The following is a 67,503-nucleotide window of genomic DNA, read 5'->3' on the forward strand; positions in this document are numbered from 1 at the left end:
AAGATTTTATTACAAGACTCAGTCTGAAGTATGAAAACTACTGATATTTGTTTATGATTCAATACTTTGAATAGAAAGAGGGTATGCTGCCACTATAAATTCATGCGAACAAAATTTTGAGGTCATTGTTTTCCAATATTGCTGTAACTTGTATATTACAGTCCCTTTTGACCTAAAATTATATCTGAACTACTGTACAGCTATATAGATTTGCAGAAAGAAAGAGCAAATAAGGTCAGTTTAAATTGATGCGGTCAAAATATTTTATTACACGACTCCGTCTGAAGTATGAAAACTACTGATATTTGTTTACGATTCAATACTTTGAATAAAAAGAGGACATGCTGGCACTATAAATTCATGCAAACAAAATTTTGAGGTCATTGTTTTCCAATATTGCTGTAACTTGTATATTATAGTCCCTCTTGACTTAAATTATAACTTAATTACTGTGCATGCAGCTATATAGATTTGCAGAAAGAAAGAGCAAATAAGGTCAGTTTAAATTGATGCGGTCAAAATATTTTATTACACCGTCACGACTCGGTCTGAAGTATGAAAACTACTGATATTTGTTTACGATTCAATACTTTGAATAAAAAAAGGACATGCTGGCACTTATATAAATTCATGGGAACAAAATTTTGAGGTAATTGTTTTCCAATATTGCTGTAACTTGTATATAACAGTCCCTCTTGACCTAAAATTATATCTGAACTACTGTACAGCTATATAGATTTGCAGAAAGAAAGAGCAAATAAGGTCAGTTTAAATTGATGCGGTCAAAATATTTTATTACACGACTCCGTCTGAAGTATGAAAACTACTGACATTTGTTTACGATTCAATACTTTGAATAAAAAGAGGACATGCTGGCACTATAAATTCATGCGAACAAAATTTTAAGGTCATTGTTTTCCAATATTGCTGTAACTTGTATATTATAGTCCCTCTTGACTTAAAATTATAACTTAATTACTGTGCAGCTATATAGATTTGCAGAAAGAAAGAGCAAATAAGGTCAGTTTAAATTAATGCAGTCAAAATATTTTTTTACACGACTCGGTCTGAAGTATGAAAACTACTGATATTTGTTTACGATTTCATATTTTAAATAAAAAGAGGACATGCTGGCACTATAAATTCATGGGAACAAAATTTTGAGGTCATTGTTTTCCAATATTGCGGTAACTTGTATATTATAGTCCCTCTTGACTTAAATTATAACTTAATTACTGTGCATGCAGCTATATAGATTTGCAGAAAGAAAGAGCAAATAAGGTCAGTTTAAATTGATGCGGTCAAAATATTTTATTACACCGTCACGACTCGGTCTGAAGTATGAAAACTACTGATATTTGTTTACGATTCAATACTTTGAATAAAAAAAGGACATGCTGGCACTTATATAAATTCATGGGAACAAAATTTTGAGGTAATTGTTTTCCAATATTGCTGTAACTTGTATATAACAGTCCCTCTTGACCTAAAATTATATCTGAACTACTGTACAGCTATATAGATTTGCAGAAAGAAAGAGCAAATAAGGTCAGTTTAAATTGATGCGGTCAACATATTTTATTACACGACTCCGTCTGAAGTATGAAAACTACTGATATTTGTTTACGATTCAATACTTTGAATAAAAAGAGGACATGCTAGTACTATAAATTCATGCGAACAAAATTTTAAGGTCATTGTTTTCAATATTGCTGTAACTTGTATATTATAGTCCCTCTTGACTTAAAATTATAACTTAATTACTGTGCAGCTATATAGATTTGCAGAAAGAAAGAGCAAATAAGGTCAGTTTAAATTAATGCAGTCAAAATATTTTATTACATGACTCGGTCTGAAGTATGAAAACTACTGATATTTGTTTACGATTTCATACTTTAAATAAAAAGAGGACATGCTGGCACTATAAATTCATGGGAACAAAATTTTGAGGTCATTGTTTTCCAATATTGCTGTAACTTGTATATTACAGTCCCTCTTGACCTAAAATTATATCTGAACTACTGTACAGCTATATAGATTTGCAGAAAGAAAGAGCAAATAAGGTCAGTTTAAATTGATGCGGTCAAAATATTTTATTACACGACTCTGTCTGAAGTATGAAAACTACTGATATTTGTTTACGATTCAATACTTTGAATAAAAAGAGGTCATGCTGGCACTTTAAATTCATGGGAACTAAATTTTGAGGTCATTGTTTTCCAATATTGCTGTAACTGGTATATTACAGTCCCTCTTGACCTAAAATTATAACTGAATTACTGTGCAGCTATATAGATTTGCAGAAAGAAAGAGCAAATCAGGTCAGTTTAGAGTGATGCGGTCAAAAGATTTTTGTATAACAGGTCTGTCCGAGGTATGAAAACTACTCGTAAACGGATATTCACATTTGTTTACGATTCAATATTTTAAATAAAAAGAGGACATGCTAGTACTATAAATTGAGTGCAAATAAAATTTTGAAATCATTAATGTTTTCCAATATAATTGGTATCCTTGCCTAAAAATAAACTGGATTCCTACAGTGTGCAGCTAAATGTATATAGATTCATATGATGAAATCAAATATGATCAGTTTAAGTTTATAGTGGATCAATGGCAGATCCAGAGCAGTGGGGGGAACCCCCTTTTTTGATGGTCAATGCATTTGAATGAGAACATTTAGTTGGACCCTCCCCCTTTTTCCTGGGTTGGGACCCCCTCTTTTAAAACTGCTGGATCCGTCCAGGGTGGTCTGGGCCGGAATAACGTTGAAAAATTTGAAGTAAAACCGGCAAAATAGCAAAACTCTTTATAATATTAATCGCTATTTTGCCGAAGCCTTTATATTTAGACAAAGAGTTCTTAAAACTTATAAATGAATTCTAGACGTAGAATATATAAATCAATTATAGCAGTAGGATTAATAAATTAATTCTAGCCGTAGAATTTATAAATCAAAATCTAGCCGTAGATTTTATAAATCAATTCTAGCCGTAGAATTTGTAATCAATTCTAACCTCAGAACTGTTCTAGAAGTAGAACTGACTAAAACTGTTCTAAGGTAGAACTGTCAGGATCAGTTCTAGGTAGAACTGTCCAAATCAGTTCTAGGGTAGAACTGTCAGGATCAGTTCTAGGTAGAACTGTCCAAATCAGTTCTAGGTAGAACTGTCCAAATCAGTTCTAGGTAGAACTGTCCAAATCAGTTCTAGGTAGGACTGTCCAAATCAGTTCTAGGTAGAACTGACCAAATCAGTTCTAGGTAGAACTGACCAAATCAGTTCTAGCTAGAACAGTTCTAACCTAGAACTGACTAAAAGGTGTCAGGCTGACAGTTCTAAGTACTGTTCTAGAACAGTTCTCCTGACAGATTCTGACAGATTTAACGAGAGGTTAGAAGTGATCTCCACTGTATATGACATAGTCAAACCTAGAAAAATAATATTTGTATCTACGTCGAGTTGTAACACATAATTAGGATTCTCTTTGGTATATAAGTATATATTCTATGGAGTTTTTAGAACTTAAGGTCACGCACGATAAGTGATTTCTATACAGCCAAAGAGAAATTGACAAATTATTGTAATGTCATCTGTTTTACATTTTGGTTTTCTAATTCCACTTCTGGCAACATATTTAACTTATTAATAACACTTTTTCGACGTAAAATTTAAAAAAAAAAATTATATAAATTTCGCAAAAACTTCCTTTGATTTATGATACTTTAGTAATTATGTTCAATTTGAACATACGTTCGTTAATTTATAAGAAAGATGTGATACGTTGTTTTTCTCTAACTGATTATGTTTGAACTTTGATTTATAAATGCATCGTTGAACATGATAACATGGGTATTTATTATCACTTACAATACCTGATAATTAAGAAAAGGCTTTACTTTTGAAAAGAAATCAACACAATAGTTTAAGTGATAGATACAATGGATAAGCGTATATCTTGAAAAACAAACCATTCGCCCTCCAGGCTCATGGCTCTTTTTCAAGAATATAGGCTTATCAATTGTATCTATATCACATAACGTGAATTCGTCCTTCACATGATAAATCAGTGGAAATTTGTAAACAAACTTTCATATTATGGTCACATAATCTTTTATTCAGTTTAATTGGCGTCTGGAACTTGGATGTCATTAACTGCTGGTCCTTTGTTTATTTGTCATTTTCACAATTTCTCCTTTTACTTAATCTACAATTATAGGTTAAACAATACTTGGTCATGTTTTATGAAGATTTAAGCCCAAGGCGAAGCCGAGGGCTTAAATCTTCATAAAACATGACCAAGTATTGTCTGACCAATTTAGAACATATTCACACTTACAAGTGACCTTACAAAATTAGCCTTTCCCATTGTAATATTCAAACCTTAAAAAGAGTTCACATTTTATAATGAACCAAATTTAAAACATAGGTAATCATTTCAATGGATGGAATAAAATAACACTGACATAGTTTGTGAGGACCGAACGGATAAATTGTTTTTCTTCTGCTTCAGGTAAAATTTAATACTAATAAAGTTTGAGATTTTATTATTTTAAAAAAGCAAAACAATGTTACATAAATCCCTTTTCGATATTTGATTTTTTTTATAAATATAAAACTGTGTATAAGCATTTAAATTCAGACCATTCAACATTAAATGCTAACTTTTTAGCTCACCTGTCCCGAAGGGACAAGTGAGCTTATGCCATCACTTGGCGTCCGTCGTCGTCCGTCGTCTGTCGTCGTCTGTCGTCGTCGTCCGTCGTCGTCGTCTGTCGTCGTAAACTATTTCAAGAATCTTCTCCTCTGAAACTACTGGGCCAAATACTTTCAAACTTTAACTGAATGTTCCTAAGGGTATCTAATTTATAAATTGTATCCGAAGTTTTGATCTATCAACAAACATGGTCGCCATTGCTAAAAATAGAACATAGGGGTCAAATGCAGTTTTTGGCTTATAACTCAAAAACCAAAGCATTTAGAGCAAATCTGACATGGGGTAATATTGTTTATCAGGTCAAGATCTATCTGCCCTGCAATTTTAAGATGAATCAGACAACCCGTTATTGGGTTGCTGCCCCTGAATTGGTAATTTTAAGGAAATTTTGCTGTTTTTGGTTATTATCTTGAATATTATTATAGATAGAGATAAACTGTAAACAGAAATAATGTTCAGCAAAGTAAGATTTACAAATAAGTCAACATGACGGAAATGGTCAGTTGACCCCTTTAGGAGTTATTGCCCTTTATAGTCAATTTTTAACCATTTTTCGTAAATCTTAGTAATCTTTTACAAAAATCTTCTCCTCTGAAACTACTGGGCCAAATACTTCCAAACTTTAAATGAATGTTCCTTAGGGTAACTTGTTTGTAAATTGTATCTGAAGTTATGATCTATCAGCAAACATGGTCGCCATTGCTAAAAATAGAACATAGGGGTCAAATGCAGTTTTTGGCTTATAACTCAAAAACCAAAGCATTTAGAGCAAATCTGACATGGGGTTATATTGTTTATCAGGTCAAGATCTATCTGCCCTGAAATTTTAAGATGAATCAGACAACCTGTTGTTGGGTTGCTGCCTCTGAATTGGTAATTTTTAGGAAATTTTGCTGTTTTTGGTTATTATCTTGAATATTATTATAGATAGAGATAAACTGTAAACAGGAATAATGTTCAGCAAAGTAAGATTTACAAATAAGTCAACATGATGGAAATGGTCAGTTGACCCCTTTAGGAGTAATTGCCCTTTATAGTCAATTTTTAACCATTTTTCGTAAATTTTAGTTTTTTTTACAAAAATCTTCTCCTCTGAAACTACTAGGCCAAATACTTCCAAACTTTAACTGAATGTTCCTTAGGGTATCTAGTTTGTAAATTGTATCCGAAGTTGTGATCTATCAACAAACATGGTCGCAATTGCTAAAAATAGAACATAGGGGTCAAATGCAGTTTTTGGCTTATAACTCAAAAACCAAAGCATTTAGAGCAAATCTGACATGGGGGTAAAATTGTTTATCAGGTCAAGATCTATCTGCCCTGAAATTTTCAGATGAATCAGACAACCTGTTGTTGGGTTACTGCCCCTGAATTGGTAATTTTAAAGAAATTTTGCTGTTTTTGTTTATTATCTTGATTATATTTATAGATAGAAATAAACTGTAAACAGCAATAATGTTCAGCAAAGTAAGATCTTCAATTAAGTCAATTTGACCAAAATTGTCAATTGACCCCTTAAGGAGTTATTGCCCTTTAAAGACTTTTTTCACAATTTGTTCATCATGTTGACTTACTTTAAAAAATCTTCTCCTTTGAAACTGCTGTATCAATTTCAGCCAAATTTAGGCTAAATGAGTTTCAGAGTATCTAGTATAAATTTTATATTTTATTTCCTTGTATGTCAAGAAACATAGCTCCTATGGCTAAAATAGAACATGGGAGAAAATGATTATTTTTTTTGGCTTTTGAAGAAAATAGGACGATCCAAAAAACATTTAAATAAATTGGAAAGCCAAAATAATCATTGATGAGAGATTTAACCAAAAGAATTAAGGTGAGCGATTCAGGCTCTTGAGAGCCTCTTGTTTTATTTAACCTACATCCTTACTCCCATTGTTTTTGTTTATTCCATATTATGTTTACCATTAGAAAATTTATGAAAATTTGCAAAATTCAAAATTATTTGTTTTAAAGTTTGCTCTTTAATCTTTAATCAGTAGGCTGTTTTCCAAGGTAAAATACCTCAGGCGGTTGTACACTTCATTAGTGCAGTTATTAAGAGTTCACTTTCATAATTAACTGACTATGAAAAGTCATTCATGTATAGCATTTCATAGTGCATGGAAAACCATGTACTATGAAAAGTAGAGGGCAAAAAAATGACTTTTCATTGGACGAGAAGGGGTGAGTATGTTCTAAATGTAACATCACGGATTTCTGTTCAATTTGAACTTTATAACTTTAAGTTTTACTGGGCGTATATCTGATTTGATTTTTTCTGTTTGGGGTGTTTTAACGCTACCTTAAAGAATAAAAAGAAGATGTGGTATGATTGCTAATGAGATTACTGTCCACAAGAGACCAAACTGACTCAGAAATTAACAAATATAAGTCATCGTACGGCCGATACTGCATAATCAGCTATATAAGACCACGAAATGATAATGTAAAACAATTCAAACGTGAAATCTAACGGCCTTATTTATGTACAAAACATGAACAAAAAAACCAAATGTGTAACTCATAAACAAACGATACCACTGAATTACTGGCTCCTGACTTGGGAAATCACATTCTCGCTGCATTGAAGACCTGTTGGTGACCTTCTGTTGTTGTCTGTTCTATGGTCGGGTTGTTGTCTCTTTGACACATTCTCCATTTCCATTCTCAATTTTTAAAATAAATACATACATGATGTGTCGGGGTTTAACATGCTGGTGGGATCCCAACCCTCCCCCTAACCTGAGAAAGTGGTTAATGTTCAACATAAGAACGAACTATAAAAATCAGTTGAAAAAAGGCTCAACTCATCAGTTAAAAAATACCAGTGGACGTGTCCGGGTACTTGTATATCCCAACAAACAAAATACACTTAGTCTAGGAACAGATCTGAGAGTAATCGCAGCTATATGAGGAGGTAAAATGAGGCCGAAAATCATAACATTGAATTGAGATTTAGCACCTGCTCGATCCAAAAAATATTTGTATAGTGTAGTGTATCAATTTTGGACATATTTTAAACACAGCTTTTGGGCTTTTTACGTGGTGGCCAGTTTTTATTGGTGTAGAAACCCGGACTGCCAAAAAAAAACACACCGACCTTCGATAGGAAAACTGATAATCCTAGTCAATTAAGATTGGAGTCGAGTGCATCCGCACGAGTCGATCTCGCAACCTCAGTGTTGACTGGGTAGTGATTACAGTAGTAATTACTTACAGCACTCGGCCGCCGACCCCCCTGCCATTTACTGTGTGTTTGTACATTCTATATTAGCTAGACTGCTTTTTTCGCCTGTTCCAAGTCAGTAACCTCTTTATTGTTCGTCTTAATTTTTTTTTTTTTAATTTATACGTTCAGTGTGTGTGACGTCCATTTTTCTATGAACTAGTACACTTTTGGGGTTTTGTGGCCAGACGTCGGGTGCGAAATTTCTCGCTGTGTTAAAAACAAATTTTAGGCTTCTGGCTGTGTTCTGTTCTTAGGTCAAGTATTTGCTATCACACGTTCCCAATTTTCATTATCAATTCTATTCCTCCTTTGGTTTCGATCGGAGGAAACTACTTGCCAGAGACAATCTCTTTTTGAAAGAGGGACGAAAGATACTAAAGGGACAGTCAAAACTCATAAATCCAAAACAAACTGACAACGCCATGGCTAAAAATGAAAAGGACAAACAGAAAAACAATTTTACACATGACAACACAGAAAACTAAAGAATAAACAACACGAACCCCACCAAAAACTAGGGGTGTTCTCAGGTGCTCCGTTTCGATATAAAATATCAAAAGACTGACGATTTAAAAAAAAAACCCTCAAAATACAGCTCTTAACACGTTTCTGTTCATCGGATTAGCATTGTAAATAAATATTTTTTATCTTAAACAAATATTTGCTTGTTACATGTAAGACATATTTTTATTTCTGCACAGGTTTTTCATAAAGCTATACTGGTTTTCGTTACATAATTTTTATTTTATTTTTGGGTCGAATTTCGGGTTCCCGTATTTAAATATGATCTTGCGTTTTGATGAATACAACATGTTCCACCCCTTTTTTCGGTATATATTTATATGGTGGTGCTATTTTATTACTTTATATCCCAAATCTCGTTTTGTTCTATGAGTATAATTCGTTCAAAATTTTTTTTGACAGTATATAAAGAAAATGATTTTGATATTTACTATCGTTTTGGTTCTGATCGTCTCAGAGGACGTGATTGGTCTTCCATGTGTATCCAATGAAGCAAAGGAGGATTTCGATAAATCCAGAAAAGACCTTATAGTGGGACAAAGTGATATCGGAGACGTTGTCAATAAGCTGGAAAGCAACTACCAAAAGACTATTAAAATATTAGAGTCAACACTAAAGAACAATCTCGGAACATTTAAATCTACTTTGAACAGCATGGGTAAGAAGTTAAAGAAACTGGATACTGACTTTACAGTGCTGGGAAAAGATTTCAGAAGTAAGTTTAGTTAAATTTATTATGGTGTTTCAAACTTAATTACTATTCCTGCTTATCTGTATAGTATAAATATACTAAGCATTTTAATTAGTTAATATATATATATTAAAAGATTTGGTATGATTACCAAGGAGAGAACTCTCCACAATAGACCAAATGTCACAGAAATTAACAACTATCGATCACCGTACGGCTTTCAACAATGAGCAAATCCATACCCCATAGTCGGCTATAAAAGGCCCCGAAATGACAAATGTTAGAAATTTCAAGCGTGATTGATATCAGTTTTTTGTTATGGTTTGCTGTTCACCACCTTCCCAGGCTAGGGGAGTGTTGGGCGCTACTCATAAAATGTTCAGCAAAGTAAGATCGACAAATATAAGTCAACATGACTAAAATGGTTTAAAAACATTAAGGAATTATTGCCCTTTACAGTCATATTTTACCAATTTTTCGTAATTTTTTGTAATATTTTACAAAAATCTTCTGCTCTGAAACTAATAGGTCAAAATTAATCAAATTTATCCACAATCATTATTAGGGTATCTAGTTTCAAAAATTGTGCTGTGACCCAGCCAACCAATCAAGATGGCCACCATGGCTAAAAATATAACATAGGGATAAAATGTAGATTTTGGCTTATAACTTTGAAACCAAAGCATTTAGAGCAGATCTGAAAGGGGGTTTATTGTTCATCTAGTCAATATTTATCTGCTCTGAAATTTTCAGATGAATTGGACAATGGGTTGTTGGGTTGCTGCCCCACAATTGGTAATTTTTAAAGAAATTTTGCTGGGTTTTTTTATTATTATCTTGAATATTAGTATAGATAGAGATAACCTGTAAACAGTATTAATATTCAGCAAAGTTAGATCTACAACTAAGTCAAAATGCTCAGTTGACCCCGCAAGGAGTTATTGCCCTTTATAGTCAATTTTTAACATTAATTTGTTAAGTTTTTGTAAATTTTTACAAAATATTTTCCTCTGTGTAACTAAAGGGCCAAGTCGTTATAGATAGAAAAAAATTGTAAATAGCAAGAATTTTCGGTAAAAGTAAGATCTACAAACACATCACCATCACCAAATCACAATTTGACATGAATCCATCTGTGTCCTTTGTTTAATATGCACATAGACAAGGTGAGCGACACAGGTTCTTTAGAGCCTCTAGTTTTAATTAACGTTAGATATTATTGTAATAGCTATTGTTTGTATCTTACCTGTAGGGTTGCAAATCCTAAAAAAATCACTACTTTGGTTAAAAACGCCATCACCATGCATATGGTCGTCATAGTCTTCGTTTTGTTAGATTTTTTTGTATTAGTATTGTGGTTATGTTACATTGTCGTTGTTGTGATAAATTAAAATATATATTTATTTTTTATAACAGAGACAAAATGGATCAAATATGACGGCCACTGTTACTACTATAGTAGTGAAGCTACGGACTGGTTTACAGCAGAGGTTTGATAAATTTTGAGCAGTCTTAATATATGCATCATATCGCACAACTTATATATAACTTTACAATTTTTGTATTGCAAAATTAACAGTTGAATACTAAGTCGCATCTGTATAATAACATAAACGGTACCAATTTTTCGGCACCAGATGACCGATGCGCATTTCGACAATAAATGTATCTTCAGTGATGCACGAGACCAAAATATTTGAAAATCCAACGTTTTTTTTTAAAGGATGAAGAGTTATTACAGAGAAAGGTAAACCCATAACCAAAGCCGGGTATAAATAATACGAGATGAAGGGAATACGTCAGGAACCAAATATAAAAATATTGAAAAAGAACCTTTGAGGTTATAATATATGGTCTTAACAACCAAGTGTCAATACCATAAACTTTCGTTGGAAATATTTGGCATACAGAACTAAAAGAATAGAATACCACAACATAACTTTAATGTTATTCTACTTCCTGGATTTCCGGTTGTTTTGCGCACAAGTCCCGTATTCATACGGATAGGAGTAATGTTTTCAGTGAATCATGTGTAGTATGCTATGATTGTTTTAGTCATTGTTTTATGTATTATTTTTGGAATGTTAATTTCCAAATGTTCCTTAATTTGTTTAACATGCAGAGAACATGTAGAGAAATTGGAGGATACCTTGTTAAACTCGACAACGATGGAGAAATGAAAAACATTTATTCCAATGTAAACAAAAGTTAGTGCTTTAAATTAATTTTCTACTGATTGAGTCCTCAATGAACTTAAAAATCATTCTTATTTGGCCTTTTTTAAATTTAATGATTCGCAACTAACTGACGAGCCGTTTGATGAAGAATCTAGCCCGAAAAATTCAGTCGCGTTATATTCCACTGATCTACGATACCTATCATAATTAGGAGCGAATGCTTTCCTACCCCACAAAAATAGCCAACATAAGATACTAGGTTAAACTATGTATATGTCATATATACATATTATATAGTCTGAAAATTATAAGGCTTAATGATTTCTTTTTTTCTCAAGCGTAAATGATTGATCGAAAGGTCCGTACTAACCAGATAATAGAAAATGTAAAACAGTAAAATTTACACAAAATTCATCATTAGAAGCCTTGTTCTACTGAAACATTATGCAACAGGCATTTTTACTGTTACCTTGTCTCAAATAATACCATGATAGAAGGTGAGATTATTACAAATGACTTGCACGAATTAGTGAAGCTGGCTTCACAAAGAGTACCATTATTTTAAAATTTACAGCGATTTTTTTTTTAATTTTATTTCTTTTAAATGAGAAGCAATCGTATAGCCCTATCAAACATGCTTTATATAATACTAGTGCTTACTGCTTAGATTTTTTTTATATGTTTTATTTTTATTTTTGTTGATTTGCTTGAAGCTTAATTTGTGCATAGTAAGAGCTATTTAAATTAGCTACTATTAATTCTCAGTTACATAAATAATAATAATAATAATTTATTTTATTAAAGTGTCACTTACTTGTCTACAGATTTTTTATACAGGTTATATAATATACATTGCACAATAATAAAATAAGACAAATACCCAGCCTAGAAAGGCTTATGAGACACTATATATACAAATATATATCTATTTAACAAATACAAATTAAAAACATAATAAAATGTTTAAAACTATCCGGATATTACACATCATAAAAAAAATTAAAAAATTAACATAAGTAATAAAAAAAAAAAAAATAGATATGACAAAATTAAGTATGACGTAAACAAATAAATGATATGTGATAAAAAGAATATATTTAACATATACATATACAGGATTTCCCTGTGCTCATGGTGTAAATATAATGAAGTGTGTAAGGAAAAAAATGCAAAATGCTGGAAACTACATGAACAAAACAAATATATTGATTTCATTGAAAACCAAACATTTGTTTGTTTGTTTGTACATGTTGAAAGCAAAAACTAAATATACACATATGTTTTGTCTTCAATAATCCATTATTTCATTCGGTCTGACTCATTTGAATTGAAATAAAACAATTAAACTTACTTTAATCAACCAAAACAGTCGATAGCTTTAAGGCATTTAAATTTTGATATGAAAATATATTATATAATGAAGATAATTTTTTTCATAATTTAAATGAATGTACATGTATTTCCCTTTGTACACAGTATTTCTGTATTAATATTTTTTTAACACAAGTGGTTAGGTTACTCTTCACTTAGTCTACAATAATTATATGCCACAAATGTTGTTTACAAGATACACATTTTTCAGAAAAAGAAGAAATATCAATAAAAAAATCTATAGGCATTTCAATTTTCAATTCATTTGCAACAAACAAAAGAGAAGTAGCAATATTATTTATCAAAAACTTTGAATGCAAGATACATAGGAAGAAAAAAGATAATCGAGGAAATCTGTTAGGAATTGATATTGAAATTGAAGGGAAAAGAATAACTTTTATACGCTTATATTGTCCAAATAAAGATTCACCTGATTTTTTTTCTAGAGTAAGTGATATCAATATATCTTTATTCTCATAACCATTGCAGATACATAGGTACAGAGAGAGTGCAAAATATGTACATGAATGTGCATCTACAATGTATTTACAAAACATATATAAAATACAGTGGTTTCAAACTAATATACATTTTAGCCAGGAGGACCCACATGTTTATTTATACACTTTATAAGCTTACATAATCTTTTTAACTCTGACATTTTGTTTACTTTGCTCATCAGTTTTCCAAATTTTAGTGTATTAACACGCGCCAAATAATACTTATCAAGGTATAATTGTCTGCTGTCGTTAAAAAATGGACATTCTAGCAGATAATGTAATTCGTCCCCAAAACATTTTAATATATAAGTCCTAGGTGCCTACAAAACTATTACATCTCGCCACATTGACTGCTGTGTTTGTTGCTGTTCAGTTGTTGCTGCATATATATATATATTTTTTATATATAATTGATCTCGTTTGAAATGGTTTTACAACAACATTTCTGTTACTTCGGGTTTTTTTTTTTAAATTTGTTTAGCATACTATGCGATCTGGGCAATGCGATATATGGCTCATTGGGCATTTGATGTGGTAAAAATCATCCAACAGTCTTCCTTTTTTTATATTGTAAAGAAAGATGTCTGTGAAATATTTAAATTTCTATTTTATTTTGGTACTGGCTATGGTTACATTGAAATGTAACAGTCATAAAAAAGTTATTGTTACAATCAAGTTTAGGCTATATCGCCGGAATGCAGGCCTAGGGTTGACTAAGGAACTGCATGAATACTTACGAGTGTAACAATGATATTTATGTCTACGGTTTCATTGTGTTATTGTCGCGTAAATGCACTCAAATGAAAATTTATTTTTTACAATATTTTAGACATTTTTTTAATTTTAATTTGATTGTCAGTGTACACACAACCAGTATGTTGTTTCAGTCCCATATATTTTTTGATTTTGATCCAGAAATTTACAGAAGTGGGGGCCCACTGACTGACCTAAGAGGGGTCCCGCTCCAGTCACGCTTCAATGATTCCCCTATATAAGCAACCAAATGTTTTCCCAAAAAGGGAGGGGCGGGTCCACTGCCCCCACTAAATCCGCCTCTGACTCTAGGCAGCCCTCACAAACGAGAACTTGGGGTGGATGGGTTGGGTGGCTCAGTGTTGTATTAATATATAAGAAGATGTTGTATAACTGCCAATGAGAAAAGTCTCCTGTTCATATAAGTCGTAATTTGTAGAAGTAAACCAATATAGTTCAAAGTACGTTCTTCAACACCGTGCCTGCATGGGCTCTCACCAAACAGCAAGCTATAAAGGGCCCCAAAAGTGACTAGTGTAAAACCATTCAAACTGGAAAACCAATGGTCTATAGATATAGGAAAATGTGGTATGAGTGCCAATGAGACAACTCTCCATCCAAGTGACAATTTATAAAAGTAAACAGTTATGGTCAAGGTATGGCAATTCAACACGGAGCCTTGGCTCACACCTAACAGCAAGCTTTAAAGGGCTCCACAAATTATTAGTGCCACGGTAAACTATTCAAACGGCAAAACCAACGGTCTAATCTTTACAAAAACGAGAAACGAGAAACACTTATAAACCACATAAACAGACGACAACCATTGAAGGCTCTCAATAAAATTTACTAGACAAGTGTAAAACCATTCAAACGGGAAAACCAACTACTGAATACCAAACTCCTGACTTAGGACAATAACCTCTTTTGTATTGTTACAATCTCAAAAACGTGTCCGATAATTTAAGAATGTGTCCGGTTAAAAACGCCAGAATATTTCAAAACTCATATACTCCCAATGATACTCTGTAAAGTAAAAAAACGTTTACCGCAATTCAATATTAATGGTGTGGGATACGATAGAACCCGTATTTTTAGGTTGGATTATAAATGATAAGAAAAAAAAGTCGAAGCAGGTGCCAAAAAAAATCTGGAGGAAAGGTAAATAGTAATCCGTACAGACAAATGTCCAAGGTATGCTACACTGTGCACGCTTTCTTCTGCTTGCAGACACAGACTATAGGTCTGGTTTTTAAAAAAAAATGCACAATAAAAAGTTATTTTTATTTGAAGCGCTTTAATTTATGATTTTCATTATCAATATGATTACTATTATAATAAAGTTCAGACAGAGGTACTTTACAATTTAGAAAACTAATACATCACATACATTTTATATTGTATTTTTTCCCTGTGCTTGACCATGTTTACTGTATGTCATTGATAAGCATTAGTTTGTTCAGCATAGGTAATTCATAACAAGCATAACTGCAGGCTAAGTTTACAACACATAATTAACTATTGATTACTTAATTTCCAGTGGCAAATATGTCATGCGTATTTAGAAAAAAAAACCATTAACATTGCATTTAATAAGTTTTGTAAAGTTTAAATCATCGTTTAATAGTAAGTAAATTCTATTGTTTTAATATTATCCGGTGATGCCGAAATGTCTTTTTACAAAATGCGTAACTATGAGGGTACTGCTCGACCGGCTTCCCGCAGAAGTGGTTTCGCCAGTGCAGTTTGACATGTTTATCAAATCATTGACGTCACATTGTCATTGACACGTTTTGGAGGAATCGGACACGTTTCTGTGTGCTACCAAAGATAGATGTATAACATCTCTGGTGCTACATATATATGACTATGTACGATAAATTTTCAATTAAATTGAATTTCCACTTCAATCTATTAAACATTAATGTACTTTTGTATAAAGTAGTTAGTATATATTTAAATGTCTTTTGTCGTTGTTTCACGGATCTTATTATAAAGAGCACATAAATAGACCGATGGTTAAAGCTTCACGTGTATGAAATACTTGCCACTGGCAAACACCAATACTTTGATGATGATGAATTAAATTATCATATTTTCCTTTTTTTTTATTCAGAAACAAATTTCAATTTTGATTGATTATAATATATACATGTAGTATCAGAAGTCCAGTCCATTACTGGACTTCTGGTAGTATATAAAGTAATAAGTAAATTTTGATGTCAGACCATTCCTTTTCATAATTGTGCATTTTTTTTTTTATTTTTACATATCACAGAAATTTGGAAAGTTTTGACATAAGACAATTTATAGTAGCCTAAAGTTTATAAATTCATTACATTTTCTTTCTTCAGAATGATTAACAACAATGGAGACAGGAGCAGACATGGGAATGTTCGATGTGAAAATTGAAGACCTATAAACAAAATGATGTATCAATATGGCACTCATCAGGAAAAAAAACCATCATTTAATCATGAACCATTGAATCCTGAGTTTCGTACAAGTACCAAAACATTAAAGGTGGATGCTTATAATGAACTCATATTAGAACTAAAGTGTCCTCTTGAATAACCACTGTACATGTAAAAAGACACATCATATCCGGGACTGAATTGAGGAAAAGAGCCAGGAAACTGACATTCAAAAAAGCATTCCAAAGAAAAGATGGCATAGGGGGAGAGCAATGAAACATGATACATGCAAAATTAATTGTTTCTTTGATTGTTTTATTTATGAGCTTTAAAGGGGCATGAAAATGACAGAGATTTTTGCCACAAACTTCACATGTTGGTATGACAATGAATGTTTTATTATATATTAAAAAATGGATATGATAAATAAAAGAAATTCCAGTTATGATTAAACATAAGGTAATCGAAACATTGTTTTGTGTTGATTATAATGCATTGCCTAACATAGTAACATATGACTGCATTAATTACAACATATTTTAAGCAATAGCAAAATACAAAAAAAATGAACATTATTGAAGATTCTAATCTTGTTTGATATATTATTAGTGGAGCGGCGGAGAGGACAATTTTAGAAATTTAATTTACCTAAATACCTCATGGGATTTTAATAGCTCATTGGAAAGCTGAAATCCTGTACTTTTTGAAAATATGTGTCGTCAATATCAAATCTGGTACAATAATATCGAAAATCAAGGTCAAATGTCATCACTTAAAAAAATCTACTTTCATCTAGAGAAACAATACCATTGATATTTTTCAAAATTATTAATCTATTCAATAAATAATACGAGTAGTATTATGTAGAAAAACGTTAGTTCATACAAAATCTTTTTCACATTTGCACATGACGTCAGAACAACGTTTTATTTAACTTTTTTAAAGGTAGTCCATGGTATTATACATACAAATTGTAATGCCTAATGGAAAACAGGAACATATTAACATTGATAATTGACATCGACAAATAGCATTTCTTGAATACTTTAATAGTTGAAAAGTTTTCAGAGTATCTGAAATGCATAGCTAATAAATCAAACCAAATATGCAGCCATGAAAAAAATCGTTTCAGTTTTCAAGGATTCGATGTGTCACTGAGTTTTCTTAAAATGAATTCAAACTATCTCAATACGAGATACCATTTTATTTAATATAGCTACTTTAAATGGAGTTTGATATACTACTCAATTAGTGCAAGCGTGTTGTAGAATAAATTCCTAAAATTGAGACATGACCGTTATGGTATCTGTGATGAGTTTATTTTCATACCAAATGAAACGTCGAAAACATTATAGCTAATTAAAATAAAGTTACCAAATATAACAAGAACTATGTTCATGGTATTTCATTACAACTACCTATGTTTGACAAAAACATAAATCAATGCAAGGAAGACCCTGCTCCTTGCAAACACGTGCTGCCTAGCATGTTTCCCCCCTTACATGAACTAATAAGTTCTTGTAGAAAGTCCGATGCCATTTGTCCCTCAAAGAAAACTTGCTCTAACGTGTCATGTTGCGCAGTTTTCCAACAAAGGCCCATGGGGAGCCATTACTTCGGTTGGCTAGATTTGCCGACAACCAAAATTTGCTTTGCCACATTGTTCGTAGTACGTAATGCTTAAATACGAATTCACATGCCGAAAACTTTTCGGTTGAATTGTTTTACACTGTCTTATCGGGGCCTTTTATAGCTGACTGCGGTATGGCCATTTGAACTTTGCTCATTGTTGAAGGCCGTAAGGTGACCTAAGGCTACATGATTACCGAAACGGCTTGGTTTTGTCCTAAAGAGGTTGAATACCGACTGTTAACCGATTCCAAAAAAAACTTGAAGTGAAGTCCCACCAACCCAGAGCATGAACGACGTGCATAATAAGACTTTAAATGGAGTAATTATGTTATTACAATTTGACACCAGGCACTCTGCGAGAGTAGCACATTTTCTCCGAATGTCATGCGAAATATTCATTGATACTGAAGAAAATGTTTCAAAAGACTTTGTCAAGAGACAAGTAACAAAACTTATCAAATAGGTTGACAACATTGCTTCTGACATTTCCAACGATATGCATTTGTACTTAGTTATTTGCACGATAACAATCCCTAGATATATAAATATTTTCCATTTTTTGTCATAAAATTGAGGCTGCTTCATAAAGTACATGCATACCGATTTGTCGTTGGTTTTGGTGGAGCTACATGTACTTTAGTCGGCTGTTATCTCAACCATTTTTATGCCCCACCTACGATAGAAGAGGGGCATTATGTTTTCTGGTCTGTAGCTCCGTTCATTCGTTCGTCCGTCCGTCCGTCCGTGCGTCCGTTCGTTCGTCCGCAGGTTAAAGTTTTTGGTCAAGGTAGTTTTTGATGAAGATGAAGTCCAACCAACTTGAAACTTAGTGCACTTGTTGCTTATGATATGAACTTTCTAATTTTAAAGCCAAATTAGACTTTTGAGCCCAATTTCACGGTCAACTGAACATTTAAAATGAAAGTGGGATTTTCAGGTTAAAGTTTTTGGTCAAGGTAGTTTTTGATGAAGCTTAAGTCCAATCAACTTGAAACTCAGTACACTTGATGCTTATGCTATGATATTTCTAATTTTAAAGTCAAATTAGACTTTTGACCCCAATTTCACGGTCCATGGAACATGGAAAATTATAGTGCCAGTTGGGCATCCGTGTACTTTGGACACATTCTTGTCAATTATGCTTTGATGTTATTCGCTGTCTTAACAGCTTCTCTAATGAAAATATCGCTAGCAAATACAATGCTAGATTTATATTGTCCTTGTTGAGCAAAAAAGGCAATGGCATTCCTGTAGTACCTCTCAAGTTTAGCCTTCTGTTTAGAGGAATTACAGTATGTCTTACTTATTTTATCAGGTAAAAAAGACTGATACCTTGTCAAAAGTGATGATTAAACAAGACTTTTTGTCATCTAGCGGGACCCGTTTGAACGAGATTGTTAAATTGTTCATGTGATTGAATAAACTTGAAAACAAATCAAGCACACCTGAAAACCAAACGAACCCTAAAATGAAATTCACTTTCCCAGTTCAATTCAACAAAAAAGAGTATAAAACAATACCAAACAACATAAATTAATCACAAGGCTTTGGAAATTATAAAATGAACAAGAAATATGCTCAAAAATGACTACAAATGACCTTCGCTAAATTGCTGAATGTGTGACTATAAGTAGAAACCACAACAATGTCGGTAAATCTGTGTCAAATATTCGGACTTGAAATCTGGATAAAAAACAGATATTTAGTCAAATATTAATATTTTTAGGAATTAACTTCAAAAAGTAAATCGGGTCGATTGAAGTAGTATACGGCGGCTTCATTGTTGTGCCTTTAAAATATACCTATACTGCACGTGCAAATAATGCTAGATAAAAAACGATGATTTTATAGTGTTATTTTCAACCATTTTCAGATGCATTAAGCATTAAATTTAGGACTATTTGGAAATGCCCTTACATTGTATGAAGTTCACGAAGAACTTTGTTTACCAATTTCATTCAAAAATTATGTTTAAGAACGGGTTTGTTGTGAAATTTGACTACCGAATCGGCAGTGGGGTATGCGATGCAAGTTGGGTAACGTCAGTAAAGGCTATTTTTAACATCATTTGTACCACATTTGATATTGACGACAAATATTTTTCTAAAGCTGAATAATCGATAAACATTTTAGGACCTTAAAATTCCATGAGGTATTTAGGTAATTTAAAACCGTTAACTAATCGACTTTTTCAACATTCGCCGCTCCACTATATTGTAATAGAAAAATGTAGTTTATTTTATTTCATATGGTTTATTAGTTAATCTATGTGGGTTCTACTTTGTAAACTATTTTACATAAAATTATTGTTTAAATGTTCTATACATTTTGCAAGCGTAGGATACTTCAAATATGTCAAATAAGCACTTTTATAAACTATTGAACTTGTCTGGACAATGAGACTTCAGCAGTTGCCAAATTATTTATATGTCTAGTAAAGTTATATAGAGCATCTTAAAAGTTTTGTCGATAACTCATAAACCATACATTCTTTTGTGTGTTACAGTCAGTTAGGGTTACTAGGACATTCAAAACTTAGTATATAAACTGATCAAGTCGCTATGATATCAATAGCGAGTTTCTTGATATTCTAGGTGAGTCTCTTGTTTTTTAAAATAATTTAAATTTAAAACTATTTTTCTTTTAATTTTATTTTGGAAAAAATAAAGTTTTTAAGTAACTAATATTTTAATTCAGAGGTTTATTTAAACAGTAATCTTTATTGTTATTATTTAATAGGAAATCTGAATTGTTGTACTATTTTATCATTGTTTTAACTTACTTTGACTTCAAAATGTATACTTTGAAATTATATTGTATTTATCTTAATGTTTTCTTTATTAAATTAATAGCGAGTTTCTTGATATTCTAGGTGTCAGTCGATCCCGGCCTGTCTCTATATCGGCAGCAATGCCATGTACCATCCTTGGCATTGTCACAGCTAGTTTTTCCCCACATCATGTTAAGACCCAGAACCAGCTCTCACAGATGTAGTTCGTCTGTTGAGAGTCTGTCGGGAATCAACACAACGGCTAATCGCACAAATTAGGAACAATCCATATACCATTCACATGGATAGTAATGTCCTCTATTTTCTTGTTATAATATATATATAAATTATGCGCTATTATACACATTGATACTGTAAAATATCAGCCTCGAACCACAGTGTGAATCTCCTTGATGTCGAGTGCGTATGATTTTTATAAACACTGAAAGACAGTCACAATCAAAATCAAGAAGTAAGCAAAGAATCACAAAACGAAAGGGCATTTACAACAACACTTTGAAATCTACATATTAAAAACAACACGAAACTCCATTAAAAACCGGGAGTGAATTCAGGTGCTCCTAATGCGTATTATTTTTATAAACACTGAAAGACAGTCACAATCAAAATCAAGATGTAAGCAAAGAATCACAAAACAAAAGGGCATTTACAACAACACTTTGAAAAATACATAAAAAACAACACGAACTCCATTTAAAAACCGGGAGTGAATGCAGGTGCTCCTAATGGGTAAAATCCGATAAACTGCTTATCTTGCTTCATTTCCGTTGTTTTCTCCTTCTTCAATAGTTTTTCGATGGACGAGAGTAAGCTTGATAATTTTCCTTGGCCATGTTCACGTCGCTAAAAAAAATCTGCGCAGCAGGGTGATATAGTCAAAGAGAAAACGTAACCAGCTAAAAAAGGATAATAATAATATTGTCACAGAATTATCAAACCTATTTGTACTGAGATGCACATTGTAAAAACTTCTCTAATGATAAACACTTAATCAGAGATGTCCACAAAAGATACAATATATGCCATACTTATTATATAGCATACTATACTTACCTAGTTTAAAAGTTTTCAGTTCCAAATATTTTTTGAAACAATACACATTCAAGTTAAAAAGATTAACAACACCAAATCTACTGAAACAGTACTGAAAATAACAATACCGAAACAGTACTGACAAAATCAGTACTGAAACAGTACTGACAAAATCAGTACTGAAATAGTACTGGAAAAATCAGTACTGAAATAGTACTGACAAAATCAGTACTGAAACAGTACTGTCAAAATCAGTACTGAAACAGTACTGACAAAATCAGTACTGATTTCATTTAAAGTATAACATTATAAGTTTTCAGACTTTCCTAACAGTACTGATATGCACGAGGGTAGAAATGTACAAAAAAGTGTGGGTAAATTATTGGTAGTGTACCAATATTACAAAGATGACATTTCTATCATTTCTATTAACATTATTCCACCTCCCTGTCTCTATTGGGAGTCTGTGGTTTGTGCTTCTATATCTACATAAAATAATACTTTCGTGCATATCCAAGATACCAAAATATTTTTCAAAATTCAATTCTAACTTAAAAATTCTATAATTTACTGCTTTTGTAGACTCTTGTAATTGTGTATTCCACATCTGTTTATAATGGTCTTGTAATCGCAACTTAGGTGCATTTTTTAACCATATATCATTACCAAAACATTGAGAAAACCAAATATTTGAAAAACCACATTCATCCAAATATTTTTAACTTTACTCACACAAAATGTACATACATTATTAACAGTAAATAGTGTTTTTAATAGTCGATATGCTATAGAAGATACATGTAGCTTATAGTCTCTTTAGCGGATAATAACTTACACCAATATGACACTATTTTTATTTTAATATCAATGTCCAAAGGATATCTACCATGTTCACCGTATACCATATAGTTAGGTGTGGCATTTAGCAGTTTCAAAAGAAGTTTACAGAATTTCAGATGGATTCTTTCTATAATTTCAACATAACCATGCCACCAAATTTCACATCCATACAAAAGTATGGGTTTCACAACTTTATCAAAAAGATCTAAGTGACATCGAATAGAAAGATTATGCAATGCGGCATCACTACAAACTCCTCAGAGTCTGAATTGGCCAGTTTTTGTGCTCGACCAGTAAAATCGAGCACACATTTTACTCGACCTGGTCTCGACAGTACTTAACTGTACTGATTTGTACTCGACTTCAGTCTCGACTTTACTTGAAAAATCTGAAGTTGTCTCGACCTTTTCTCAACCAGTCTCGACAGTGCTCGACCTGTCTCGACCAATGCTCGACCTGTCTCGACCAATGCTCGACCAGTCTCGACTAATCCTTAATCAGTCTCGACCTTTAAATTGAGTCTCGACCAAGTCTCGACTGGTATCGACCAAGTCTCGACTGGTCTTAACCTATTCTCGACTTGTCTCGACCAAATTTTCTAACCAAAAAAATTATTATAAGAAATCTACTTTGTGTAGTAACAGATTTGAATAAGAGTTACTTTCCCTGACTAGCATTGCAACAATAATTTAACAAAATAAATCTACATGTAGTTACATTCATGTCTTAGTGATTAAGACTTAATTTCAAAATTATTTGAATGATAATTTGAATTTGTTACCTAAATGAACTTTGACAAAAGATAAATGGGTGTATCCAAACACCACCAAAGATATCTTAACAAATACTGCAATACAAAGTGATGCAAAATAGTTGTGGGTATAAAAACTAATCATCATACAACAGGTTTAAAAAAAAAAATACCATATTTTAATTTTTGGATGAAAACACTATGTTAGGTTTTGAGTAATTTGATATATCCAGATAAAAAAAGATTTTGTTTGATAACACGTGTCAGTAATCGATCGTTATAAAATTCCTGACCCATGAAATCATGCAGTGATTAAATTATATATTTTTATTCCTTCTGTTGATTATAATTGTTGTAGAAGTTATAAATCCTTGTTTAAAAGAGGGACGAAAGATACCAGAGAAATAGTCAAACACATAGATTAAAAATAAACTGACAACACCATGGCTAAAAATAAAATGACAAACAGACCAAGAATGATACAGAAAACATAACATGAAAACTAAAGACTAAGTGCTAGCCTGCATAATCAGTGGTTGTTGTTTGTGTAACATAAGTAAGGCCATTAGTTTTCTCGTTTGAATTGTTTTACATTGTCTTATAGGGGCCTGTTATAACTAATTATGCGGTATGGGCTCTGCTCATTGTTGAAGGCCGTACAGTGACCTTTAGTTGTTAATGTCTGTCATTTTGGCCTTTTATGGATAGTTGTCTCGTAGGCAATCATACCACATCTTCTTTTTTATAAGCAACATTAACCCCACCAAAAACTGGGGGTGATCTCAGGTGAACTGTTAAAGCAGATCCTGCTCCACATGTGTGTGTTAGATTTTTTCTTCTATTTGAAATGACATATAAACTGCAAAATATTGCAGATGCTGATATCATTTTAAATGAATGTTCAAGACGAACTTGGTGATAATAAGATGACGAGTTATTGATGTAATTCAACAAAGACGTCTTTTTTTCAATTTAATTTCTAGATGTGTAAAATAAGAGATGTATATATATTTAGATCAAATAATTTATTTCCAGCACAAACTCAATATTATAAATATTGATATAATATATATAACACAAAACTTAAAACTATATATATAATATATACTAATATATATAATATATACTATATATATATACTTTGGTGTCTGTTGTTATATCAAAATGTCTAATTGTGAATTTCGAAGCCTACATTCAAACCTCTGTAGAATTTGTTACTTCTTTCTTATTGCGCATATTTGATGTTGATTACAGAAAAAACAATCTCAGAAGTATAGATCATGAAAAGGTGTCTACACATTTTTGGTTTTTGGACATGCAAGATTATTTGATAAGACCTAAAACAATTGTGTAGGTAATTTTTCTCGCTATTTTATTGATAGATATATATGTGCAATAAAGCAGATTCAGTGATTAATGCTCCTAGAAGCCTCAATACAATTTTTTATAAAATACTTGTATTTAAATGATATTTTGAATATATAAATTCACAACTCATTAAAATTATATAAATGGTCAGGGAATTCGACCTTTAATGGAAAATAAGGAAATGAAAATCTAATTACATATGAAGTAATGATCACAACACAATAATTTTCATTTTAAATATTCATTTTATTGTTATTTTTTTTATAAGAAAATTCATATAACAAATACAAAAATATAGCAGGGACATTTATTATTTTAAATATTTTAAATCAATCATACTATTCAAGTTGTAATGTCCTTTTTGTAAATAGATTGTTGAAATAATGCAATGGAATAGAAAATCTAATATTGATGATTAAGGGAAGGGAAGCAACTCTCTTATATAAACAAATACAAAAATATAGTAAGGAATGTTAATATCTTAAATATTTTAAATCAATCATACTATTAAGGTTGTAATGTTCTTTGTGTAAATAGATTGTTGAAATATTCGCAAATATTAAACATATTTAATCTGATTAAAATATTTTGTACATAGCTACTTTTTTATTGTAATTATGTTCAAATGCAATGAAATAGAAAAAAAAAATTTATCAAGGGAAGGGAAGCAACTCTATTATAAATTTTTCCCTGTATGGTCAAGACTAATTCAGACTATGTCGAGACTAATTCAGACCATGTCGAGACCAGTCGAGACTAAATTTAAAAGTCGAGACAGGTCGAGACTGATCAAGCCTGGTCGAGACCAGTCGAGAGTGTTCAAGAATTGGTCGAGACTGGTCGAGCATTGGTCGAGACCAAATTTAGACTTTAAAATACTCAATCAGACTTAATAAGTAAAGTCGAGACCTTAGTCGAGTACAAATCAGTACAGTTCAGTACTGTCGAGACAAGGTCGAGCCAGGTCGAGTAAATTGTGTGCTCGATTTTACTGGTCGAGCACAAAAACTGGTCAATTCAGACTCTGAGGAGTTTGTAGTGCATGCTTTCAACACATTAAACATAGCTTTTGTTTCTTTTTCTGCTAAGTGTTTCTGTGCTATTTTAGTATTACCAGTGTTTGAAAACACAGTCAACTTAAAATCATTGCATATTATTTACTTTTTCATACTGATTGATTCGTATATTTCAGGTTTTTGAAACTATATATTTTGCTGAAGTCTTTTTAAGAGCCTGTTACAAACCAACCAAAGAGCAGTTTTCGTTAATAAATTGTTCTCTTCGTTATTTTGTATGCTTTCATATGCCATCATTGTATTATAACTGGTGAGGTAATGACAACAGAATGTGACTTGTATTCTGTAACGCATTACGATTTCTTTTCATTTTTTAAAATATCTATCCCCGTACATCATGTTTATAAGTATAATACATGTGGTATCAGTGTCAATGAGATCGCTCTCCATACATCGCAATGAGTAAAAAGTAAGCTAGTATTATAGGAAACGGTACTATTTATTCTCCCATAGGCGAAATAGTAACATTTTCTAAATTTACCACTTTTTATGATAAAAACCTGGATAAAACAGTTATATGTGGTCTTAGTACTTTATTATTCTGTTTTAAAAATTAAAGCAAAATAGTATCATAACCAACTTCCAACGGAGCTTGTTTATGTTGTCCATGCCCACCGTCATTTTGCTCTAATTTATGAAATTTTGGAAGTCTTTTCGAATAATTCTCTAAAAAATATTTCAATAGGTTTCAAAATTTATATTGCAAATATACACACTGCAGCTATTCATAGATAAATAAAACATATAGTGTACTATTACATCCAATCACAGCGCTCCTAATATGACTTCCTTCACCTGCCTTGGTTTCACAAAAGGCCAACCTAATGCTGGGAAAATGTAATATAACCGTTTTCCCTATAGGTCAATGTATTTACTTGAACACAGAGGTTTGGCTCACATCAATTTAATGTATGCTGGTTGCTTAACGTCTAGTGATAAATATGTCATGCATATTAGGAATTAGGACAAATTAACAATAAATAAAATAAGTAAGTTAAGTAAAAGTAGCGTCTGGGATTTAGGTCACGAGAAATTCAGACTACCACTGGAAATGAGGGTATAATGGATAGAGACAGAAAAATAGCCTTGCAACTAGACACCTTAAATATTTGTTGCATGGGTTCTTAACGTGCAAAGAGCGTGACAACCTCTTAATACGAGGGATCGAATAAAACGGCCCTATTATGACCGCACGTGGTGGAAAATTTGCACATACCGCATAGCTAGGCGAACGCCCTACGTTGGCGATTTGTATACTTCCTGTCAGAGGAAGACCAGTGGTGACCATACATATTCCCCCCAGTTACCCTTTGGGGTGGCTCGGGTTGTTGTCTCTTTGACATATTTGCCATTTTCATTCTCAATTTTATTCACCGCACATGTTGGATGTCGTTAAAAAATAATAATTGATACAGTTGAATATAACAAAGAAATTTGGTATAGTTGCCAATGAGACACCTCTCCACAAGAGGCTTTATAGCTAGCTGTTTGGTATGAGTCAATGCTCCGTGTGGAAGACCAAACTTTGACCTATAATGGTCTAACTTTACACATTGAGACTTTGAAGGAAAGTTGTCTCATTGTCAATCATACCATGCACATCTTTGTATATCTATTAACTCATCAGATGGATACAAATAGAAAACATTAACTAAAACACAGAGTGGACGTGACCGGTGACTTGTATATCACAACAACGAAACACTAATAAAATTGAAAATGGAAATAGGGAGTGTGTAAAAGAGACAACAACCCGACCATAGAGCAGACATCAGCCGAAGGCCACCAATGGGTCTACGATGCAGCGAGAAACTCCCGCAGCCGGAGGCGTCTTTCATCTGGTCCCTAGACAAATATGTATACTATTTCAATGATAATGGACGTCATAACTAAACTCCGAATTATTCACAGGAAACTAAAATTAAAAATCACAAGACTAACAAAGGTCAGAGGCTCCTGACCTGGGACAGGCGCAAAATTGCATGTTTTTGAGATATCAACTCCCCACCTATACAGTACCTCTAGCCAATGTAAAAAAAAAACGCATAACAATACGTACAGTAAAACTCAGTTTAAAAGATTTCAAGTCCGATGTCAGAATATGAAACAAAAGAAAATGACACTAATACATAAATAACAACAGACTACGAGCAGTTACTGACATGCCAGCTCCAGACCTCAATTAAACGAATTGAAAGATTATGTTTTCATCATATAATTATCAGGCACAATCCCTCCTGTTAGGGGTTTAGTATTATACCGTCATGAAATATATGAGAAGAACATAACCCGTCTCATGCCTGCCACTGGTTTTAAGATAAATGTGTTTTTAAAAATCCGATGCAATGACCCTATAAGTTAATCAATATTAAAACCAGAATATGCCATCTTTAATGAACTGACATCAGAAACGTAACTAGTATATCCCTTCTTAATAAGTCTGTTTATAGGTTTTGTTAGCTGTTTGGGTGAAAACTGATATTTGTAAGGTTTGTAAAGAATATTACCATAAAAGATTGGTTGCGAAATACCTGAATGTATTTGTAGTAAGGTCGTGGTAAGATCTCAAAGGTCGCTGTAGCGAGAGCGTAGCGAAAGTGTGGTTATGTTCGCAGAGACTTCGCTACGATCTCAAAGAGATGTTATTCCGACCTCACTACGACCACCACGTTCTCCCCGCGACCCAACTACCCTTCCACTACGATTATACCATGTTAAGACCACGCTGTTCAAGAACCTAGTAAGATTCTAGTAAGCCTATGTCGTCCTCATCACGCTTTTCTTACGACCTGATTACGTTAATACTATGACCATTACGCTAATTGTCTTTTTCGCATAATATATATAAAAGCTCTCCAGGTTTTTTTTTTTTTGTATGCCATTTGGACTTCTTGTTCTTTTTCTCTAACGACTAAACAATGATTGACACATCTGTTTCGTCCCTGCTTTCGATCACTAAAACATCGTTATTTTAGGTTTGATGGACAAACATAAGGTTGTGATTCAGGTTGGATTGGTCGGTCCGACATCTCTGCTGGATCAAGATTTGTTACTATCAGAGCTCCTTCTGTCTCTCCATCTACCCTTACCACCACGCCCACGTGTTTTGGTTATTTTTGGTGACATGACTATGTAGTTTCCGAAAAATCTACGTACATGTACTAATCAGAAAAAAAGGAATGATATGGAACACGATATTGGCGTTATTGCTGAGAACGTAGTAAGATCGCGGTATGAAAGTAGTATCATCGTGGTAAGAACTTGCTATGATCGCAGTAGAAGCGTGGTAAGATCGTGTTACAATCGAATATGGTTGTATGAGAACGCGATGAGCGTAGTCAGATCAAGAGAATCGTAGAAAAAGGGTGGTGAGAACGTGGTATAATCGTAACAGGATCGTTATAAAAGCGTAACGAGAACGTAGTATCAGCGTGAAAACAACGAAAATTAAAATGGTCATGCCGCTCATACCGCGACCTCATCACGATCTGAATTAATCTAAGATCGGGGAGCGTGCGATCGTGTTCTAGTGGGGCTTAACTCTGCAAACTCAGCTGAACGTTTTCATTACCTTCTATTGTTAAGAAGATATTTAGCTTCTTAATGATCAAACTAGTGTTTGTCAAACTAGCTGCTATATATGCAATGAAATTTTTCCAATCAAGTGTGGTTCAATTTTTATAAAAAAAAATAGTTTTGTCTTAGTCAAGGTGTTTGTTACTGATCGGTACTACCTTAATTCTGAATTACTTTTTGTTAAATCCAATAAATGCTTCAAAGAATAAAACGACATGAGTTAGCCTTTTTTTAACTGCTTTTTATGATTAGCTCTTTTGCTATTCTGTTACAGGATGTTTTTTGTTGGAGGGGGAGGGGTTGGGATCCTACAAACATGTTTTACCCCGCCACATTATGTACGTATGTGCCTGTCCCTAATCGGTAGCCTATAATTCAGACAAATCAGTGTTTGTCTGATGTTGCTGTGTAACTTATCTGTTTAACGTTTATTTCTCTGTACATAAAGGAAGTCGTAAATTTTATCTTTTGAATTGTTTTAAACTTTTCTTTTCGGGGCCTTTTTGAGCTGACTATGCGGTGTTGCTTTATACTTGTTTAAGGCAATACAGTGACCTAAATATAGTTGTTAATTTCTGTATCATAGGCAATCATACCACATCTTTTGTTTTATAATTACAAAACATGTATGCCCGTTCATACGCATGAACTGTCTATATATAATTAAAGACCTTAGAACTTTTTGAACTTAAAATATAAAGTATATGATATAATGATTTGTATTGTTAAGCTTTTAAAGAACATATATGCTCGGACAGGCAAAATGTGTAAATTGATACTGCAACTGGGGAAAAGGTATAGAACAGGTCAATTGAGGACTCCTTGAAGAATGTTTGCAAGCTGAGCGATCTTTACATAGATACATATCGGATATGTTCCTTACGTCGTAACTACAATTCCCTTTCATGAATTTGACCTACCGAATTAGACTATTTACCGGATTTGTAATCACATAAGCAACACGACGGGTGTCGCATGTGGAGCAGGATCTGCTTTCCCTTCCGGAGCACCTCAGATCACACCTAGTTTTTGGTGGGGTTCGTGTTGTTTATTCTTTAGTTTTCTATGTTGTGTCATGTGTACTATTGTTTTTCTGTTTGTCTTTTTCATTTTTAGCCATGGCGTTGTCAGTTTGTTTTAGATTTATGAGTTTGACTGTCCCATTGGTATCTTTCGTCCCTCTTTTACAGTGCAGATTGGTGTCCTCTTTGTTTTCAAGAAACAATATTCTATCGTCACTGGTTTTATAGCCTAAACGCGCTTCTATCGCACACTTATTTTAAGGGCATACGATACAGTTTTGAACCTGTCTTTACAAGTTGATAAAAATTTGCATATAGGCTATTTTTTTCTTGATTAAATCAAATATGTAATAAAAAATATACCTTCATGTGCTACTTTTTGAGTAAAATGAGGTCGAAATTTTGTATATATGCTCAAAATTCAAATTTGTGGCCGTATTTTACTTTTTCGGAAGAAAGACATAACTTTTTTGTTTTAAAAGATTTTACACAAATTGTTTTTTCTGTTAAATAATCGGTAGTTTTTGTATTTTATAAGTATCAATAAAAATTATGCATTTTTTATTCAGAAATAACTCATATTTATCAAATGTTCATGAATAGAGGAAAAAACGTCATTTTTTGCTGCATGTTTATCAAAATTATAAATATTGCGCTATTTGCAGTTTTATGAAATTTGGGTCGCATAATCTCCTTGCAAAATGAAACAAATTGCCGTTTCAAAAAATAGGGGTCCATGCACTCGTTTTCAAATTAAATCAGTTTGAATGATAAAAAAATCAGTCGAAAAATGCATCTTTTCACGACATGTCATAGTTTGTATATGGGATGGAATCTCGATACGCCCTATTCCGACCTTGTGTGGATGTGTTTTGGAAAGTTATTCACTCGCTAAAAATTAGTACAGTTCGTCGTTCATCGTTTGTTAGTACAAACGCTACATTTGTTTTTAACTTCAACCTGACTAAATGATGTATTTGCTTCTACGTTTGTAAAATGCCCGTTTACCAATAGCATGACTTATTAAAAGTTCAAACAGGGCCATTAAACACTGATTAAACGATGTATTTGTTTCTACCATGACCAGTGTATATAAAGTGCGAATCCAGCTAGTTAATTTTTACTGTTATATGCGGGTATGTCTATTGTAGAATAAAGGATCATGGGAAAACTTTATTTGTTTACGTTTTGAAAATATCAAGTTAAAGGATTTTAGTTAAGTTTTAACTTATTTTCATTGTGATATGTCTTTATAATATACAAACAAAGCATTAAAGTTCAAATAAGTGTTATAAAAGCATCATAATATGGCATATCGATTATTGAAAGCGATCCATTTTAACTATAGATGCGATGAATTATCACTGTTAGTGCAGTCATTATTAATGTAGAATTTTCAAAGATGCGAGGAATTTTTATTGTAGAATTATGTGATAAATGCACTTGCAACAAATGAAAAAAAAACTTAGTTGATGACTTTAGGATTTATGATACATGTATTTTCAAATTGATATACAACTCCTCATATCCAACTATAGCAGTCATCACGTGACTTTGGTGACGTCACACATCACCCGTATCAAGCCCAAGTAAAATGTATAGAAATGCATAGGGGCTTTCTGGAATCGATAAAATACATGACTTTAAGTTCATGATACTAAAAGTGTGGGTCTATATAGTAATTCCTCATATATTTAGAAATATAAATATTCCTTCTGGAATAGTTTAAATTTTGATCTTCTCCCTTCCAAATGCTTTTGAAAATTTGTCTTGTTGCCTCGATAGTTCACACTGTTAAATCATACACTTACGATAAATATTGGATTTTCTGTCGTCTTTAACCTTAAATTGCGTTTTAAACAAAACCGATGGAATTATTGTGGGTCTTTGTGCTTATTATTATATTCATAAATATTTGAAATATCGTATATAGAATAGTTTAATTTTCTATCATGTCCCTTCCAAATTGATTTGAAAATAAGCTATTTTCAGAAAATTTGTTATTATTTTACAAGATGGCGACCAGATTGACAGCGTGGGGCGACATGGTAAAAATATAATTTGTACGATTTGTACAATGAAAATTAAATAACTGTTGGATGCTCGCGTTTTCAGTCATTGTCTTACCTTAAAGTAGCATGTAATCGATCATTGGTTCCTTTTTATCAAGCTTAAACATGGTGTTGTTATTTTTATAAAATTTTGAAAAATGGCGAACAAATAATTTTCAAACGTAGAGGATGTTCGACACTTATTTTGTTAATGCACATAATTCAATTTATTTTCACTGTTTATATTGCAATTAAATATGACACGTTATTGTAACTATAAGAATAGCCTTTGACAAAGCTAGATTAAGGATAAATTAATTAATAACATCAACGTGATCAAAGAAAACAAACATGGCACCTAATCATGATGTAATGTTTGACAATACCCATGTAGATGCATGTTTTGGCAATACCTATGCCGGTTAGTAATGTCCGATTATCAATGAAATTCTTTGCAATATTATTTTATATTCATAAAAGAAGACATCGAATGGATATAAACCGAGGTGAACTAAATATATTTTTCAATTTTCTTAAAATAATTCATCAGGTTACCAGTAAAAAATCCTAATTGAACCAGTCACATGCAGAGTTATCGAACGTTATTATGACTGTAATAGTTGCATATGCATTCATTCCTCATCAAATATATAGCTTTTCAAACTTGTAGCAAAAGCGATTCTCAAAATGTCATATTGCATTCTTCAGATTACGTTTCTCCTTGATTTTAACTTATATAGGGAATCACTGGAGCGTGACAGCAGCAGGCCCTCTTAGTCAGTCAGTGGGTCCCTACTTATGAAAAATTCTAGATCCGCGAATGGATACTACCGCAGAGGTAAAACCATGCACATTTGGGTTATTGTACACGAAATGCATGCTACAATTCATTTTTGTTGATTTTAGACCCTTTGAAACTCTATGGGGCTATTTCAGCAACTAGGCAAAAAATCCCAAAACTAGATACACGGTTAGATTGATCATTCAGCATGTCAACGAATTCCAAATATCTATATTAAAGGACTAGCTATAAATTTGGACCCCATAAAATTGAAAAAGGGACCAAAAATATAAAAAAAATCATGCATCGGATACATTTGTTATTGAAGGCATGACTGTAACAATAGGATGAATATACGAAAATATCTTATTCTGGGGTCTCATTGGGGGGTTCTGATCCCGGATCCCACTTACTGTTTTGGCAGATTCCCGTATTCCGCTTATTGTTTTGTCAGATTCCCGTATCCCGCTTATACTATGCAGTTCTAATTTTTTGTAATTATCCATGTCCCGCTAGACTGCATTCCCGTTTTTCACTACACAATCATTTGACTTTCACCTGTCACACTTGCAACAAATCGGCAATCCGGCGTGACGCTTATACCCAAATGCAACCCACTATTTTACTCTATTTTGACTCATATTAAGCCCATTATAAATATATTAAAAAAGTAGCGTATATTTTTTTTAATCCCTTTTTATCCCGTCTCGTTTCGTTTTTGAGCCATATATAGATGTCGTATGTGACAATGAGACAACTCTCCATCCGAGTCACAATTTATAAAAGTAGACCATTATACGTCAAAATACGGTCTTCAACATGGAGTCTTGGCTCACACCGAACAGCAAGTTATAAAAGGTTCCAGCTTAAACCTTTTAAACGGGAAAACAAAGGTGCAATATATATCAAGATGTACGTAATTAGCGGAGTAGAGTAATGGAAATGGATAAAAAAAAATAAGGATAAAGATCCCTATACGCTTTATAAGAAACTAAATGGAATACATTTGAAATAAATGTTATTTCTATTGAATTTATTAGAGTGTTTTAAAACCAAACTTTCCTCCGTAAGTAAAATTTTATCAAATCTTTCTCTTACTTTATCTATTGTTTTAGCAAGTCGGCTAAATTAAGGCTTTACAGCTAATTTCCTAATGCATGTAAAGCAAAACTTTGGTTGGCTTGCTTGCTTTGTTTGTATAATTGTTTATACAAACTTTGTAAATAAGATTGGCATTTTTAAACAATATGAATAGGCATAGTTAACCTGTATTTTTAATATTTGAATTAAATTGGGTGTTATCATAATGATTATCCAATAAAAAAAAGCAAGCAAATCAACTAAAGTCTTGCTCTACATGCTTAAAGAAATGAGCTGTAATAGATAAAAAAATAAAATTATACAGTGAAAATGCACCGCATATACAATACTAATGATTCGCTCCACAGTGAAAATGAAAGAATAGTATCATTATTCGACAGTAAACATGACTAGCATTACGAAATCATCATAGTGGAATTTAGTTAAATATGAAGAAACTGAATGACAAAACATATTCTACGTTATACAACTTTAATAAGTGTATTAAAATAAATATTTTTTACTGCAACAACATCTCACCTGTTAGTTATAAAGCACCTGCACGATCTGTTCGTGAAATGTCCTAAATATTCACCTATTTTGGTATATATTTCACAGCTGGATGGCTTAAGGCGCGATAAAACCCCGCTCGCATCTCTAACTTTGTTTTATTAGTATTATGTATTTCTGAACATATACATTATAACTAATTTTCTTCATTTTCTTCAAAAATTAAAAAAAAGTTCGTCTGTTTATTTATCATTCTACATTAGACATTTATGGCATATACAGTAAAAATTATATTTTAGGATCCGCACTTTACATACACTGATGACAGCGTTTAGAAAACAACAACAAACGCCACACAACGTTTACAAAATGTTGGCTAGACAAAAATGCACCCTTAATTTTCACAAACGATTACAGATGTTCGCACTAGACTAATAACACAAATGGAGTAAGAATAAACTTTTTGCACTATACTTTTATTTTTATTTCGACAAAAGGAGTATCAAGACAAAATAATTTCCAGAATTCATATACATGTGTACGTCTTAAAATATAAAAATGTTACGATGTTAAATGTGGTCTTTCATTTATTTTAAACGTAAATCTGATTGTCAATTACTTGTTCACGTACGTGTGTTTTTCCACTTTGATTTAAATATATGCACTGAGAAAATGAACTGGATTTAGGACAAAATACTTGAATCTACCCTTAAATATCTACATGTATATTATATATTCAAGGTCTTAACGTATGTCAGTAATGATGATAAAAGTATGTGTCCTTTACTTAAGCAAAGATTACATCTTAAGGTAAGCTTACTTTATTTTGAACAATATTTTGTTTGGTATGTGTCGCTTGAAGGGTTTAACAACGATAAAATTAACATACAACAAAATGTGAAGAAAATAATTATGTTTTTGACCAATTGATGTATAGTTATGCAAAATGCATAACAGTAACAGTACGCAGTGAGGCAGATTTCCAACTTCGAACAATCATGGTGACGTGAAGTTAGGGAATGTCATCCCGCACAGGGGCTAGGTTATCAGTTCACTGACTTGAATTTATATTTATTGTATAGTAACACCGGCTTGGTTTAAATCGATCTACATTACAAGTAGGATTAAAAGGTCAAAATTAAGAGTTGAGAAATTCCAAAGATATTTAAGCAATACACCGTACACGTAACTATATATATCTAGATAAATTGTTGGTTGCTTAACGTCCAGTGACAAATATTTCATGCATGTTCAGGACGATTTATATATTTGAATCAAGCAATATTATTCATAACTAACGCGGAGTAGTTGTTTCGGGTTCGCATGCAGCATCATGCCCTGACTTTATGTTTTTGCATTTCACTCAAACATTATGAAATCACACTCGTTCATATCAAGATAAAATTACTGTGGCCAATGTGCATTAGCATAAATGATTGGAATTATCATTAATTTATAAGTGCTAACAATTGAATCACGAAAAAGGTGTATTTTGGTAAAATAGCGATACATATAGCGCAGTATTTCATTTCAGTGGACAACAGGCTCTATTTTCTAATAAATTTTCAGGTGTGTGACATCAGTCAGGTTATTATTATGTACATACATGTATGATATGTGTGACATTTTACTCAATATTTGAATATAATTTATAATGCATTTTATCAACGTTAGCTAAAAACAAAATAATTTCAAATTCAGAGGGTGAATTGAAGTGCATTGTAAGACAAACAGACGAACAAAGCCCTCTGAACGTCTTGTCGGTTTTTTTTATAAATATGTTGCTGTCTCGTTGACAAATATCTCAAGGCTCAACAATTTGTATCTAAACAATATTATTACTGAAATTGAACTAATGAAGGGCTTCGGTAGAGTTATCTGCATTCCTGCAAAGATATTTGCCGTGTTGATAACTATTAATTATTGTAGTTTTATAAACGTATAGCAGACAGTATTTCAGGCACATTTGTAGTATGAAACCTTTGGTTAATTAGTTTTCTTGTAAGCAGCCGCCTTTTATTATGCTTGTCACAGTGTAGAAAATCCAAAAGTGTAATACCTCAAGCTCTGAAACTTTAAAAAAAAAAAAAAAAAAAAAAACAACGTTACAGTATGTAAGGTTCAATAAAACCAAAATAAACTATAGTAGCGTAAACATTGTTACAGTAATAGTAATTAATGGACGTGCAAAAAGATATTGTTTTTTTTTAGCTTATAAATCTTCAAATAAGACGTGCGTTTACAAGGCACAGAATCTGAACTCTGACCAATCACAGAAATATGGCCAGTCAGTCATCCCAAGGTACTTCTTATTCAATATTATTTTATATATGTACTCAAATAATTTTTATGGAACAATAAAATAAAAAGTAACAAAATTAGTTAATGCAAAATGATATACAGGCATTTTAAGAATACAGAAAAATAGGGGGAAAAAAGAATAGAGAATCATAGAATGCTAAAATATATATAAAAAAAAGTAATTAATGATGGCTACAATAAACAAAGAATAGAAAACAATTGAACTACAAAATACAGAATAAAGAAATCAAGACAATCCCATCTAAACCCCAACCCGTCATCAACTTTTATTCGTATCAAAAGTCACTTATAATAATTAATGTACTTTAATTTAAGTGCAAGATATTTATAAATAGTTTCTATATATAACAATATTGAAAATGAAATATCATCAATAACTTCATGTCTCGGCTTCATGTCTCATATGCTTTATCAACCTAGCTTTCCGGAGTTTTACAAGCATAATTTTACATATATATTTAGCTGATCTGTACCAATAACATCTTCATGCCTTATATATCATGTACTGTAGTACGCCGCTAGATTAAAACTGACGTGGAAAGGTAACATATGGCCACCGAAAGCTCTTTTTTTGAGAGCCCAGGTGGTCGTGTGGTCTAGCGGGACGGCTGCAGTGCAGGCGATTTGGTGTCACGATATCACAGTAGCATGGGTTCGAATCCCGGCGAGGGAAGAACCAAAAATTTGCGAAAGCAAATTTACAGATCTAACATTCTTGGGTTGATGTTTAGACGAGTTGTATATATATATATATATATATATAGGTTATAATAAATATAATTAGTTATAAATATTTCAAAAGAATATAAACAGAAAAGCAGTCAAATGAATCATATTTTTTTTAACTTGCTATGATTTATGACATATTTATAACACAAATCATGTTGACATGGTTGAAACGCATGTATGTTTTTAAAAACATCACAAAATAAAATATTAAAGTTATAAATAGATTCAGTCGACAAATGTGTAATGGCTGAATACGACAACAGCAACCGTCTAAAAGGTAAACATGGTTCATACATCAGTAAAAATTTCAAAATCTGCTGTAATTATGATATATTTTTTTTAATTGTACATGAAAAACAATATATGGTATTCTGCCATCAAATGTGGAAACGAACAATACTGGAACAAAATAGCCTACATGTACGTTGTATGACCTTTAAATTGCTATGAACTTTAACCTTGGTTTCTTAAATAAAACGAAAAGTCAACCAGAATTAACTTCATTTAAATATTCACAAAAATCAAGATGGTGCCAAACTCTTTAACATTCGAATATTGAATACACCTGTTGTGATGATCTAACATTAAAATGCAATCCCTACGGAAACATATAAGTGACATATATATATATATGATATTATTATTTTTCCCCAGAGAGATTGTATTTTCTTGTAGGAAGCGATGGTAGTTATATCTCCATGAAATCTTTCATTATGTATGTAAAGAATCAAAAATGGATTGTTTTTATACGAAAAAAGGAATTTCCAAAACTTAAGTTGATATTCGAAGATAATAATCGATTATTCTGAGAATAGCTTCCATAATATTAAGATTTAAGTCGGAATTACCCCGGGTAATGGCAGTAGTTCCGTGAACATAAAATTATTATTACTTCTGAGATTTATTTAAATATTACAAATGCTCACAAATTTATCAAGTTTAATAAATTCCCAAATTTCGTATAGCACCTCATGGAATAAACTGATACACGTTTATTTTGTTTATTTAGTGTAGACATCTTGCCATTTGTTTCGATACTTTTTTTTTATATTTTTAATGTATTACATTTATAACCAGTTCGATGCCATGATTGATTCCTTTCAAGCCCTTCAACTATCGTTCGCAAGTCTTCAGTTGTTACACACAATTACTTCAGAACTTTTAAAAGTTAAATATTTAGGTGAAAATACATATCCTTTAGATGAATAAACTGTATTTGCATTCATTTTCCCAATCTTCTGAGTGAAATGCTTCCGGTTTTATACTTGCATGAGCAGCACTGCGGGTGGAGCTTTTCAATTAAAAATGACGAACTCTTCAAAAGCTGGCTTATAATTTTCGTGTTGTACAAGGGTTATATACTGTCAGTGTACAAAACACATTCGAGTTTTCAAAATATTACGAAATGTATTTGTTTTGTGTTTGTGACATGTACCTTGTCATGTTTATTATAGCATGTCGAGTCCTTACCAAGTCAACATTATTCATATAGAACAAAATGAATGTATCCATACACATATACGGATAAAATAACTCTAATAAAGAACAAAAATGTATTTATATAACGTTTGGTTCGAGTCCGAGACCACAATTGTCGTCCCTTGATTTGAGTTGTTCCGAGTATAGTCCCTAGTGTGGACAGTGGGTTACTTGCCATTTATTTTTATACCCCTTCCAAATTTATTTCTCCATGTGTAATGCCTCAAATTGCAAGTAGGGGGTAAAATAACACTGTAAAAAAATTTGGGTCCAGAATTTTAAAGGAAAGTTGTGATTTGGTCCAGCTGAAAAAGGTTGAAAATTAGCACTTCGGAAGCTGTCAAAAGATTTCCAGACGCCCTAAACATGAAATTGTCCATTTTTTGAGTTAAAGCCGATGAAGTTTTCTATTATTTTGATATAATTTGTCCCAAAAGTAGTACAATACACTGTAAAAAAATCATTGAGAAAGCGCTGGTGGGATTTTTTTAATTTTCATTTATGTACTACGAAATAATTGTGGTATCGGACCTAAGACGTGTCATTGGACGTTGTCAAAAAACTTCTATCGATTCTGGTCAGTCATTCGGGGTTTGGAGGATCGCTTGGAACATAATTTTTCAAGAGTTTTAAAGAAAATTTGAATTAACAACAGGATGGGCATCTTTGCTAGCCAAGGGTTACGATCCACTCCCGCTCTCTGAGCGGTAGTGGATCGTAACCCTTGGCTAGCGAAGATGCAGGATGGGTTGTGATAAAAATTTATTGTTTTTCTTTATCTCATGCCAATGAAAAACTTCCTAAAAAACAAAATACAGAAATTTAAATGAAACATTCAATCAAAACCAGACAATGAGAGTCATGCATTTGTGTAATATTCTAGTCAAAACATTGACGCATATATTTTCTTCTGTATCTTCAGGCTACTCTTATGCTGAACCAGAAATCCAACAATTTGTTAAAGATTTTAGCAAACTAATACTAGATGAAGCTCTTATACCACAAACTGATCCAAATACTAAAGTTCTCAATTTTAGGCAACCGTTAGACTTGCAAGTATGCATACGTAATGATAATTTATATGTTAAAAGGTGTAGTTACAGTTTAATTTTACGATACTATTTCGGGGTTTTTCTCCCCTCTCTTTCTATAGAAGACGACAGCAAAGTTTCATGTTGTTAGGAAAGGTGTCTGGTCCTTCGAGATCGCTTATTCATAATCGCTCGTTTTAAAATATTAAAATGTTTCTATGTTACAATGAAAGGGGGTCTTGGTTAGGTTTAAAAAAAACCAGAGAAAAATGGCCCATTACTACGGAAATTCCAAACATCGTAAAACATAGAGAATATTTGGATGCTTAAAGATAAAGAATAGAGGATAGTGTATAAAAAAAAAATCAGGCTACCCAATTAAGACCCTCGTGAAGGTGCAGATTATAATAAATCAATTCAAAGAGAATTCCTCTTATTCCCATAATCAATGACGGATATGGCTAAATATGTTCTCATTTCGAATTTTAAGAATTGAAATATTTATATATATAATAACACTATGATTTCAAGGAAAAGCCATTTAACTAGTATACTACCATGCCTAGCATATATGTATACATAAGAAAAACGCGATACTTTTATTTATGTTTTTATACACATCTTCTTATCTTTTTTTTCGCACAGAAATTTTTAGATCTGGAAATTTACGAAGAACCTGTATCACGTGAGAAATTGTTGGAACTAGGAAGAAAAGTAATAAATGGAAGCATTGTACCAGGTATGATCACCGTATATTGAAAGTTTTAACGATAAATTACTTTTCGTAGAATGGTTTACGGGAAAATAAACAGGGGTTAGGGGCACACATTTTTTTATTTTTTTTTACATAGATTGGTCATTTTATGGACATTCATGACGAGAAAATATCTAGAGGATTGACTTTAATAGGAGGAATGACATGAATACTATAACTACAATGAGTTGTTTCAATTGTTTACTATGTAAATAGTGTGGTAGTTGTTAAATCGCGATACAAGACAGCTGATTTAATGTACCAAGTTTCGACCAGACGTGGCAAAGTATTTAAAAATCCCGCTCACCCCAAACTGACTCATCTCTGAGGCATGAGTTTAATTGATGATTGAGAGACCAGATGACAATATATATATACCCCAGAAATCTTTTTTTGTGTATTATTTTAAGATAAAAATTCTTAATTATAAAAAATTATGTCGGTGTACATTATACTTTTGTTTTTCACATATTAATAATATACATTTTTGTACTTAAACAAACTGAAATAAGTTTTTCAGATGTTTTACAGTGTTGCTGTTTCACCATTTAATTTGAATAATATAAAGAATTAAATATGTTTTGTAGGCCATCCCCGTTTCCTCAACCAACTGTATACCGGGGTTGATCCATACAGTTTGTTTGGGGCATGGTTGACAGAAGTCCTGAATTGTAATGTGTAAGTGAGTAAACAACTAACGTATCAAATTCTTAAAGAAAAACAAATCAAATTTAAGTAATGGTATTTGTGAAAACGAGTGATCTCATGTGCGACGGGAAAGTAAGCAGGTTAATGATTCTTAGTTCCTATGTAACTTTTGTATGGCCTCGCAACGAAGTTGTCGGTACCATATAGTTTTACCCTTGTCCGAAATTCCGTGTTTCCGTAATTCCTTCATTCCGCAACAAACCGTTATACGGCCTTTTTTTCTAAACGCCTTCAGATATTGGGCTGATTTTTGGTATGTGAGTTAACCATGATGAGTTACAGATCAACCTCAAGTTTCGTTCCGCTCAACTAATTTTTGCCGAAATTACTGGCTTTTGATTTTGAGAACTTGTTAAAAAAATCACAGTTATACGGACTTTTTTCTAAACGCCTTCAGATATTGGGCTGATATTTGGTATGCAAGTTAACTATGATGAGTTACAGATCAAGTTTAAGTTTCGTTCCGCTCCACTAATATTTTTCGAAATTACGGGCTTTGGACCTTGATAAATTGTTGAAAATCACAGTTATATGGACTTTTTTCTAAACGCTTTCAGATATTGGTTTTTCGTTTGAATGGTTTTACACTAGTAATTTTGGGACCCTTTATAGCTTGTTGTTCGGTGTGAGCCAAGGCTCCGTGTTAAAGGCCGTACATTGACCTATAATGGTTTACCTTTATAAATTGTTATTTGAATGGAGAGTTGTCTCATTGGCACTCACACCACATCTTCCTATATCTTTGTATTTTCAGGCACACATATGAAGTGTCACCCGCCATGGTGACGTTAGAAAATTATATTTTCAAAAAGATATCATCAATAATTGGATATCCAAACGGTGAAGGCATTTTCTGTCCAGGTATTTATCGAATAAAACTATGCTTATGTAAGATTTTGGTAAACATTCTATTATTTAATTCGGAGATATATGTGCTTTTATGTTGTGTCACCGTTGGGTTGCTTTTTCTGACAAAATTTATCTATCTTATAAACTATCTGTTCCAACCATTCAAGTATCTAAGAAATTTAATAAGGAATAGAGAATAATGGACAATACAAATAAAGAATTGAGATAAAAAAAAACTATATAGAAAAGAAACCCCACTAAGTGCCTCGTTGGTTCTAATTGTATGGTAATTTTTCATGAACACAACTGTTATTCGGTTAAAAGATATCTCTTTACTGAAATGGTTCGATACATTATGATTGTTTTTTTATAGGTAGTTCCTTCTCGAATCTTATAGCCATCCATTTAGCTAGGTTTAGACACAATCCCACTTTAAAGGAAAAAGGCTTGTTCTCGTGTGAACCAATGGTGATTTTAAAGTCGGATGACGCACATTATTCTGTTGAGAAAGGGGCAAACTTTCTAGGATTTGGAACGGACAATGTTGTCAAAGTCAAATCCGATGATAGAGGTCGAGTTATTCCGGAAGACTTAGAAAACAAGATCCAACAATGCAGACAAAAAGTAAGTATGATGCAATTTAAAAATAGTAATAAATAACACAATTAGATTAACATTAATTCTAAAACAACAACTTTGACAGATTGCAGATCATTTTTGGTACATGTATCTACCTAAAAATCGAGAGAAAATTTTTCAACCCAAACAAAAACGTTAAAAACATGAGCAGCACTTCAATAAATACGTAGGGAAGACTGGTATCTCAATTGTTTCAGAACTAGTATTTGAAATTTTATAAACTCTTGTCTTGTATTGTGGTCAATATGCAATGGTTGAAGACCATAAATTATTAAAAAATGTTGCTGCACATTGGACTATGTGACATTGATGATCATTGATATAGGCGTGCAACTTGCGTTTCCTGTTTTTCATTACTGTTGCACACAACATTTACATAAGAAGCAATTTACCATATTTGCCTGTTCAAATATTATAAATCATAGTTGAAAGATTCGTTGATTGAATGAGTGTTAGTGTTAAATGCAACTATCACTATTCTTGGCTATATTATGACGAGTACATTGTAGTTATTATTGGTTGACGAAGCTTGAATGTTCGAGAAAAACCACCGGTCTACTTGATCTGCAAAAAACAGGCAATCACACCACATCTTCCTATATCTAATCAATTGAATCTTTCAGATCAGAATCAAGCACTCCTGCCACCTGGTTCTAACTCTTACCACTGTGTTGGCAGGGTAGTGATATTATAAGTTAAGGTCAACTACGCCACCACTGTGCAACCGAAGGGCTTAATGGGTAGACGTTTGAAATAATTTATTTAAACATTATATTTATGTTTTTGGTTATTATAGATCCTTTAACACATATATACAGCTCATTAATTGCTTATACAAATGACTTTCTTATGCAGATAACTAAATTTGCTTGTATTTCAGAAATGTGCTCCTATCATGTTTATGGCATCTTGTGGAACAACGGTGTTAGGTTCTTTTGATGATCTTGAAGCTGTTGCTGATATTTGTCAACGGAATAACGTCTGGATGCACGTCGATGTACGTTTTGTTTTGAAAAAAAAAAAGTATTTTAGCAATAGAAACGAATGTATATAGAAACGAAGGTTTCAACTCCATCAGTCAAAGTTGGCTTTAAATGAATTTGGCTATTTATTTTAGGTATTTTTGACATATACCTCTTCAACGGTTTCGGTACTTATACATCTTCGGATTTCAAATGTTTGGCTTTGAACGTTCCTGATGAAGGTTAATCCAGAAATGCGCTTCGTTCGCACAGAGATACGAATCGCCTGGCAGTGTGTAATAATACAAGTATAATGCCATATTGTAAACAGAACTTTGTGAAATATTTTGTTTGATTAACGATGGATGCAATGTATCATTGAGACAGCAAAAAGGAATACGTAAGAAAACAATTACAAAGAGATCACGATGTGGTATGAGACAACTCCCCATCCAAGTCGCATTTTTTAAAAGTAAATCTTATAGGCCAAAGTACGGTCTTCATCACGGAGCCTTGACTCACACTGAACAGCAAGCTACATGTATAAAGGGTCCCAAAACAGGTACTAAGTCTTACTAGTATGTTAATAAATGTACTTTTTGATTCTTTTAAATATTTTTTTTGTTATTTTTAGGCAGCATGGGGAGGTGGTGTCATGTTGTCTGATAAGTTGAAATATCTAACAAATGGCATTGAAAGGTTGGTATATAACTATACTATAATACATAAATTAGGCCGTTAGTTTTCTCGTTTGAATTATTTTACATTGTTAATTTAGGGGCCTCATATAGATGAGAATGCGGTTAGAGCTTTGCTCATTGTTGAAGGCCGTACGGTGACTTATAGTTGTTAATTTCTATGTCATTTTGGTCTCTTGTGGAGATTTGTCTCATTGGCAATCATATCACATCTTCTTTTTTGTGTTAATACTTTGCACATTCAACTATTAAAATTGTTATTATTGCGAATGATTGTATAATGTTATTTTTGTTTTGTAGGTCAGATTCAGTAGCATGGAATATACATAAAATGTCTGGAGCAGGTATCCAGTGTTCAGCTTTTGTTGTTAAGGAAAAGGTTAATAATTAATTTATATATATTATAATGTAATAGGATTTTTCTTTCATAGACGGCACACGTTTCTTTTAAATCTCCAATTGTTTTATGCATTTGACTCTCAAATATTTTTTCTTTCAACAAACAAAATGTACTGTTTGACGGTCCACTCCTCCCCCCCCCCCCCCCCCCACACACACACACACACACATACTGGCAGCGTACTTAATTGCGCTCATTATTTTTTCATTACACACAAAACCTTTGTGTCTAATATTTGAATTAAAGTTGATACAAATTGACTGATAAAATAGTATACATTTTGTGTTTTTAAAAAGACCCATTGGTGGCATTCATTATTTTGTAGAGCTGCCTAGTATACTGTATTACATGATTTGCTCCTTGTTGAAGGCCATATGTTTATTTGTTCGTCCTTTGTTTATCGGAAAATAAACGGACACATAAGTTCAAAAATGTCCACAATAAGTTAAATCGCTTCAAATATAATCAATATTTTTACAGGGATTTTTGGAAAAGTGTAATGCATATAGAGCAGAATATTTGTTTCAACCAGACAAAATCTACGACACTTCTTTTGATATAGGTAACTATCTTTTTAATATAATTAATAAGGCGTGTTGTATTAAACATGTTCAAGCACAAAGTTTCAGTAAAGTTTTGTGATATTATAAAAAAGAAGATGTGGTATGATTGCCAATGAGACCGCTATCCACAAAAGACCGAAATGACACTTTTGTTCCCTTCAAAAGTCAAGATTACCTTAGAAAAATGATCCTAAAACTGTATTCTTCAAACGAAAATTATATCAAAACTTTCGTAATCACTGTTATGAAATACAAATATTCATTTCTTGTAAAGACAATTATAATTTGGAATAGATAGTTGTTTTTCTAAATATTAGATTATCAATGTTCCCTCGATCTGTAATTAGGAGACAGAACAATCCAGTGTGGTCGTAAAAATGATGTCCTTAAATTGTGGTTGATGTGGAAAGGTCGTGGTGATAAAGCTATGGGCACTAGAATAGAGAAAGCATTTGATCTAGCAGCGTAAGTAAAACATATGACTAAAGTTCATTTTTTTTATTGATGAATGAGAATTGGAATTATGAAATAAAAATAAAGAGATGGTCGTAGTAAGTTATCAAGATTGCTTTTCATGACAACAAGTTAGAGAATGAGAAATATGTATAGTATAGGTTTAAAGGAAATTTTCGTAGGCAAATGGAAAAGTTAAAATTGACAATTCTGATTATTTCTATTTTTCAAACGTTTAAAGGAAATAATGCATTATGCAGTCTGTTTATAATTTATTTTGCAGTTACCTAACAGAAAAACTAAAATCTACAGAAGGATTTCGATTAGTTTTACCAGAGGTATGACACAAAATAAATGATATTTGATAAGATACAATATCATTAAAAAAAATAATCTTTTAATTTATTTTATAAATCATGACAGTACCGAGGTACTGATGATACAATCTTTGATGTACAGCCCATTAGAAAATGCATCGACCATTTTTGTGTAAATAAACTACTAGTTAAAACGCATGTTCATATTCCTACATATATAATGAAGGAAAAATAATACCACCTTTTGCCTTGAATTTGTTTGAAATATTTGCCACTGGGCGTTAAGCAAAGCATAACCGATCAACTTATGTACAACTAAAGGAGGTAGTTTATAGTTAACTACATTTGTATCATAATACGAGTCAAAATATCTACTCCAACAGGACGTACAATGTACTTTAAGTTTCCGGTGAACACTAATGCTTCCCAAAACCCCTCACGTGTCAATTGGCTAAAACATGCCCTAGTACAGTCGATTTAAATTACAATACTTATTTTTAAGTGACACCGTGCAACAAAGTAAGGAAGTTCCTTAACACAAAATATTGATATTGGTGCCTACCTCATGAATACTTAGCCCAAAACTCGTCTTTTATATTTCAAATACTAGGCTTTGCACATTTAAGTCTATTTTGACGTAAATTTTAATTTTCAGTTCCAATGTACCAACATTTCATTTTGGTATATTCCACCACGTCTCCGCGGTAAACAAGAAACAGAAGAATGGTGGGACGAAGTCGGAAAGGTATATTACACGTAATGTTAATATGCTATACTTTTAAATCCACGGATGGCTTAGCACATGAGCGTTTCCCAATAATGTACAATACATGCACCAAATGTTTCATCAATATTTGAGAAGTCTTATAAATGTGTAAAGACAAAACTAATGAATGTACATTAAACATGGAGTGCATCTCTTACTAACACAAACGATACTAACGGTTCAGCGTACACACGCTTATACCATATTTTTTTTTCCAACATACGTTTGCAAAGTTTGCATAAACATTGACACACTATACACTCGCCACAAATGCGTCAACGGTTTGTCGTTCGTCGTTTGTTTGTACGAGCTCTGCATTTCTCTCTAACTTTTAATAATATCAATTATCTTTTCATATTTTTCTCACTTAAAAAAATGGTTTTAACAAAAGAACAAGAGGTATAAATCTGATTGTCATAACTAAAAACGATGTCAACAATCTCTCAACTAGTTATATTAGGTATATGTACTCCTTTCTTTCAATGCTGCTATTTTACATCCATATAAGGCAGCAACCATTTAATTTTCTGGAGAGGGGCTATGGTTTTTTGGGAAAACAAGTTTGTTTCCAGTTTTTGGAGAGAAAAAATAATTTGTTTTTGATTCTGAGAAGAAAAAACATTGTTTGTTTCACCCTCAGCTGCCACTATATGTAATGCTAAAATTGAAAGAAAAAAAACTGTTTTCGACGTGTCGGCGAAAACAAAAATTTGTCCAGAAAAAAAACATAGCACCCCCCCCCCCCCCCCGAAAATCAAATGGTTGCTGCCTAATGAAGACGAAGAACTGACAATATAATTAAATATGAACTTAAGTCATGTGTTTTTACAACATCTTCTTACAACATTTTCTTTGGTGACATCTGCTAAAATTCATATCAATTGCAGAATCACTAGTTAGGGGACGACCATTTGATATTCTGGGGGGGGGGGGGGGGCAGGAGGATTTTGAAAATAAATAACTCAGCCTTGATAGTCACAAAAATAAATGGTTTGTTCTTTGGTAGTTTGAAAATAAATTACCTGACTTGCAATGTATTGAAAATAAATAACTCAGCAGGTCTTTAGCTTCTTGGGCCTTCAGCGGTTCAAAAACCCTTCAAAAAAAAATTTTGCCTCGCTCCACTCGGCAAATTATGTTTTACAATATACTTTTGAAAGAGGCTAAGTAAAACCAAACTTTGATACTATGTATGTATTTGATACTATTTATGTATATAATACATGTATATTGGTTGGGAATCAATATAAATTATTCATTTCGTGAAGAAAAGTATAAAATACTTAATCTAATTATACCAATTGTCTTTTATAATATACTATGTATTTGTGTTTCGTTTGTCCTGTCGCGCTATGTATTATCTTAATATGTTTGTATATATATTGTCCTCTTGTACACAAGTATGTGTCTGAGGTTATGAATAAAATCTTAAATCTTAAAATTTCTGCAAGGGATAATGATTAATTTTGATTAAATGGTACACAATAACTTGACTATCAATGTATTATTCATAATTAACAAATATTTTGAAATTTGTATGTTTTCTAAAATCATAAATAAAGTTGTGAAAATGAATAATCAGTCCCTTGCTTTAATGAAAATGAAAAATCTTGCTTCAATAGTGCAGAAAATGAATAATCTGTCCTCCCAGTTCACAAAAATAAATAACCGATCAAAAACAAATCCTCCTGGCCCCCCCAGAAAATCAAATGGTCGTCCCCTTACTATTTTTTTAAATGGCCATATGTTTGCTTAACATTATTAATTTATATTTATTTTAATTATTTTATAGGTAGCCCCAGCTATAAAGGGTCGGATGATGCTTAAAGGTTCCATAATGATCAGTTATCAACCCTTATCTTCGAAGGGATTAGTCAACTTCTTCAGGGTTATTATAGCAAATCCTGTATGTGAAAAATCTGATATGGATTTCATTGTTGACGAGATTATAAATCTTGGACAAGATTTGTAAAATATTTTGATTTAAATGATAATGTATGCAGATTAGATCTTCAGACTTTCTCTTCAAAAATGTCAATACTGTTTTGATAAAGTAAAATATTATTCAACAATGCAGGACATCTGGTACTAAACAAGTTCACAACAGTTCCTATTATCATATGCAGAAAAATCTCAAGACCTTAATGACACGAGTTAAATTTTAAGAATTCCATGGTGTTTGCATGAAATCTTAATGATGAAGCTCTCTGATAGAAAATATGTAAACAGTAAAAATAAACACCATTCAACTACTTTTATTTCTTTGTTGTGTAATCTTTTTGAAGAAATGTATCATTTGCATGAGGGGCATATGCGATTCCTTTCCAGACCAAGTTAAATTTTATGAGCCGCAAGTCGAATGATTTTTTTCTCTCTGAAGACTATGATCCCATCTATCAATAGTACATACAAGAACGTAAATTCAGAAATAAGGAAATAAATTGTTATTATTGATAAAATGGAATAAAAGTGATATGTAGATACATGTAGAAGATTTTTAATTATTTTGTTCAGAACTGAAGTAAGTGACTTGGATGGAGAGTTGTCTCATTTGCACTTAAACCACAACTTGTTGTATCTACTTGATGGATAAGAGAAAAAAATTGCACGAAACACAAAACTTCTGAATTTTTCATGATCAGCCATGATTCTAATGTTGTTACTGATTACAAAAAAATCACGTATGCTATTGAAGAACTTCACTAATGCCGTTCATGAGTTATGATGATAATGGCTCTTGATAGGTTGGAAAATAGACCTTTGCATTGCACAAGGTCATGTTCTTCTCTGGCTGTTTATGACGTCTTTACACTAAATCCATTGTATGTTGGATGTGTACGGATTGAGTGTTTAGTCTTAGAGACATGATTTTTTTTTATTAGTTGTTAGTGGCTTTGAACTAGCTGTCAGATAACTGCGAGTACTCTCAGATCTGTTCAGTGCGTCTTTTTGTGTCGGGATGTGTAAGACTAGTACCCAGCCACGTCCACTTGTATTTTTTGTCTATCTGATGAATTAAGCCTTTTTCAACTGATTTTTATAGTTCGTTCTTATGTTGTACTGGTATACCACTGTCCCAGGTTAGGGGGAGGGTTGGGATCCCGCTAACATCTTTAACCCCGCCACATTATTTAGGTATGTGCCTGTCCCAAGCCAGGAGCCTGTAATTCAGTGATTGTCGTTTGTTTATGTGTTTCATACAAAAAAGTCATGTATTTGTTTTTCGTTAATTTTTTTACATAAATAAGGGCGTTAGTTTTCTCGTTTGAATTGTTTTACATTGTCTTATAGGGGCATTTATAGCTGACTATGCGGTATGGGCTTTGCTCATTGTTGAAGGCCGTACGATGACCTATAGTTGTTAATGTTTGTGTCATTTTGGTCTTTTGTGGATAGTTGTCTAATTGGCAATCATACCACATCTTCTTTTTTATACTTTGGTTCGTTTCCGTGAAATAACTTATAAATTGTTCAGCTAATACTTTTCAAATGGTTTTATTTGTTTACCAATGCTGAAATGTAGGTCAAGTTGATATTGAATATTTTTAGTTTTAACCGTTTATATACTCCTTGATAAGAGTGGACAAACAAACCTGAAAGTGTCACAATTAGAATACATCAATTCATACTTGCTGCAATCTTATATTCAGCAATTGTTACTTTTCAATTACAGAAGTCTCGCTTTGCTGTCAATTTGACAGCTCATTTTTTTATATCTTGTCTTGTTCCTGTTAAATTGATGTTAACACACATTTCTTTATCTAAATATGTGGCATACACGGTAAGTTATAAGATATAAAGTAATCAAAGAATAAAAGAAGGGCGAACGATACCAGAAGGACAGTCAAACTCATAGATCGAAAATAACAACGCCATGGCTAAAAATGAAAAAGACAAACAGACAAAAAATGGCACACAAGACCCAACATAGAAAACTAAGGACTAAATAACACAAACCCCACCAAAAACTGGGGGTGATCTCAAGTGCTCCGGAAGGGTAAGCAGAATCTGCTCAACATGTGGCACCATCGTGTTGCTCATTTTATTACAAACCCGGTAAAGCAGCAACCATTTGATTTTCTGAGGGGGGCTAAGTTTTTTTTGGGAAAAAAAAGTTAGTTTCCAGTTTTTGGAGGAAAAAATAATTTGTTTTCGATTCTGAGAAAAAAAAAATGTGTTTTACCCTCAGCTGCCACTATATGTAATGCTAAAATTGAAAGAAAAAAAATGTTTTCGACTTGTCGCGAAAAAAATAGATTGTTTTTCTATTGTTTTCATTTTTCAATTGTTTTTGATATTCACATGGCGGAACTCTGTATTGCTTACTATACGGTATGGGTTTTGCTCATCGTTGAAGGCTATACTTAATCCTAAGTTCTTGACATCCTCGCCCTTTGAGATTTCGTAAATAGTTCTCTAATCGACTAATGTCTTAAATCCATTTATCCTCATATTTGAAATTATATTAATTTTCTAATAAAAACGAATATATTTTGGAGTGAATATGCATACAGAAAATGTAGGTGAAACGTCAATGGTGACAATCTGGTAATGTATTATGTGTGTTCAAGTTGCTGAACAATTTTTTTCATGCTCTACTTCCCCCGAATTCATATTTGTTCATGGTGACAGACTGCAGTGTTGCAATTGTTATTAAATATGCATTTTAAGTGGATTTAGTCGACATTTACAATACCTTACTGTAAATCTATTAATGTGCAATGGCCGAATCCGACAACAGCAACTGCCTTAAAGGTAAGCTTAAATGAAATTAGTAAATACATGTACCATTATTGTTAACAAAATTTTACCTACAACTTTTAATATTTGTATTTGTAATTCGGTTTCAAACCATTATACAATTATTAACGTGGTATCAACTTAAAATCAGAAGCTATGAAATTCTTATACCCAGACATACCATGACAAACAAACTATTTTGCTGAGCATTCATGAAAAACTTTCCGGACATAGCGCACACATTTTCATAACTGTATAGGCGTTATTTCTGTCATCGCACAACAAAGGTTATAGATACCAGAGGGGAAGGGGGGGATACGCCAGGCGCGCTTTTCGTTTAAAAAAATCGGTGACGCTTGAATTAAAAAATAAATTAAAGGGCAAGTAAATACGAAGTTGACGAGTAATAAAGATCAAAGAAGGTTTTCCTCATTACATCTTTTACATAGTATTTACAATTTTATAAAACTTAATAATTTTATTATTTATATATGTAGTTTGGTAATTTAAAATCTAATGTGCTGATTGTCTACTAAAATAAATCATAATGTTTAACTACTGATAGGTGAACGACCATCAACTTTAAGGCAGTGCATAGGGGATATATTTTTAGCTCACCTGGCCCAAAGGGCCAAGTGAGCTTTTCTCATCACTTGGCGTCCGTCGTCGTCCGTCGTCGTTAGCTTTTACAAACATCTTCTCCTCTGAAACTACTGGGCCAAATTAATCCAAACTTGGCCACAATCATCCTTGGGGTATCTAGTTTAAAAAATGTGTGGCGTGACCCGGTCAACCAACCAAGACGGCCGCCACGGCTAAAAATAGAACATAGGGGTAAAATGCAGTTTTTGGCTTATACATTTTTGTAACTCAAAAACCAAATAAAATTGAGAATGGAAATGGGGAATGTGTCAAAGCGACAACAACCCGACCAAATACAAAAAAATAAAGCATTCAGAGGAAATCTGACATGGGGTAAAAATGTTTATCAGGTCAAGATCTATATGCCCTGAAATTTTCAGATCAATCGGTCAACACGTTGTTGGGTTGCTGCACTTGAATTGGTAATTTTTAGGAAATTTTGCTGTTTTTGGTTATTATCTTGAATATTATTATTGATAAAGATAAACTGTAAACAGCAGTAGTGTTTAGCAAAGTTAGATTTACAAATAAATCAACATGACCGAAATGGTCAGTTGACTGCTCAAGAAGTTATTGCCCTTTATAGTCAATTTTTAACTCTTTTTCATAAATCTAAGTAAACTTTTACAAAAATCTTCTCCTCTGAAACTACTGGGCCAAATTAATCCAAACTTGGCCACAATCATCTTCGGGGTATTTAGTTTGAAAAATGTGTGGCGTGACCCGGTCAATCAACCAAGATGGCCGCCATGGCTAAAAATAGCACATAGGGGTAAAATATTTGTTTCTGTTACTAATGGGCAAAGTTCATTATAGATATACTTGTAAGAAGCAAGAACGTTCAGTAAAGTAAGAACTTCAAACACATCACCATCACCAAAATACAATTTTGTCATGAATCCATTTGTGTCCTTTGTTTAAAATGCACATAGACCAAGGTGAGCGACACAGGCTCTTTAGAGCCTCTAGTTCTTTTTCTTAAAAATACTCTGATCCCCAATTTGATTATGAAAAATATTTGAAATCCAGATTTTTCTCATACATGTACCTTATAGTTACATGTATAAAGTTAAGGAATTTTTTTTAAAGGGTCGAAAAACTAAATAAATATTTCTGACTCAGAAAATACATACCCCTCACCCACCCACCCCCTTGAAGTTAAATGGTTGCGCCTTAAATATATTCCAGCTTAAAATATCCACAGCAGTTGCTTACACTCTGTAGCGCAATTCAAAAGAAGAGATTTTTTTTTGTATAAATTAAATAGTTTGTTAATTACTGTTTGCTAGATACATAAAATGCGACGAAGATCACAGTAGAAAGTTATAGTAATCAACGCAAAATTGAACACAGAATACATTAGTGCTAATATTATAGAAAATTTAAACCTTTTATTGATCGACACGAATGATATTACAATATTTAATGTGCAGCCTATATACACATTGATTTTATTCAAACATTTTAATCAGTTAAATGTGCAAATTGTATGCTAAGTGACCAACCTTTATAGCGTGAGGAGTATTATGATGGCTTCATCATGCGAGAACAGTTGTATAACATAATCATCTGAGCATTCACACGAAAGTACATCACCCAAATGTCGAGACGCAACTGTCATTTAATGTATACCTCGGTGTTTTCAAACTATAACCGGTCTGTTCCAGAATCTAAATATTATAAAGGTCTATAGTTTTATAAAACCAACAATTAACATAATATCAAAAAGATGTAGTATGATTGTCAATGAGACAATTCTCCACAAATTAGCAAAAGAGACAAATTAAAATGACACAAAAATTAAACTTTAGGTCACCGTGTGGACTTCAAAAAGGAGCAAAAGTCCAAACCGCATGGTCAGAATTGTATACAAGATGTACACAAACGTTTAAAATTTAAATATTCAAACTAAACGATTTTATTTGAATCAGAACTAACTGTTTCGCATTTCCATGTTTAAGGAGTGCACTAAATTCGTTGCAATGACTTAATTATAGTTTGTGTTAAAAATTCATCATATTCATATTCTTCCATTTGTGATTCAATGGTGTCATGTTTGTCTAGAAAACGTCATTTGCGTCAGAGTTTCTGGTACGTTTGACAATTGCCGTCACGTTATCATTTCCATTGAAACACCCGTAATTGAGACACTTAAGTAATGTGGCAGTCGAAATTGCATCATTTAACCCCGCGACATGCCTTACATGTATGTACATGTCCACAGGAGTCTACAATTCAGTGGTTGTCGTTTGTTGTTGTGTAAAAAAATTGTCTTTTGTTTATTATTTTGTTCATAGATTTGGTCGTTAGTCTTCTCATTTGAATCGCTTTAAATTTGTCATTTCGGGGCCTTTTAAAGTTAAAGCTGAATTAGTGGTGTATATATAGTCTTTGCTCATTGTTGAAGATCGAATGGTGACCTATAGTTGTTATGTTCTGTGTCATAAGTAAAGTCTTATTGCCAATCATACCACATCTTCTTATATGTTATTTGACCTCTCGAAAATTTCGTAACTTTTTTGACGGTTGTTTAATTTACCATGTTTACGTATATTCCACAGTAGCTCTCTCCTTATATACAAACAACACATTTACCACTCCTGCCTTATTCTTTATCTACAGGCTATTCCTATGCTGAACCAGAAATCCAACAATTTGTGAAAGACTTTAGTAAGCTTATCCTGGAAGACGCTCTAATACCACAAACAGACCCAAACACTAAAGTTCTCAATTTTAAGCAACCTTTAGACTTGCAGGTTATATTGTAGTAAATAACTGAGGTGTATGCTTTATTTATACTCAACAAATAATAGAATCTATTAAAACATAATTCCTATATATCGTTTTTCTTGCATTATTTCCGGAGTTACGGGGGTTATTTTTATTATTTTTTTATTTTGTAATTTTCACAATTTTACGATTTAGCAGTCAACGTTTAGCCTTTTTAGAACATATAAATTGGTAGATCTACACATATAGTCTTTGAGGTTTTGTTTAACTAAATTATTTTGAATAATGTATACATGATAAATACTTGCACTTGCAACGTCATTTTCTTGCATATTGTTTGAAGCAATTGTAACTCAAGAATTCACATCTCCAAATGTAAGGGGAAAAAGACTGTTGCTAACAGAATTTTTAACAAACCTTCCAAACCTTTAAGTTATTAGCCAAAAACGCATAGGGGCGGGTTTTTAAAGATCTGAATTCATTTATGCTGTCCTCATGCAAATACAATTTTGTATTTTTCGTAAAATTTATCTGAATCTTAAGATTATATAGCTTCATTTTTCACCAAGATCTGCTCAAAAATCAAATGCCAAAGACATCGAGATATAAAATTTTAATATGACTTACATGCTTGTTCAACATCTTCTACATTGATTTCTTTTTTCCGTAGAGATTCATTCTAAAAAAAAAAATTTGTGTGGCAATGTATCATAATGTCCAGCACGCAGCCATAGCAGTGGCAAGCCCAATAATTTTACCACTCTGTTTTAAATATGCATGTACATCTTTCAACTTCCATTACACATTTGACGTAATTATAATCTATTTAGTCTATAATTTACTATACCAACACCGTGTGTCGTGGTTTTTTTTTTTATACAAAAGATATCCGATGGCTTTGTATTTATAGAAAATAAAGGCAACAGTAGTATACCGCTGTTCGAAATTCATAAATTGATTGAGAAAAAAAACCAAATCCGGGTTACAAACTAAAACTCATCAAATATAAGAGGAGAACTACGACACAACAGAAAAACAACATTCAAATGTAACACACACAGAAACGAACTATAATAAAACAATGGCCATTTTCCTGACTTGGTACAGAACATTTTAAGAAACAAATGGTGGGTTGAACCTGGTTTTGAGGCAGTCCAAACCTCCCGCTTGTATGTTAAATATAACATTAAAATGACAACATAACATTACGGGACTACAAAACAAATAAATGGGAGAACATGTAGGACAGAGAAACACACGAATAATAGCTAACAAAAGGTACCAGGTTTCAACTATTCCTATTTGATCATATTTTTCACAGAAATTTTTAGACCTCGAAATTTTAGAAGAACCTATACCACGTGAGAAGTTGTTGGAGCTAGGAAAGAAAGTAATAGATGGAAGTATTGTACCAGGTAATGCAAATGAACTAAATGAGGAAATCAAAATCAATCTTTTTCTACTTAAGGAAGGCTATGATTTACAATATACAGCTTTGGTTTTCCGATTTTTTTGGTTTGTTATTTTTTCAAATAAATTTGGAAATTTTACATAAAACATCATAATGCTGAAACACATAATCGCAATCTATGAACAATTTACTCAAATCTTATTAAACGAAATACAATTGTCACTGCATTGTTTGGTTTCAACTGTGTTGTTTCTTTTATTCTTTTTTGTTGATTTATTTTAACTTATTTATAGGCCATCCACATTTCTTCAACACTATGTACACCGCCATTGATCCATATAGTCTGTTTGGAGCTTGGTTAACCGAGGCCCTTAACTGTAATGTGTAAGTGGTCATCACTATAAAAGTTTATTATAAGTTAAGTGATAACCCCTATTTCAAATTGTCACAATTGAAAATTTGCTGTATTCAAATATAAAGATGCATGGCTACACTTGCTCATTGTTGAAGGCCGTACGGTGACCTATAATTGTTAATGTTTGTGTAATTTTTGTCTTTTGTGGATAGTTGTCTCATTGGCAATCATACCACATCTTCTTTTTTATATGGCTACAATACATATATTTATAGTGAGAGCGTATTTACAAAACTGTCGCTACCCAAGTCATGACAAAATTAAACAGTCGACTATAGCAAGCGATGTAAAGAATGAGAAAGAGCTGTCACACTCCTGACTTGGAACTGAATATTTCTGAAGGAAATTGTAGATTTTATGAATGCTCCGCTTGATATGTATAACAAAGGGACGAAAGATACCAAAGGGACAGTTAAACTCATAAATCTAAAACAAATTGACAACGTCATGGCTAAAAATGAAAAAAGACAAACAGACAAACAATAGTACACATAATACAACATAGAAAACCAAAGAATAAACGACACAAACCCCACCAAAAACTAGGGGTGATCTCAGGTGCTCCGGAAGGGTAAGCAGATCCTGCTCAACAAGTGACACCCGTCGTGTTGCTTATGTGATATCAAATCCGGTAAATAGTCTCATTTGGTAGGTCACATTCATGAATGGTAAGGGGATTGTAGTTACGACGTAAGGAACATATCCGCTATCATTTGTGAAACGGTTATTCCATAACGGTCAACCAACTCGTGATGGTGTCCGTAAAATTTACGAAGGGATGATTTCAACTTCACATTTGAAACTCTTGGTTTAATAGCTTCCTTTTGAGCAGCAACTCTCTATCAGGAAAATCATGATAGGAAATGCAAGCACGGGAATATCGTATCAATTGGGGGATAATTTTATATATCCCGTATGTAGGTGCTGCTGGAATGTTGCTATATAAAAGTGAATCAGAAAAAAAGAAAAGGGGTGATGATAATAAATATTAAAAATGTAATATCTATGTATGATACATGAAAAATATCATTTAAAATACAAATATTATTCAGACACACATATGAAGTGTCTCCAGTTATGGTGACGTTAGAAAATTATATTTTCAAGAAGATATCATCAGTGATTGGGTATCCAGATGGTGAAGGCATTTTCTGTCCAGGTATGAATATTGGATGAACAATATCAATTTCACATATTATTGCCATGAAAAATTTAAACATTCAGTGTGTGAAAAATTCAAAATAATATCAAAATTTCTCTTAACTTAACTGAAATTCTGTGTTAACATACATGTATATGGCAATTAATGATAATACTTAATTCTCAATGAATATTTGTTAAAAAAGTTCAATAAATCATATTTTGATGGAAACTAAATTTCTGATAACCTTTAGCTATCTAATGTTTTGCACTCCTTAAAATTTAACTGTTTTTTTTGTTGTTGATCAACTAGGCTTTTGATGTTAAAGGTTCGTTAATAGAATAGTTTTACATTCAATTCGAACGCCAACGAACAGTCATATAGAGGTACGCGTATTGGTGTTTTAAAAGTCTTGGAGCCTTGGTCAATTTTCAAATGTGTATTTCTTCACTGAAGTGGTGCAACAAAACGAAGAGCTCCGTTTAAAACTTGATCCATTTGTTGCAGGTATTTTATTTGAGTTGAATACCCCGTGAAGGGAGAAAAAAATCGCTTTTAACACGTTAAACGCGTTGTTTTAATTTTGTGAATGGTTTCCATATGTTTTGTTTGAAGAAAAGAAATCTGTCGATGTTCATTCATTCACCCGATCGACCGTGTCATAATAATTTTGTTAATTTATTTATGCAATGCCCGAGCTAGAGTTGTATGCAATATTTGCCACTGGATGATGTTAATTAAGCTAAAAAAAATATATATTTAACGTCAGAATGAAATTAATACAAAGTTAACACACTCACATCATATGATATTAATTTGTTACTATATACATGGTATTTTTCTTTCAAGTTTTTTTTTACGGGTTCAGTAATTGCAAAATATCGCGTTAAGTCTATTTATTTACTGAAATTAAAATGAAATTTGTTTTCATACTTCGTTTCTTTTTGGCAGGTAGTTCCTTCTCGAATCTTACAGCTATACATTTAGCTAGATTCAGATATAATTCCACTTTAAAGCAAAAAGGCATGTTTAACTGTGAACCAATGACCATTATGAAGTCCGAAGACGCACACTATTCTATTGAGAAAGGGGCAAGCTTTCTTGGATTTGGCACGGATAATGTTGTTACAATTAAAACCGATGATAGAGGAAAAATTATTCCGGCTGATTTAGAAAACAAGATACGTCAGTGTAAACAAAATGTAAGTATGGTTTAAGCTTAGGTAGATATACATCTGTTGTCAGTGGCTCAGACGTACATGTACTTATTAATATAATTATTTTCTGTGACTGTATCTTACATTGTTTGGCAGGATCCTTTACTATAGAAAATTTAGCTGATCTGTAACAATAACATCTTCATGCCTTATATATCATGTACTGTAGTACGCCGCTAGATTAAACCTAACGTGGAAAGGTAACACACGGTGAGTTCGAACCCCACACGTGCGAGAAGCACTCGACTCCAATCTAAATTGACTAGGATTGTCAGTTTTCCAATCGGAGATCTGAGGTTTTCTCCGGGCACTCCTGCTTCTTCCACCAATAAAAATTGGCCACCACAAAATAACCTAAATGCGGTACTTAAAAGTGGCGTTAAAGCACCAAAACTTAAATCAAATCAAATTATTTAATCTTAGTGGGTGTATAATTTAGCGTGCCTTGATGAGTGAATCTTCAGTCTGTTTTGACAAGGACTCGTTTCCTGAACTTTAGAATATAAACGAATCTGTTTTGATATAGACTTTGTTCCCCGAACTTTACAATATAAACGGATTGCATTTGTTTATGAAATTGTCACATCTTTTTAATAAATAGTGTTACTTATCTTTCCTATCGTTCAATAATAACAATGTTGTCGGTTTCAAAGAAGAACGATTGCCGTCCAATTAAACAGTTGTTCTTCGGTATATTTAGAATCCGAAATAAACATATATTTTATGGAAAAATGAGATTGTCTGCAATTGAAATATATGTATTTAATTATCTGAAGATAAATTAGGACTAGTCTATCTGAAAATCGCTCAGAAAAATTTGTTGTTTGAGATAACCAGATACATGGACTAGTAATGAATTTTAAGTATTTTCGGAGATAAACTAGGATTTTCTCGAATTTGAATTCAGGTATGATAATCTTAGTTTATCTGAGATTAACTGGGCTTATCTGAGAAAATCTTACTTTATCTGAGACAATCTAAGATTAAGAAATAAAAGATTTAGAATTTTAGAAAAATACAAATATATTTGTGGGTCACTGGGTTTTTTTAATTTCTTTTAGAAATGTGCTCCCATCATGTTTATGGCAACGTGCGGGACAACAGTGTTGGGATCTTATGATGATCTTGAAGCAGTGGCCGATATTTGTCAACGGCATAACGTGTGGATGCACGCCGACGTATGTACAGTTTAGTCTACGAAATAATATAATGTTAAATGAAAGTGATTTGGTATTGTCTCTAAAATATTTTCTATTAGATGAAAGCTTTTAACTCGTTAATGTTATTAATTATCGTTTTAACTAGAAATAATTATATGATTGATTGATTGGTTAGTTGTTTGACTTTTCAATCACAGACACTTGTCTCAATTTTTTTTTCTCTCTCCTATATACATGTTATACGTTATATAGGGTGAATGAGACAAGATTGCAGTTGAACGATCCTGTCACGATATGGACTCGAAATCCCAACCTCGGTGTCAAAAGGCCAACGATCGCTGTAGATCAACTTTTGATCGGGCTCAGTTTTAGATCAACTATTTTGACCAATCAGGCCCGGTTAAAAATCAACTATTTTGACCAATCAGTTATGACATTAAAATATAAAAAAAAAACACGACTAACTACTGTGTTCTATTGTACTCGAGATGCTCCTTTTTGGGGCTTTTTGTCATCCTGCATTATCTCTTGAATTTGTATACTAATTATATTTCACTTGTCAATGAGTGACCTGTCTTGTTTATAGGGAGCATGGGGAGGTGGAGTAATGCTGTCCGATAAGTTGAAGCATCTAACGAAAGGAATTGAAAGGTTCGTAGTATACATATTAAACAAAAACAAAAAAAAACAAAATACCAAATTACCATCGAAACCAACAACTGTCACATTCCTGACTTGCTACATGTATTTCCGAAGAAACTGGAGGGTTAAACCTAGTTGTATACCAAGCTAAACCTTAAGCTTCCACTTGTAAGAATGTAGTTCCGTTATTATGACAAAATTCAGTGAGCAAATACAACAGTTATTATTCATCAATGTGTAACAATGATAAGGACTCAGCAACCGAACCTGTGGTAATTTAATATATACAACACATCTGAATCTTATAGAGAAACAAAAAAACAACCGTCATTGTAATGTATAATTGTCAAAGATGGCAACGATTAAGTTTTTCTACTAATTGATAGTACATACAGCATACAGTATACACATTTTTGATAAAGTAAGATATAAGAAAAAGAGTAACACATCACTATAAAAAAATCTTTCTATCGAATCTATTCTCTGGGTCGAACTTAACCGGGAACGCTCAAGCACAAAAAAAAAGCGATAGGTGGATGCATAAAAAACTGTGTCACTTCAAAATTCATTCAACCAGAAGGAGCATAAAAGTCAAAATAAAAAGGGGAAAACTATAAAGTAAATAAATAGATATACAACTTCAGCACCTCGAATCTGTAACTCGAGACCATCTTGTATTTGTGAAGAAAACATTGTATATTCATCTTACAGGTTTCTGTACTTTCCGATGAATATTATTCGACATACAATGTACAATATAATACATTAAAACCAAATTTTTTAACATTTTAAACAAGGTTTTGTGCAATAAATATCTGTCATAAATTTTGTTTTGTAGGTCTGATTCAGTAGCATGGAATATCCACAAAATGGGTGGGGCAGGTATCCAGTGTTCTGTTTTCGTAGTTAAAGAAAAGGTTACCATATATATCATTTGTATGAACTCTTTAAGTTTTCAAAAAATAATGTTTTGTATTTAGCACTATTTGATTAACCTGCCACCTATTGAGTTTCAACGTTCAAAACATACACTAAGACCTTTGAAACATACAATTTGTATTTAGCACAGTGACATCTTGCGTTTTAATTTTTGGTGAGTGGTTCTACATTGCCTACATTTTATGAATCTGATATCTGAAGCGTAAGGTACATTTAAATTTCAATTGAATGTGGTTTGCTTAAAGTTCAGTGGCAAGTTCAGTGGCAAATTTAACATGCATGGTAATGACGAGAATGCGAATAAGATTGTATTACTATTACTAGTTTAAAAACCAATAAATAGGGTTGTTTCTACAGAAAAACAGAAAAATGATAAAACGATAAACAGAAAAAAAAACATGTAGCATTGAAAAAAAAGGAAAACTATAAATAGTTATTAAAATTATACGATTTTTGCAGAGAGCATTGCACTGTCTACACCAGGCGTAGAATTTAACGTCCCCATCTAACCGGACGTAGCTGTGTAATTATTTATCCCACAAAACCTAACTAAGGCCCCACTTTGGCAAGTGTATTAATGTGGATCGGAGGAAAATCATAGTGACCATATTTATATTCTGCAATCTCCCTTGAAAATTAAACTTGTAATTGCGAAAACTTACACTAAAGGGAAACATAGCGGTTGTAATGGTTTTGATCTCGTGGAATTATATTTCATCAAACCTGATGGACCGCGAAAGTAATCACTCGCAAAAATTGTAAAAGATATTTCAATATTGTTGATTTTTTTTACAGGGATTTTTGGAAAAGTGTAATGCATACAGAGCAGAATATCTGTTTCAACCAGATAAAATTTACGACACTTCATATGATATAGGTAAATCTCTTTTTGACATTGTGGAGACGTTTTATATTTATAATAAAGTTACAATGACGGATAGTTATTACAATATTATGGTGTACTGACACATGATGTCTCTAAACACATTTGTAAAGCTCCAAATTGGAGCTTTCGTTAGAATACATGTAAGCCATATTAATTATGTGTATCAGCGGGGGACATTGATAAATACAGTTTATCGTAACCAAGAAAAATACCACTTGGACTCTGGGCCGCTGGTTAACTCTGATGTACCGGTTAACTGAACCGCCGTTTACCGCCATCGTATCTACGTGTATATAATATTATATAAAAAGGGTGCACACATTAATCCATTGTTCTGCTTCTGAAGACGGACCGTTATGGACCAAAATCGGCCAGTCTATGAAACATCCCCGGGAGCTGTTAATTATGTGTTATGGTATATATTGTATTTTAAAGTAACATGAAAAAAAACTTTGCGTGAAAAAAAATGTTGTACAGAGTTGATTTTCTGTTCAAATTTTGAAAAATTAAGATGATTTAAAATGTTCATAGTTTATATTATAGTTTTTAAATTTTATTCTAAATAAATAAATGAAGATACAAAAAAAAATATTAATTTCTTAAATTATTTTAAATGTGCGATTATGCTGGTTATCCTTTTGTATTTATACAGGGGACCGAACAATTCAATGTGGTCGTAAAAATGATGTCCTTAAACTGTGGTTGATGTGGAAAGGTCGTGGTGACAAAGCCATGGCTGCTAGGATAGAGAAAGCATTTGAAAATGCCACGTGAGTAAGAAACCTCGTTATACTTATGACGACAACGTATTTTGAGTATAACTTATATGCCCTGCATGCGCTTTTATTTCTTACTTTATTTAGCCTCTTTATGATATCTTTTTTTTTTCGATTCGAGGCTGGAGCGTCACTGATGAGTCGTTTGTAGAGGAAGAGCGTGTCTGGCCTTCAAAATTTTAATCCTGCTATTTATGATGAATTCGTTATAATGAATCTAGTTCAATAATGTCAATTTTTTGTATTCACAATAATTTCGATGAATTATTTTTTTACAGTGTTTAGATTATTAATGGGAATTTGGTTTAAACAAGAAAAAAATGAATATTCGGGACTGGGATGATGGTTGTGATGCTGATAAGCTTTAATAACCTACCACACTACATATGTTTGTAATGTTCCAATTCTTTAAAAAAAAATGTTGTTTTAAAAACTTTTCTCAATGAGTTACACTCTACTTAAAACCGATCTTCTGATATGTCGCGAGCTCCTATGCGACAAATATCAGAAAACGGGAGCGAGGAGAGATCGGTTTTTAATTAAATTGAATGAGTTGTATACTTTTAAGATAAACGTAGTTTTTGCTAGGTATTTTCTATATATAATAATATTTCTTTTATTTCCAGGTATCTAACAGAAAAACTCAAATCAACAGAAGGATTTCGTTTAGTTTTACCAGAGGTATTAATATTTATATATAATAGTATATATTTTTTATATAAGAAAAAATCTTTCTCTTCCCTGTTTACACATATAAACAATTCAATGATTGGAATAGAACGTTGTATTATAAGATCAAACATAGTATAGGTTGAACTAGTACGGGTGCCACATGAGGATCAGGACCAGCTTAACCTTCCGGAGCACCTGATATCACATCCGGTTTTAGGGGATTATGTTGCTTAGTATTCCGTTTTGTATTAGGTGTTTGTATATTTTGTTTATGTTTTGATATTTTTTTTTCTCATTTTTGCTATTGCAATATTGTCTTTTCGTTTTTGAGAATTATGTTTTGTATAATTATGGGATCACACAGGGTATCGGCGGAATCACGATGAGTGTTACAGTAAAGTTTGTAACGAAGGGTAAGTTAAATATTGGTCTGTTATCCACAGAACATGATAATTCCAAATTGCACATCGATTTGGGGTTGTCGATGTGCTACGTCAAGTATATTAACCCCGTTTTTCCCCATCAAATGTACAAAAAATTCTAAGCCTTTGATATACTAGCACTAGGATTTATATATTGTTTTTGTTCTGATTGAGCGAAAAAAACAAATGAAACCAACATTAAAATGGGTCAACTTTTTAATAAGCCCGAAGGTTGCCTTGATTTTTCTTTGATACATTTATATACACATCTTTTACTTCAGACAAGAACATTTACGTTTGTAAAATTATTAATGATAATAAAAAATACTTTATAAATGTTATGCTTTTAAATTTTTGAGACGATTTATATTCGCGATATTTGTCTTCTTGTGAAAGTCTCGAAAATTAGTTGGCTAACAGTACTATTATAAATTCAGAAAAACGTTACGGACTCTCAAATTTTATAATGATTGTTGGTTACCTAAAGTGCAGTGGCAAATATTTCATGCATGCTATGAACGATCGAAATATATATGGTGTTATTTCATGTTCACCTGATTGTGATAAAAGAGGGACGAAATATAACAGTGGGACAGTCAAACTCATAAATCGAAAACAAACTGACAACGCCTGGCTATAATTGAAAAAAAGACAAATAGACAAACAATAGAACACATGGCACAACATAAAAAACTTAACAATAAGCAACACGAACTTCAGCAAAACACTGATTATGCCAATTTATCAATTATTATGGAATTCTAAATACAAATAAGCTAAACTACCACAAAAAAAGGTATTTTGAGATGAATTTTTGTCTCAAAAATATATAGCTACATGTACATCCAAACCTTCATTACACATATTATCGCACTTAATTTTATTACGAAATGTGTAATTTTCAGTTTCAGTGTACCAACATTTCATTTTGGTATATTCCACCGCGTCTCCGTGGTCAACATGAAACAGCAGAATGGTGGAAAAAAGTTGGGAAGGTACGTTACATGTACAACTCATTGTAAGGCACAGATTATAACATTACAACTGATCTTAAACACATATACCCGTTTGAAATTTATCAGAGTGCAAATTTGTTGAAGTTTACCAGTGCAGATAAACAATTGACGACTAACATCATTTGAAATATTAAGAATTTAAAAATGGGACCTCCTTTCAAAACAATACGACAAAAGAAATACGTTCATTTATCTGAAACAAATGCGCTCGCAAACGCTCAGATTACTGGTTCGCCGCGGTTGAAAGTATGACTGGATCCTCGTTTGAGGCCATCATGTTTTCAGTATGGTGACTACATTTAAATTTTTAATATGTTTTAATTTTAAGGTAGCTCCAGATATAAAGAGTCGGATGATGATCAAAGGTTCTATAATGATCAGCTATCAACCTCTATCTACAAAGGGATGGGTTAACTTCTTCAGAGTCATTGTTGGAAATCCTGTATGTGAAAGATCTGATATGGATTTTATCGTTGACGAGATCATAAGACTTGCTGAAAATGTGTAAATTATGTGGGTAACACAAAATCGAGTAGCTTTATTCTTACTGGGTGTTTCTTTTTCAAAATGCTTTTGATGTATGCTTGATTTTTAATCAATTAAACATCTTAATTAAAATATTTTATCCTAGTCCCATCAACAGCTTAGCGGAGCACTAGCTACGAGATACATATTAGATTTAAATAAGAATGTTTGTTCAATCATTAAAGAAAGTCAAATAGGGACATACTTATTCACCAATAGCAGCCAATATGGTTCAATTTTGTCAAAATAAGCTATTAACATCGATAATTAATTATATTCACTTGTAAGTGAATAGTTCTACAAGTGAACAGTTCGACCTCATTGCATCCATATTCATGTACACATCAATTTAACCAATAAGCTAGAGATTGGTTATGCATGATTGATGCGTGTTAGGCTATTGAAATAGAGAGAATGTCAACATTGACAGGGAACCGAAGGTAAATAATTTGATTGACTGATTCGATCCACAAAAAAATATTTTTTACAGATATAATCAAAATGGTTAACACGAATTTGACAGAAAGTACCCCTTTAATTGGGCACGCATAGTTAACGAACTTTTCCGGTAAAGGACATAACTCCAAAATGGTCTATTCTTATCCACATGCATGCT

The 67,503-nt window shown here is 32.5% G+C and overlaps 2 protein-coding genes across 3 annotated transcripts; both read left to right on the forward strand.

The window, feature by feature from the left end:
- The first annotated feature begins 35,573 nt into the window (after positions 1-35,573).
- Positions 35,574-49,811, forward strand: LOC134687333 (cysteine sulfinic acid decarboxylase-like). Of its 2 annotated transcripts, XM_063547546.1 has the most exons (15): positions 35,574-35,693; positions 37,095-37,185; positions 40,336-40,469; positions 41,090-41,183; positions 41,786-41,876; positions 42,661-42,767; positions 43,129-43,379; positions 44,275-44,391; positions 44,991-45,055; positions 45,355-45,433; positions 45,935-46,016; positions 46,365-46,482; positions 46,754-46,808; positions 47,443-47,532; positions 49,346-49,811. In XM_063547546.1, exons 2-15 carry the CDS (start codon positions 37,164-37,166, stop codon positions 49,523-49,525), a joined length of 1,485 nt encoding a protein of 494 aa, XP_063403616.1. In that variant the 5' UTR covers positions 35,574-35,693; positions 37,095-37,163; the 3' UTR covers positions 49,526-49,811. The 2 variants fall into 2 exon arrangements, with proteins under 2 accessions (XP_063403616.1, XP_063403615.1); XM_063547545.1 differs by lacking the exons at positions 35,574-35,693; positions 37,095-37,185 and adding an exon at positions 38,097-38,211.
- Positions 49,812-52,179: 2,368 nt separating this feature from the next.
- LOC134687334 (cysteine sulfinic acid decarboxylase-like) lies at positions 52,180-66,951 on the forward strand. The gene is made up of 14 exons (XM_063547547.1): positions 52,180-52,308; positions 55,558-55,691; positions 56,987-57,080; positions 57,370-57,460; positions 58,544-58,650; positions 59,584-59,834; positions 60,911-61,027; positions 61,596-61,660; positions 62,490-62,568; positions 63,386-63,467; positions 64,129-64,246; positions 64,879-64,933; positions 66,252-66,341; positions 66,691-66,951. The coding sequence occupies exons 1-14, from the start codon at positions 52,275-52,277 to the stop codon at positions 66,868-66,870; spliced, it is 1,497 nt and encodes a 498-aa protein (XP_063403617.1). The 5' UTR covers positions 52,180-52,274; the 3' UTR covers positions 66,871-66,951.
- The last annotated feature ends 552 nt before the right edge of the window (positions 66,952-67,503 follow it).

This window comes from Mytilus trossulus, chromosome 10, assembly GCF_036588685.1.
Source record: "Mytilus trossulus isolate FHL-02 chromosome 10, PNRI_Mtr1.1.1.hap1, whole genome shotgun sequence".
NCBI lineage: Eukaryota > Metazoa > Mollusca > Bivalvia > Mytilida > Mytilidae > Mytilus > Mytilus trossulus.

What these genes read in the sequence shown, in the direction of transcription:
- LOC134687333 (XM_063547545.1), top strand. Translation starts at nt 38,178, where the DNA reads ATGGCTGAATACGACAACAGCAACCGTCTAAAAG. An exon ending in AAATGGAAGCATTGTACCAG is followed by an intron (nt 41,184 to 41,785) that starts GTATGATCACCG and finishes TATGTTTTGTAG; the next exon opens with GCCATCCCCGTTTCCTCAAC. An exon ending in GGTGGGACGAAGTCGGAAAG is followed by an intron (nt 47,533 to 49,345) that starts GTATATTACACG and finishes ATTATTTTATAG; the next exon opens with GTAGCCCCAGCTATAAAGGG.
- LOC134687334 (XM_063547547.1), top strand. Translation starts at nt 52,275, where the DNA reads ATGGCCGAATCCGACAACAGCAACTGCCTTAAAG. An exon ending in CAACAGCAACTGCCTTAAAG is followed by an intron (nt 52,309 to 55,557) that starts GTAAGCTTAAAT and finishes CTTTATCTACAG; the next exon opens with GCTATTCCTATGCTGAACCA. An exon ending in AAAGCATTTGAAAATGCCAC is followed by an intron (nt 64,247 to 64,878) that starts GTGAGTAAGAAA and finishes TTTTATTTCCAG; the next exon opens with GTATCTAACAGAAAAACTCA.